This window comes from Zea mays, chromosome 1, assembly GCF_902167145.1.
Source record: "Zea mays cultivar B73 chromosome 1, Zm-B73-REFERENCE-NAM-5.0, whole genome shotgun sequence".
In the NCBI taxonomy this organism is placed as follows: Eukaryota; Viridiplantae; Streptophyta; class Magnoliopsida; order Poales; family Poaceae; genus Zea; species Zea mays.
Window position 1 is genome coordinate 98,395,693 of NC_050096.1, and position 72,089 is coordinate 98,467,781.

General features: G+C 47.7%; 1 protein-coding gene across 2 annotated transcripts; it reads left to right on the top strand.

Annotated features, from left to right (window-relative positions):
* Positions 1–32,938: 32,938 nt before the first annotated feature.
* Positions 32,939–37,405, top strand: LOC103637686 (probable methyltransferase PMT2). Of its 2 annotated transcripts, none has more exons than XM_008660316.4 (7): positions 32,939–33,334; positions 34,392–35,037; positions 35,228–35,438; positions 35,551–35,842; positions 36,192–36,557; positions 36,651–36,728; positions 36,815–37,405. In XM_008660316.4, the coding sequence occupies exons 2-7, from the start codon at positions 34,396–34,398 to the stop codon at positions 37,038–37,040; spliced, it is 1,815 nt and encodes a 604-aa protein (XP_008658538.1). In that variant the 5' UTR covers positions 32,939–33,334; positions 34,392–34,395; the 3' UTR covers positions 37,041–37,405. The 2 variants fall into 2 exon arrangements, with proteins under 2 accessions (XP_008658538.1, XP_008658539.1); XM_008660317.4 differs by having other exon boundaries at positions 32,957–33,353.
* The last annotated feature ends 34,684 nt before the right edge of the window (positions 37,406–72,089 follow it).

Below are 72,089 nucleotides of genomic sequence, written 5' to 3' on the forward strand. Positions count from 1 at the left end.
TAGTTGAAGTCTTTTATTTAAAAGACACTCCGCGCAAAAGTCGCCTAAGGGTGCAGCCGGAATAGCACAACAAGTGCGTTAATTGAAGTCTTTTATTTAAAAGGTACTCCGCGCAAAAGTCGCCTAAGGGTGCAACCAGAATAGCACAACAAGTGCGTTATCGAAGTCTTTTATTTAAAAAATGCTCCACGCAAAAGTCGCCTAAGGGTGCAGCCGGAATAGCACACCAAGTGCGTTAATCAAATTCTCTCATTAAAAATACACTCCGCGCAAAGTCACCCACGGGCGCAGCCGGCTCAACACAGGCGTACGAATACGGCCAACAGGCCACATTACCATACAAATTACAGTTACATACACACGGCGAGGGCATCACATATTACATCGGCTCAACCTTCGGGATGATACCCATCTCCCTGTAATTGAACAACATTATCCTCAATTCCTCACCCTCAAAAAGATTCCGAAGATCCCCCTCGCCTATGCTCGCCCCAATCGGCAAAGACAACAATTCTCGTTTACCAACCCGGTCTACTCGGAGACGGCCACACTCCATTCCCATACGACGGTGCCTAACACTTCGCGAAAATTCACCCACACTATATTTTCCCACCACCCTTCGCCGCCTATACCCAGTACTCGCACTAGGAAGATCCCCGACACCCTCCACACACGGCGAAGTCTCCGCCGCAGCCACATCCAACGCAACAAAATAATCCAAGTCTTCATCCGATGACTCCTCCGTCCAAGGAAATGAACTCCCAGATTCACCATCAGACTCAAAACACTCAGACACAGAGCCAAACAAACTATCATCGGCAGGCACTACGATTGAGGCCGCCACAAAATCAGTATTATCAGCAGCAGTTGCTTGCGCAGGCCCAAACGTCGGAACCTGCGCAGCAACCGAGGTTCAGTATCACAGCAACAAAAGTTTACACTTAAATCCCTAACCCCTATTCTGCCACCTGTGAAGGCCCGATCGCCGCCGCTGGGTCTTTGGCAGCTGGTCCGCCCACCGCCTTCGAGGCGTCCTCACCCGTCAGCGTAGGGGCTGGCGCAGGGTCTTCGCCAGCTCCAGTTGGCGCGGGGGTCGCCGAGGGGCCCTCGCCTGCATCGGATGGCAGCGCCAGCTCCACCCCCGATGCCTCGGGCAGCGTGCTGTCGGGCAGCATGCTGTCCAGATCACCAAGGTCCTCAACCTCTTCGTCATGCACCATCTGCAGCAATAGCACATTCATTCAGCAAACCACACATACCCAAACATACCCACACATATAACCACACAAATGAGCCTTTACCTGATCTATCGCCCAGTCAGACCTCTCTCGGACCGTCTCCCAGCCGTGAGGGCCCCACATCCTGTCGAAGAGCGCCCCCGCCGACCGCTTCAGCACCGCGTCCTCGACCTAGAAGATTTCGTGCTCGAAGCCTTCATCCGACTGGTCAAAGATCTCGAAGTGCCCGCACCCCTCGCGGGACAAAGCATTCACGGCCCCCTCGCAGGTGACGAGGGAGGCAAAGGACATGAGGCCTGTCACGATTATCGGGAGCACCCCCCCAGCTCCTCCTATAGCCACTCAAGGAAGCAGATGCTCACCTCTTGGCCGGGCGCTTCGAAGGCGGCGGTCCGCGCACCCAGCTCCCGGTACGCGTCCACGAACTGCGCATGCGACCGCTCGACCTCCGCACGCGTCGAGGCCTCGGTTTTGTCCACGCGGTTGCGCAGGCTGCTGAGCCTCGCCTCCAGCTCCTCGGCGCGTTGGCGGGAGAGACTGGCCTCCACCGGCGCAAGTTTGGCCTCAGCTTGTGCAGCCTGCGCATCAGCACAGGCTTTGTTCGCGTCCCTCCTCTCCTCCACCAACTGACGCTGGAGATCCCCCTTCTTGGCCTCCGCAGCAGCCAACCTCTCTGTCAGCCTGCGGCTTTTGTTTTCCGCAGCCGACTTCTCCCGAACAGCATCCGTATGCTGTGCCCGGAGACGCTCGATTTCGGCAGCAAACTTCGAAGTCAGGGCACCCGACACAACATGGTCGGCGAAGGCGGCCGCCTGCCACAAAAAACCCATGAGATTCGTAACCACATAAAAACAATGAACTAACAAAGTCCAACACGACTTACATGCTTTAGCTGCTGCGACGCATGCCTCAGCTGCTGGGACACAGAGCCCGCCACATGTTTAGCGGCAGTGGCCGATGAAATCTCGCCGCTCGCGCAGAAGTTGGACCACGGGTCCTGCGAAGCACCCTTCGTCCCAACCGCCGCTGTTGGCGAAGTGGCCGCCACCGGAGTCGGGACAACAGCCAACTTCCCCGCATCCGACCCTGCACCATGATCTTGTTTAAGACCTAGTCCCCGTAAAAAAACATACCAACGAGATAATCCCCATGTAGATGTCCGTGTCAAAGTCGGCAACACGCGCCGCCGCCACGTCAGTGCGCGCCGGTGATGGCGGCCTTCGCTCCTTCGCGGGCTCGGCCGAGGGCGGCTTGCCCGCGCCAGAAGCAGCAGCCCTTGCACCCGCCGAAGACTTGCTAGGCCTGGGGGCGGCCGGCTTCGTAGCCAGCGGTGGTTTGCTACTACCAGGGCGGCAGACTTCGTGCCTCCCCGCGCCTTTTTCGCCTCGCGGAAAGGGTCCCCGACCCTAGTGACCGCCCGGCGCTTCCGCGCCGCATCTTGACGATCCTTCTCCATCACTGCCGATACAACAACAGCAATATTCCGTCCATAAGGAAAAATCTTCAACTCACGAGCCATACGAGATGTAAATATGTCTTCGTCGGCCGCGCGGGGGATCGGAACGTTCCTTGGCCATCGACCCCCGGTAACCTTCAGCATTCGCGCCGAAGACTCCTGGAGCTCGGGCGAAGACATCCTTCCCTCGAGGGCCATGCAAGTCCCCATCAACTCCACAGCATAACGATCAGAGACCCCCAACCCCCCACTGCAGTACCTATTTTTCTCTTCTTAGTGGCTGGGGCAGCCTCCCGCGAAGGGCCTTCCTCAGCCACGACCACTGGTTTTTTTCCGCGGCGGTCAGTAGTCGTAGCAGCGTCATCTCCATGATAACCACCGTATGGCAAACAGTTTAATTCGAAGACCCGATTCAAGCGAACATTGGACCCTCGGATATCCCAACTCCGCAGACTCTCTGTCCTCGGCGCATACCGCCACACAATCCTCACCGCCCCGTCCTCCACTTCACGAACGAACGCGGTCGGGTCTCGGCCGCGCAGATCCAAAGAGAAGGCCGGACTTCGCACCAGCTGCTGGCCCAAAGTAGGCATCTGGCGAGGGCATACTTCGCCCAGCACCCAGCCATGCGCCAGGGGCCACACTCCATAACCAATGAACTCTTCAACCAAATCACGTCCACTGCTCATGAGGGCAGCGCACCGGAGGGCCCCTTCGTTCTCATCATCCTCCGCCACCTCAAATTGCGGGAATGCCACATAACAATGGGAGCACATCACGGCCGTGGGGAGCCCTGGGAGGTCTTCGACTACCCTCCCCGAAACATAAAACCAATAATCCCACCAGTTGCCCCACTTATTGTGAGCACAGGGAACTAACTCCACGACTTCCACCGAAGTCTTTCCGGTCCTCGGCGTGAACGTGCACGATCCAAACTGTGCAATCTTTTTTCCAATCTTTCTTTTTTGCCAATGCAGATAGTAATTCTTGGCGAAGACCTCTACGGAAGGCTGACCGCCGTACGAAGTCACCGCCTAGACATACTTCGCCAGGGCCACCACGGCGTTAGGTGTCAATTGGTGGACCTGGACCTCAAATCTCTCCAGGACTTCCGCCACAAAACGATGTGCAGGCAGATGAAGGTCGGCGGTGAAGAACGCCTCAAACACGACTAATAACTCGCCCTCGGGCTCGGGAACCTCTTCCGCCCTCGGGACACGCCCAACGACGTTCCCAAAATACCCCAACTGCTGCATATCCTGCAAGCGAACCGAGGAAATCCTCGAAACGCCGAACTCCATTGTATGGCCCGGCTGTAACTCCGCTGCCGCCAAATCGCTCAAAGTATCTTCGGATGACGAATCGGCCGGCGACGTGTTTGCTGCAGACGAGGAAGAAGACGACATCGCTACGTACCGGCGGCGGCGGCGTGCGGTTTGCTTGATGCGGGCCAGATCTCCGATGAGGCAGGCGAGCGGGCGAGCGGTTTCAAAAAATTAGGGTTTTCTGGCGCAAGCAAGGGTGAGAGTTAGCTCGTGCCGCGCCGCCCCCTTTTTATACACACGACGCGACGCTTCGGGAAACCCGCAGTCCAACAGTGCCACATCCCATCAACGGTCACCTCAAAAACCCCTGCGGGACCACTTTGAGCGAGAGCAGCGTCTCCACCATCTAGCGACGTCTTCGGCACTAGATGACTCAGTCAAACTGGTCCATCGGAGGGCAAATGTTGGGGCGAAGGCGAAGACGCAACCCTTCGCGCGAAGCCTTCGTCGTGTCGCCACATCAACGAACGCGTGACGACTGGCGCGGTTGCCCTTCGTCCTCTCCATCGCAAGACGAAGGCCAGACCCCCGATGAAGTCTGCCGGTCCCGCGCCCCTCATCTCGCCCGGAGACCCACGTGGAATTCGGCCACGGGCCCCGCGTGGACAGGCAGGTTACGGGCCTCATCTGTAATAGATTTTCTGTAATGACGGTCTGTAACCCTCTTTTATGAGAATATTCTGGGGATAATCTGGGTACCCGAGGACATAACCGTCCTTGTCTTGGGACGTTCGACGCTCGGGTACCTATAAATACCCCCGTACAATGCCCTTGAGAGGCGAGATTAACAGAGTTATTGCCTTTCTCATTAAACTTTGCGTACACTCTCACCACTCTCCCGTTGGATCTACTTGCCCAGGAGAGCAAGTTCCGACAGCGTGCGCCAGCCTGGGCACCGAACACAGTCCGGTGCACCGCAGGCTGGTACAAGTCTGGCTGGACTTAGCTAAACTTCTCCAAATTCAATCTCATTTGATTTTATAAGGTTCTTAGCTCTTAGAGGAATATGTCAGTATAAAAAAACAATTTAATAAGGCTAGAGTCATACATTGATTCTGGATTTGCATCTCTTTGATATTTAGCACATATCAACCAAAACATTATATGTTGAGCATCTAATCATAAAAACAATTATAAAAATAATCCAAGAGCACATTTCCCTGCAGCAGTGACGAGGACTGCACGGCTTGACTACGAGCTGCTGCTCATGCTCAATGGTGGTCTCGTGCGACACGATGGACACTCGGTACTACAACTCCGCATCCAATGTGCACCGGCGTCGCCTGCAAAAGTCGCAGCCTTCTTGCGTCCTCACCCTGCATCGCGACCTGTCACATGATCAGGCTTTAGGCAGTAGAGCAGCAATACAGATCACAACGACATGCTATTGATCTGCTTCTTTTTTGTTGTGAAAGAGGTACTACCAAATACTAATTTTTTATTCCAAAACAAGTTTCATCATAACTATGGTTGTGTCCACATGTTAGGATTAATCTGACCGGTTTTTACATGTTCGATGATATACTGTCATGCATAAATATAAGATGGGAACAATACTGCATCCAATAAAGTTTTTTTTTTGGATTTTTAGGAGGATGAGCAGAACTAGGCGTATGATTCATGTGGAAGATGACGAGCTAGATGTGGATCTTGATGAATTTATGCTTATTATGATGGGGGATATCCTAAGAGGAAGTGTGTACAACGTAAAAGGTATTGCAGATAAATTTATGGACACGAGGTTTTTAATCGGAGTAGAGAAGAAGGAACTAGAAAATTATATCGTGATTACTGCTCAACACATGACGTGTATAAAAGATCTCAGGAAACTGATTGGAGATTACATCAATATGATTTATAAAACATAGTGAAAGCAGAGTCAGAGATAGTGGTGTCAAAAATATTTCTTACATCATGGAAGAGTCCGTGTGAATTGTTCGAGGAAACTCATATTGAATCTGAATGGGTACTATTTTCTTATTAATGTCCATTTGTATAATATAAGATTAGAAATTCCTATAATTTTTGTCTTGTAGGTTTTCAAGTCGAGTCTGGCCTCCTCTAACTTGTCAGTTATCATTACTAAAGGACGGTTGAAATGTGCTCGATCAATCCTACCCCACAAATAAATGTGTTTGATCACCAGTGCTGGAAAAGATGATATGATCTACTGACATTTTTGTCTTTCCCTTGACTGCGGTGTTCCGTTTGGTTAGGCAAATGATACAACAAAAAATAAAACAGTTTTCAAAGTTTTTCAGAAATCATGGCAAAAAGATGCATTTCTATTTTTCTATTACCCTAACAAATAGATCTGGTCATGACTATTAACATCCTATGAAAAGCTGGACTTCCTAGAAAACAGAGAATTGTGTTTACACAAGTCATTTACTCATATGATACAACCCTTGCAATGATATTTTGCGGAAAGGAGTAAACCAGAGTAGTTGCTTCTTCTGTTTGTATCTAGAGACTGGCCATGGTATCCGAAGGTACCATCTATAAAGATAGATCTGTTTTGCACTATTAATCTGTTTCTCCTATTACTTTATCTTGTGGTTCCTTTGCAATTCCCTTATTTTGTCTTAATGCCTATTCTCCATATTTTTGTTTTGTGTTATTCTTCCAGTTTTACGGTAGTTATTTTCAAGTCCATATTATTTAGTCGTTTCATGTTAGTAGACATGCAATTTCCTGAAGCTTTGTATGAGTTCGTTTTTAAGGTTTCACAATGAATGGATGATTGTCTATGGAGAACCTTTACAAGATGTTTCCACACATAAAGATTCAAGCGTGGATTGTACAAAGGCTTTAACCCTGAAATTTTTACTGACACTGATGAGCTTGATCATATATCTTTGAAAGAGCGCTATGGGATCTTCTAGCAAACCAAAGTCTAGGGCTTGATACAACATCAGATGGGAAATCTATAATGCGTGTGGACACTAGCATATCATCTTCCAAAAGGTAGCGTGGAAGTATATCGATACTTATTATTATAGAGGGCTATGTATTCTTTTGTTATATGCATAACACTATTCACTTTATTTTTCTTGTAGAAATCACGAGGGAAAAATAAATAAAGAAGATATATGCAACAATTCTTTGTGTTGCGACATCACATTAGGACTGGTTCTCCAATTAACAAGTTTGAGGGGCACAAAGCTTTAGCTCTTTGTGTTCAGGCATGTAGAGATCATTTTTTGCTGTTATTTTCTCTTTGTGTGGATGTGGTTGCTTCATATGTTGCTTTTGGATACTTTTTTGCTGTAATTCTGTCTTTTGGATTTTAGTGGTCACATGAGAGAGCATTTGTTTTGGCCATTTTTTGCAGGAGATGGTTTCTTAAGCGTGTGGGATTGTGAGAAGGTAATCATTCATATACACCAAATTATTGTGTCTTTATGGTTTAGTGTGTCTTTTTCTTAAACATGTTGGATTTCTTTTTTGACTCCACACATTTATTTTTGTCTACACATAATGAACTAATCGAGATCATTACCTTCGCCAGATGCAGTGCATTGTCATTTGCTACTTGCATTGTATTGTCAGGAATACTACAAGGGGACACCATGACAGAACATGCTCTCGTCTCTAAACAACGCGAAGCCAATAGTGGGATGTTGTCTGTGTCAGCGGACAACGGAGCGACATGTCATCGAGTTCAGTGGGAGAGAGGATGTGGAGTGACTGCTTGCCGAGAAAATGAAGGGTTGAAGGGCAAAATCCAGAACATTTTCAAGGTTGGATTTTGGGTGACTTATTTATCAATGATGTGATGTCATCGAGGTTTGTGTCAGCACCCAGTCCCTAGGATCGACAGGAGAACCAACACACTCGGAAGCAATGGGCCACCATTCTAGGTACGTCGGCCCAGATTGGTATTAGTGAGTAGACCTGAAGAGGCCTGTAATGTGGCACAGTGAGGGAGTCTAAGAGGAGATATTTGCCGCTCGTGTAATAGTGGTCGTCACTTTTGGCCAAAGAACTAAGAAACCTAGCTTCCTCCTCCCCAAATTCTCTGTTAGCGCTAAGCAGGTCGCTAACAGTTTGTTTTTTGGTTAGGGTTGAGTGCGACGTTTCCTTGAATTGGTCGTGGTTCTATAGGGGAGAGCTGATCAGATGGGCGACTACATCAAGAAGCTCAATGCAACACAATCAATGTTTTTCCAATTAAGTTTTTAATCATATTCCAGATCTCGAGTTTAGTTTTGTTTTTATTTAATCAATTTGTGCGTCACTTTAATCAATTTATTTAATCAACACAATCTTGTGCGTCACTTTTGATCAATTTGTGAGATATAAAGGTCGATAATAATATGTGTATTGTTATTTTTATTTAATCGTTATGTACTAATATTTTATCGAATATTTGTGTGTCGTCGCAACGCACAAGAATTGTACTAGTGTATTATATCTCTAACCCCTTTTTGTAGATAAAAGTGCAATTGGACTTAGTTTAAGCCAAATCAGGAACTGCATTGAATATCTATGAAAAAGGTAAGTTTTTCACACTTAGTTAATTGGATTAAGTACTAATCATGTGTGTCTAAGTTGTAGAAAAGCTACTAAGAAGAGCCAAAAAGATTGGAGAACTTAGGCTCAAAAGAGCCTAAGTTGCGCTGGTCTAGGCCTCACCGTAACGGTCTAGTGGCACACCAGATCAGGTCCGTGAGGGGCCTAGACTTGGCCGTTGGGCGGCCTGGTGCACCGGACCGTCTGTATGGCCCAACTTACGGTCTCGAAAATTTATTATAAATTCACTGGACCATGAACGGTGTCGGTCTGGTGGTGCACCAGACTAGGTCTAGTTGAAAGTCGCCTAGAGGGGGTGAATAGGCAAAACCTGAAATTTATAAGCTTTAAACACACACTAAGGCTAGGGTTAGGGTTAGAATTTAATTCAAGCCCGAAAGATTGTTTCTCTTGCTAAGAGTTGCTCAAAAGGTGCGGATGACATATGGGAGCAAACTCAAATCAATACTAGCAAGGAAACGTTAGAGAGAGGAAAGAGGGCAAACAAATCAAGCGAGAATCAAAGCGAGTGGACAGAGTGATTTGTTTTACCTAGGTTCGGTTCCAAAGAACCTAATCCCTATTGAGAAGGCCACAAAGGCCGGGTTTATTTCAACCCTTTCCCTCTCTCTCAAATGGTCCCTTAGACCGAGTGAGCCTTCTCTTAATCACACGGGTCACTAAGACCTCGCAAGGACCACCACACACTTGGTGTCTCTTGCTTAGCTTTACAAAGCACTCAAGAATTGGAATGAGAAAGGAAGAAGGCAATCCAAGCAACAAGAGCACAAATGAACACAAAAACTCTCTCTCACAAGTCACTAAGTGGTGGAGTTGATTTTGGGACTTGGAGAAGATTTTGATCTATTGAATGTGTCTTGTAGTGGAGTCTTTTGCTCTTGTATGGAATTTTGAATTCAGAACACTTGGATCGCTTTGAATGAGGTGGTTCGGGGGTATTTATAGCCTCCCAACCACTTGCTAGCCATTGGCAAAGTCTGCTGACGATGGGCACACCGGACAGTCACTGTTCACTGTCCGGTGCGCGCCACATCAGCGCATCCATTAGGGTTTGGAGCTGTTGACCGTTGGAGCGCTTTGTCCTTTCGCTGCACCGGACAGTCTGGTGCCACACCGGACAGTCCGGTGACCTCTGACTTCTACGCGACACTGTTCACCACTGTTCATCTGAGCAGTCGACCGTTGGCGCGCAGGGAGCCGTTGCTCCACTGGCTCACCGGACAGTCCTGTGGCACACCAGACAGTCCGGTGAATTATAGTGGAGCGCGCCTGTTGGGGACTTGTTTTCAAATGCTATGAGTTAAGAACAAGGCAACACAAAAAGAAGTTAATAGTTAATGCCCTTCGTTCTTTGAAGCATTATTTCCCTTAGGATATAACGATCTTCGGACAAAGGTCATGAAGGACGTACCTTCATCATCACAGTATATGTTAATGGAAGAAGAGGCATATGAAACATGAGGCATAACATGAATAATCGTATGACATTAAGAGTATATCTTCATTATATCATAATAGATGAATAAGAGCAATATTGAATTACATTTATACCTTCGGCTTGGCAGAAGGTAAAAGTCCAAGCGTGACACATGAGCGAATACAAGTCAGCGTCAACAGTACATGGGTACCGTTCACCTATTTATAGGCATGGGACGCAGCCCGGTCAAAATTACATTTATGTCCTCTACAACTAGTTACAATCATGACATAAATTACCATGGGCTGATTGGTCTTTTCCTCTTTAAGTCGGTGCAGCCCTTCATCTCAAGGCATGTTGCTATGCCGAAGCTCCCTAGATGACGATGGGCGCCAATGTTGGGGACTTGTTCTCAAATGCTATGAGTTAAGAACAAGGCAACACGAAAAGAAGTTAATAGTTAATGCCCTTCATCCTTCGAAGCTTTATTTCCCTTAGGATATAACGGTCTTTGGGCGAAGGTCATGAAGGACGTACCTTCATCATCACAGTATATGTTAATGGAAGAAGAGGCATATGAAACATGAGGCATAACATGAATAATCGTATGACATTAAGAGTATATCTTCATTATATCATAATGGATGAATAAGAGCAATATTGAATTACATTTATACCTTCGGCTTGACAGAAGGTAAAAGTCCAAGCGTGATGCACGAGCGAATACAAGTCAGCGTCAACAGTACAGGGGTACTGTTCACCTATTTATAGGCATGGGACGCAGCCCGGTCAAAATTACATTTATGTCCTCTACAACTAGTTACAATCATGACACAAATTACCATGGGCTGATTGGTCTTTTCCTCTTTAAGTCGGTGCAGCCCTTCGTCTCAAGGCATGTCGCTATGCCGAAGCTCCCTGGATGGTAGCTTCGGCATGTACCTTCGCGCTATATTTGCTTCTGTGCTGATCTTCCGAAGGTGTTTCTTCTTAAAAGGTCTTCGGCGACAAGCAGACCCCCAACAGCGCCTAGAAGAAACCCGAGAGTGGCTGGTTCGAGTCTGTACGGGCCTGGGGCACCGGACACTGTCCGGTGCGCCAATTATCAGCACACTCAAAGTCCTTTGCTCCAAATTTGATCGTGTCCCTAACTGAATTTCTTTCTTGATTTGTGTTGAACCTTATGCACCTGAGATAAATGATATCTAGACAAACTAGTTAGTATACATGGTTTGTGTTGGACGTCAACCACCAAAATCGATTATATGAAATGATTAGGTCTATTTCCCTTTCAATCTCCCCCTTTTTGGTGATTGATGCCAACACTAACCAAAGCAAATATGAAGTATAGAAATGTAATTAGTTTGCAATTGATATAGATGTGCATAAGTTACTTAGAGTTATAACAATGAAATACTTTATATATATGAATGGATTGCTTTTCTCTTATTTAATATTTTGGACCACATTTGCACCACTTATTTGTTTTTTTGTAAATCTTTTGGAAAAATCCTTTCAAAATTCTTTTGCAAATAGTCAAAGGTATAGGAATACAATTGCAAGAAGCATTTTTAAGATTTGAAATTCCTCCCCCTATTTCAAATGCTTTTCCTTTGACTAAATAAAAAGCTCCCCTTGAATGAATTCTCCCCTTAGCTTTCAAGAGGGTTTTTGAAATGATTTCCCTTTTTGAAATGGATACCAAAAACCAATTGAAAATTTTCCATACTAATGAGATATCAATTGAAAATTGACTCTAAGACACCAATTGAAAATTCATTTTGAGGCTAACTCAAATACCAATTGAAATAAACATTTGTGAATAATTTTTGAAATGGTGGAGCGGTCCTTTTGCTTTGGGCTTAATACTTTCTCCCCCTTTGGCATTAATCGCCAAAAACGGAGAACTTGAGAGCCCTTTTGCATTTTCTCCCCCTTTGCGACCTAATATTTTCTCCCAAATGGTAAACAAGTATGAGTGAAGGGTCATACCAAATGAGAGTTACATGAGTAACGACAAAGGGTAAATGATACCGTTAGAGTTGGAGTGGAAGCCTTGTCTTTGCCGAATACTCCATTTCCCTTTCAATCTAAGACTAATTATAGAAAAACACTTGAAAGCACATTAGTCTTAGCCTTGGCACAAGAAGAATAAAAAATATGCGTTTGTACCAAATAAAAGGGACATGATCAAAGGTATATAGATGAGTTATGTGTGCAATGTTTCAATCAAAGTTCCAAGAATCAAGTATATTTAGCTCATTCCTAAGTTTGCTAAAAAAATTTTCATCTAGTGGCTTGGTAAAGATGTCGACAAATTGGTTGTGGGTACTCACATAAGCAATTTCGATATCCCCCTTTTGTTGGTGATATCTCAAAAAGTAGTACCGGATGTCTATGTGCTTAGTGTGGCTGTGTTCAACGGGATTATCCGCCATGCGGATTGCACTCTCATTATCACATAGGAGAGGGACTTTGCTCAATTTGTAGCCATAGTCCCTAAGGATTTGCCTCATCCAAAGTAATTGTGCACAACAATGACCTGCGGCAATGTACTCGGCTTCGGTGGTGGAAAGAGCTACGGAGTTTTGTTTCTTTGAAGCCCAAGACACCAGGGATCTCCCAAAAAACTGACAAGTCCATGATGTGCTCTTTCTATCAATTTTATATCTGTCATAATCGGCATCGGAATACCCAATTAAATCAAAGGTAGATCCCTTGGGAGACCAAAGCCCAATCTTAGGAGTGTAGAGTAAATATCTCATGATTCTTTTCACGGTCCTAAGGTGGACTTCCTTAGGATTTGCCTGGAACCTTGCACACATGCATATAGAAAGCATAATGTCCGGTCGAGATGCACATAAGTAAAGTAAAGATCCTATCATCGACCGGTATACCTTTTGATCTACGGATTTACCTCCCATATCGAGGTCGAGATGCCCATTTGTTCCCATGGGTGTCTTGATGGGTTTGCCATTCTTCATGCTAAACTTTTTGAGGATGTCTTGAATGTACTTGGTTTGGCTGATGAATGTGCCCTCTTGGAGTTGCTTGATTTAAAATCCAAGGAAATACTTCAACTCCCCCATCATAGACATCTCGAATTTCTGTATCATAATCCTACTAAATTCTTCACAAGATGACTTGTTAGTAGACCCAAAAATAATGTCATCAACATAAATTTGGCATATAAACAAGTCTTTTGCAATAGGTGAAGAGAGTAGGATCGGCCTTTCCGACTTTGAAGCCATTAGTGATAATGAAGTCTCTTAGGCATTCATACCATGCTCTTGGGGCTTGCTTGAGCCCATAAAGCGCCATTGAGAGCTTGTAAACGTGGTTAGGGTACTCACTATCTTCAAAGCCGGGAGGTTGCTCAACATAGACCTCTTCCTTGATAGGGCCATTGAGGAAGGGACTTTTCACGTCCATTTGATAAAGCTTAAAACCATGGTAAGTAGCATAGGCAAGTAATATACGAATTAACTCAAGCCTAGCTACGGGTGCATAAGTTTCATCGAAATCCAAACCTTCGACTTGTGAGTATCCCTTTGCTACAAGTCAGGCTTTGTTCCTTGTCACCACACCATACTCATCTTTCTTGTTGCAGAATACCCACTTTCTACCTACAACATTTTGGTTAGGACGTGGAACTAAATGCCATACCTTATTCCTCGTGAAGTTGTTGAGCTCCTCTTGCATTACAACCACCCAATCCGGATCCCTTAGTGCATCCTCTATCCTGTATGGCTCAATAGAGGACACAAAAGAGTAATGTTCAAAAAAATGTGCAACTCGAGATCTAGTGGTTACCCCCTTGTGAATGTCACCAAGTATGGAGTTGACGGGGTGATCTCTTTGAATTGCTTGGTGGACTCTTGGGTGTGGCGGTCTTTGATCCTGAATTTCTTGTTCATCTTCCTTGTCTTTATTGTCATCTCCCCCTTGATCAATGTCCTCTTGAGGTGGCTCAATGTCTTGATCTTCATCCTCTTATTCTTGAGCCTCGTCCTCATCTTGAGTTGGTGGAGATGCTTGCATGGAAGATGATTGTTGATCTTGTGCTTGTGTGGGCTCCTCGGATTCTTTTGGACAAACATCACCAATGGACATGTTCCTTAGCGTGATGCATGGAGCCTCTTCATCATCTAGTTCATCAAGATCAACTTGCTCCACTTGGGAGCCATTAGTCTCATCAAACACAATGTCACAAGAAACTTGAACTAGTCCAGTGGATTTGTTGAAGACCCTATATGCCCTTATGTTTGAGTCATACCTAGTAAAAAATCTTCTAGTGCTTTAGGAGCAAATTTAGAGCTTCTACCTCCCTTAGTATGAATAAAACATTTGCTCCCAAATACTCTAAAATAAGAAACATTGGGCTTTTTACCAGTAAGGAGTTCATATGATGTCTTCTTGAGGATTCAGTGAAGATATAACCAGTTGATGGAGTAGCAAGCGGTGTTAATCGCCTCGACCCAAAACCGGTCCGATGTCTTGTATTCATCAAGCATGGTTCTTGCCATGTCTAGTAGAGTTCTATTCTTCCTCTCCACTACACCATTTTGCTGAGGTGTGTAGGGAGAAGAGAACTCATGCTTGATGCCCTCTTCCTCAAGAAATCCTTCAATTTGTGAATTATTGAACTCTGTCCCATTGTCGCTTCTAATCTTTTTGATTCTCAATCCGAACTCATTTTGAGCTCATCTTAAGAATCTCTTTAAGGTCTCTTGGGTTTGAGATTTTTCCCGCAAAAAGAATACCCAAGTGAAGCGAGAATAATCATCCACAATAACTAGACAGTACTGACTCCCGCTGATGCTTATGTAAGCTATCGGTCTGAATAGATCCATGTGGAGTAGCTCTAGCGGCCTGTCAGTCGTCATGATGTTCTTGTGTGGATGATGGACTCCAACTTGCTTCCCTGCTTGACATGCGCTACAAATCCTGTCTTTCTCAAAATGAACATTTGTTAGTCCTAAAATGTGTTCTCCCTTTAGAAGCTTGTAAAGATTCTTCATCCCAACATGGACAAGTCGGCGATGCCAAAGCCAACCCATATTAGTCTTAGAAATTAAGCAAGTGTCTAGTTCATCTTGGTTATCATTAAAATCAACTAAATATAGCTGACCATCTAGCACTCCCTTAAATGCAATTGAATCATCACTTTTTCTAAAGACAGTAACACCTATATAAGTAAAAAGGCAGTTGTACCCCATTTTGCATAATTGAGAAACAAAAAGCAAATTGTAATCTAAAGAATCTACAAGAAAAACATTGGAAATAGAATGGTCAGGAGATATAGCTATTTTACCCAAACTTTTGACCAAACCTTGATTTCCATCCCCGAATGTAATAGCTCTTTGGGAATCTTCATTTTTCTCATATGAGAACATTCTTTTCTCCCCTGTCATGTGGTTTGTGCACCCGCTATCGATTATCCAACTTGAACCACTGGATGCATAAACCTACAAAAGAAATTTAGGCCCTGTTCTTAGGTACCCAAATGGTCTTGGATCCTTTGACATTAGAAACAAGCACCTTGGGTACCCAAACACAAGTCTTGGAACTCTTGTGTTTGCCCCCAACATATTTGGCAACTACTTTGCCTGATTTGCTAGTTAGCACATAAGAGGCATCAAAAGTCTTAAATGAAATGTCATTCTCATTTGATGCATTAGGAATTTTCTTCTTAGACATTTTAACATGAGTGGAATGCCTAGAACTAGAAGCCTCATTTTTATACATAAATACATGATGAGAAGCAGTGTGAGGTTTTCTAGCATGAATTTTCCTAATTTTATGCTTAGGATAGTTTGCAGGATATAAAATATAGCCCTCTCTATCCTAAACCATAGAAGCCTTGCCCTTTACAAAGTTAGACAATTTCTTAGGGGCATTAAGCTTGACATTGCTTTGGCTCTCTTGTTGGAACCTATTGCCATCCTTAATGCTAGGGCGTCTCCCATTATAGAGCATGCTTCTAGCAAATTTAAACTTTTCATTTTCTAGCTCATGCTCAATAATTTTAGCATTTAAAGTAGCTATGTGATCATTTTGTTGTTTAATCATGGCAAGGTGATCATCAATAGCTTTAATATTAACATCTCTACATCTAGTGCAAATTGAAACATGCTCAACGATAGATGTAGATGGTTTGCAAATGTTCAATTCATCAATCTTAGAATTTAACATGGCATTTTCATCGCTAAGATAGAAAATTGAATCATTGCATATGCTAAGCTCCTTAGACAAATTTTCACGTTTTTCTACTTCTAGAGCATAGGCATTTTTCAACTTAACAATTTTTTTATTTTCTTTAACGAGCAAGTCCTCTTGGCATTCCAAGAGATCATCCTTCTCGTTAATGGTTTCAATTAGCTCATTCAATTTTTTCTTTTGGTTCATGGTAAGGTTGGCAAAGAGAGAAATTAAATCATCTTCATTATCACTAGAGCCACCCTCATCATCGGATGTAGTATATTTGGGGGTGGCTCTAGAGTGTACCTTCTTCTTTTTGTCGTCCTTAGCCATGAAACACTTGTGGCCGATGTTGGGGAAGAGGAGGCCTTTGTCGATGGCGATGTTGGTGGTGTCCTCGTCGGAGGAGGAGTCAGTGGAGCTCTCGTCGGAGTCCCATTCCTGCCCCATGTGTGCCTCACCGCCTTTCTTCTTGTAGTACTTTTTCTTCTCCATCTTCTTCTTCCCTTTCTTGTCTTCGTCCCTACCAATTTCACTAGAATATGGACATTTATCTATAAAGTGACCGGACTTACCACATCGGTTGCACACCCTTTTGGAGCGGGGCTTGTAGTCCTTCCCCCTACTTTGCTTGAGGATTTGGCGAAAGCTCTTGATGACGAGCGCCATTTCCTCGTTGTCGAGCTTGGAGGCGTCGATTGGAAGCCTACTTGGTGTATACTCCTCTTTCTTTTCTTCCATTGCTTTGAAGGCAACAGGTTGCACCTCGGGTGTAGAGGTGGCGCCTTGCTCCAAGTTGACAATGTGTTTGGAGTCTTTGATCATAAGTTCAAAGCTCACAAACTTGCCAATTACTTCCTCGGGAGACATCTGTTTATATCTAGGGTCTACACGGATTAGTTGCACTTGAGTGGGATTACAAAAAACAAGTGATCTAAGAATAACCTTGACCATCTCATGGTCATCCCACTTGGTTCTCCTGAGGTTGCGCACTTGATTCACCATTGTCTTGAGCCGATTGTACATGGCTTGTGGCTCTTCCCCTTTGCTGAGGACGAATCGATCGAGCTCTCCCTCGATCGTTTTGCACTTGGTGATCTTGGTCACCTCGTCCCCTTCGTGCACGGTTTTGAGGACGTCCCAAATTTCTTTGGCGTTCTTCAATCCTTGCACCTTATTATACTCCTCTCGGCACAAGGAGGCGAGGAGTATAGAAGTTGCTTGGGAGTTGAAGTGCCTAATTTGGGCGGCCTCGTCCGAGTCATAGTCCTTGTCCCCCACTTGAGGTGCCTGCGCTCCAAACTCAACAATATCCCAAATACTTTCGTGGAGTGAGGTTAGATGGTGCCTCATTTTATCACTCCACATGCAATAATCTTCACCATCAAAATATGGTGGTTTGCCTAGGGGTACGGAAAGTAATGGAGCGCGCTTTGAAATACGGGGATAGCGTAGGGGCATCTTACTATACTTCTTGCGCTCATGACGCTTAGAAGTAGTGGACGATTCGTTGCCGGAGGTGGAGGGTGTTGAAGAATCGGTCTCGTAGTAGACCACCTTCTTCATCTTCTTTTTCTTCTTGTCACCCCTCCTATGTGACTTGGTGGAGGAAGAGGATTCCTCCTTATATTTGTTGTCGGACTCTCTTGAGAGAGTCTTCCCCGAGCCCGCGGGCTTGTCGCCGGTCACGATCTCCCTCTTGGCGTGATCTCCAGACATCACTTCGAGTTGGTTAGACTCTTAATGAAGTACTGGCTTTGATACCAATTGAAAGTCACCTAGAGGGGGGTGAATAGGAGAAACCTGAAAGTTATAAGCTTTAAACACACACTAAGGCTGGGGTTAGCGTTAGAATTAAATTCAAGTCCGAAAGATTGTTTCTCTTGCTAAGAGTTGCTCAAAGGGTGCGGATGACGTATGGGAGCAAACTCAAATCAATACTAGCAAGGAAACGTTAGAGAGAGGAAAGAGGGCAAACAAATCAAGCGAGAATCAATGCGAGTGGACACAATGATTTGTTTTACCGAGGTTCGGTTCCAAAGAACCTAATCCCCGTTGAGGAGGCCACAAAGGCCGGGTCTATTTCAACCCTTTCTGAAAGGGAAATAGGGTCAAACCTTTTTCCTATATGATTTTGGTGGTTGAATTGCCTAACACAAACAATTGGACTAACTAGTTTGCTCTAGACTATATGTTCTACAGGTGCCAAAGGTTCAACACAAACCAATAAAAAGATCCAAGTTAGGGTTCAAAAAGAAAGGAGCAAAAGAAACCGAAGACTACCCTGGTCTAGCGCACCGGACTGTCCGGTACACCAGGGTGGATCAACTCCAACTTGCCACCTTCGGGTTTCTGGAAAAGCCACTCCGCTATAATTCACCGGACTGTCTGGTGTGCCAGTGGAGCAACGGCTCCAGCGCAACGGTCGACTCCAACGGAAACCTGAAAAGCGCTACAGTGCGCGGACAGCTCGCGTAGAGTCAGAGCAGGAGCCAGATGGTGCATCGGACAGTGAACAGTGACTGTCCGGTGCACCACTGGACTGTCCGGTGGCCCAGGCTGTCAGAGCTCCAACGGTCGAACCCTAACGGTTGGGTGACGTGGCAGGCGCACTGGACAGTGTCTGGTGGCGCACCGGACTGTCCGGTGCGCCCATCGACAGCAGCCTTCCCCAACAGTTGTTTTGGTGGTTGGGGCTATAAATACCCCAACCACCACCACTTCAAGGCATCCAAGTTTTCAGCCATTGCATTCAATACAAGAGCTCTAGACTTCACTCCAAGACACAAACAAGAGATCAAATCCTCTCCCAAGTCCAAGATCACTCCAAACAATTAGTGACTAGTGAGAGAGAGATATTTGTGTTCATTTGAGTTCTTGTCGCTTGGATCGCTTTTCTTCTTCCCCATTCTTGTTCTCAACACCTTTGTAATTAAAGCAAGAGACACCAAGTTGTGGTGGTCCTTGTGGGGTCTAAGTGACCCATTTGATTGAGGATAAAAGCTCACTCGGTCTAGGTGACCATTTGAGAGAGGGAAAGGGTTGAAAGAGAACCGGTCTTTGTGACCACCTCAACGGGGAGTAGGTTTGCAAGAACCGAACCTCGGTAAAACAAATCACCGTGTCATCTGCTCTATTTCTTTGGTTGATTTGTTTTCGCCCTCTCTTTTGGACTCAATTATATTTCTAACGCTAACCCGGCTTGTAGTTGTGCTTAAAGTTTATAAATTTCAGATTTGCCTATTCACCCCCCTCTAGGAGACTTTCAATTGGTATCAGAGCCCGATACTTCATTAGAGTTTAACCACTCGAAGTGATGTCGAGAGCATCCGCCAAGAGGGAGATGGAGACCGACACAAGCCACGGGAGAGCTCCATCAAAGGAGTCTGGCGCCAAAGGAAGGGAGGAATCACCTCCCCACGTCAAGTCGCATCAGAGTGGCGACAAGAAGAAGATGATGAAGAAAGTGGTCTACTACGAGACCGACTCTTCGTCGCCATCCACCTCCGGCTCCGACACGCCGTCCGTCACTTCTAAGCACCAAGAGCGCAAGAAATTTTGTAAGATCCCCTTACGCTACCCTTGCATTTCTAAACGTACTCCATTACTTTACGTCCCATTAGGCAAACCACCGGTTTTTTATGGTGAAGATTATTGTATGTGGAGTGATAAAATGAGGCATCACCTAACCTCACTCCATGCTAGTATTTGGGACGTTGTTGAGTTTGGAGCATAGGTACCTTCCGTAAGGGATGAAGGATATGATTCGGACGAAGTTGCCCAAATCCGGCACTTCAACTCCCAAGCCACTTCTATACTCCTCGCCTCTCTAAGTCGAGAGGAGTATAATAAGGTGCAAGGGTTGAAAAGTGCCAAAGAGATTTGGGATATACTCAAGACCGCGCACGAAGGGGATGAGGTGACAAAGATCACCAAGCGGGAGACGATCGAGGGGAAGCTCGGTCGGTTCGTCCTAAACCAAGGAGAGGAGGCACAAGCCATGTACAACTGGCTCAAGACCTTGGTGAATCAAGTGCGCAACCTCGGGAGCACAAAATGGGATGACCATGAAATGGTCAAGGTTATTCTAAGATCACTTGTTTTTCTTAATCCTACACAAGTTCAATTAATTCGTGGTGATCCTAGATACAAGCTAATGTCTCCCGAGGAGGTTATAGGAAAGTTTGTGATCTTTGAATTGATGATCAAAGGCTCCAAACAAATCATCAAGTGAGGCGCCACCTCCACACCCGAGGTGCAACCCATCGCATTCAAAGCGATGGAAGAAAAGAAAGAAGAGTCTACATCAAGTAGGCTCCCCATCGACGCCTCCAAGCTCAACAACGAGGAAATGGCGCTCATCATCAAGAGCTTCCACCAAATCCTCAAGCAAAGGAGGGGGAAGGATTATAAGCCCTGCTCTAAAAAAGTTTGCTACAAGTGTGGTAAGCCCGGTCACTTTATTGCAAAATGTCCTATGTCAAGTGATAGTGACAGGGGCGACGACAAGAAGGGAAGGAGGAAAGAAAAGAAGTACTATAAGAAGAAGGGCGGCGATGCCCACGTGTGTCGGGAATGAGACTCCGATGAGAGCTCCACCGACTCCTCCTCCGACGAGGACGTCGCCAACATCGCCATCAACAAAGGTCTCCTCTTCCCCAATGTCGGCCACAAGTTCTTCATGGCAAAGGACGACAAAAAGAAGGTAAAATCTAGAGCCTCCACTAAATATGCAACATCTAGTGATGAGGATAACTCTAGTGATGATGAAGATAGTTTGCTTGCTCTTTTTGCCATCCTAAACATGCAACAAAAGGAAAAATTAAATGAATTGATAGGTGCTATTCATGAGAAGGATGAAATCTTGGATAGCCAAGAGGACTTCCTTATTAAGGAAAATAAAAAACATGTTAAGGTGAAAAAATGCTTATGCTCAGGAAATAGAGAAATGTGAAAAACTAACTAGTGAGCTTAGCATTTGGCATGACACTATCTCTAACCTTAGAATTGAAAATGCCAAATTAATTGCTAAGGTTGAGAAATTAAATGCTTGTGATGATTCTCTTGTCAACCTTAAAAATGATAATGCTAGCTTGATTGCTAATATTGACAAGTTGAATGAATCACTTTCTAGCCTTAAGATTGAGAATGATAAATTAATGTCTAAGGCTAAAGATTTAAATGTTTGCAATGTTTCTATTTCCAATTTTAGAAATGAGAATGCCATATTACATGCTAAGATTGATGAATTAAATGTTTGCAAACCCTCTACATCCACCGTTGATCATGTTTCTATTTGCATGAGATGTAGAGATATTAATGTTGATGCTATTCATGATCACCTAGCTTTAATTAAACAACAAAATGATCACATAGCACAACTAACTAGCAAAGTTAATGAGCATGAGATAGAAAATGAAAAATTTAAATTTGCTAGAAGCATGCTCTATAGTGGGAGACGCCCTGGCATTAAGGATGTCATTGGCTTTCAACAGGGAGGCAATGTTAAACTTAATGCCCCTAAGAAATTGTCTAACTTTGTTAAGGGCAAAGCTCCCATGGTTCAGGATAACAAGGGCTATATTGTATATCCGGCTGGTTATCCCGAACATAAGATTAGGAGAATTCATTCTAGGAAGTCTCACTCTGGCTCTCATCATGCTTTTATGTATAAGAGTGAAGCATCTAGTTCTAGGCAATCCACTCATGTTAAATTTCCTAAAAGGAAAACTCCTACTGCATCAAATGAGCCTATTGTTTCATTCAAGACTTTTGATGCTTCCTATGTTTTAACTAACAAATCAGGCAAAGTAGTTGCCAAATATGTTAGGGGCAAACACAAGGGCTCCAAGACTTGTGTTTGGGTACCCAATGTGCTTGTTTCTAATGTCAAAGGACCCAAGACCATTTGGATACCTAAGAACAAGGCCTAAACTTGTTTTATAGGTTTATGCATCCGGGGGCTCAAGTTGGATTATTGATAGCGGGTGCACAAACCATATGACATGGGAGAAAAGGATGTTCTCCTTGTATGAGAAAAACCAAGATCCCCAAAGAGCTATCACATTCGGGGATGGAAATCAAGGTTTGGTCAAAAGACTTGGTAAAATTGCTATATCACCTGACCATTTTATTTCCAATGTTTTTCTTGTAGATTCTTTAGATTACAATTTGCTTTCTGTTTCTCAATTATGCAATATGGGCTACAACTGTCTATTTACTGATGTAGGTGTTACTGTCTTTAGAAGAAGTGATGATTCAATAGCATTTAAGGGAGTGCTAGAGGGTCAGCTATACTTAGTTGATTTCAATAGAGCTAAACTCGACACTTGCTTAATTGCTAAGACTAATATGGGTTGGCTCTGGCATCGCTGACTAGCCCATGTTGAGATAAAGAATCTTCACAAGCTTCTAAAGGGAGAACACATTTTAGGACTAACAAATGTTCATTTTGAGAAAGACAGGGTTTGTAGCGCATGCCAAGCAGGAAAGCAAGTTGGTGCTCATCATCCACACAAGAACATCATAACGACCGACAGGCTGCTTGAGCTACTCCACATGGATTTATTCGGTCCGATAGCTTACATAAGCATCGGCGGGAGTAAGTATTGTCTTGTAATTGTGGATGACTATTCTCGCTTCACTTGGGTGTTCTTTTTGCAGGAAAAATCACAAACCCAAGAAACCTTAAAGGGATTCTTGAGACGAGCTCAAAATGAGTTCGGCTTAAGGATCAAAAATATTAGAAGCGATAATGGGACGGAGTTCAAGAACTCTCAAATTGAAGGCTTTCTTGAGGAGGAGGGCATCAAGCATGAGTTCTCTTCTCCCTACACGCCACAAAAAATGGTGTAGTGGAGAGGAAGAATAGAACTCTACTTGACATGGCGAGGACCATGCTTGATGAGTACAAGACTTCGGATCGGTTTTGGGCTGAGGCGATTAACACCGCCTGCTACTCCATCAACCGGCTCTACCTTCACTGAATCCTCAAGAAGACATCATATGAACTCCTCACCGGTAAAAAGCCAAATGTTTCATACTTTAGAGTCTTTGGTAGCAAATGTTTTATTCTTGTTAAAAGAGGTAGAAAATCTAAATTTGCTCCTAAGGCTGTAGAAGGCTTTTTACTTGGTTATGACTCAAACACAAGGGCAAATAGAGTCTTCAACAAATCCACTGTACTAGTTGAAGTTTCTTGTGACATTGTGTTTGATGAGACTAATGGCTCTCAAGTAGAGCAAGTTGATCTTGATGAGCTAGATGATGAAGAGGCTCCGTGCGTCGCGCTAAGGAACATGTCCATTAGGGATGTGTGTCCTAAGGAATCCGAAGAGCCTCCACAAGCACAAGATCAACCATCATCTTCCATACAAGCATCTCCACCAACCCAAGATGAGGATAAAGCTCAAGGTGATGAAAATGATGATCAAGAGAATGAGCCACCTCAAGAGGAGGACAATGATCAAGGGGGAGATGACAATGATCAAGACAAGGAAGATGATCAAGAAGAACAGGGTCAAAGACCACCACACCCAAGAGTCCACCAAGCGATACAACGAGATCACCTCGTGAACTCCATTCTCGGTGACATTCATAAGGGGGTAACCACTCGATCTTGTGTCGCTCATTTTTGTGAACATTACTCTTTTGTATCTTCTATTGAGCCATACAGGGTGGAAGACGCATTAAGAGATTCGGATTGGGTGTTGGCAATGCAAGAGGAACTCAACAACTTCACGAGGAATGAGGTATGGCATCTTGTTCCACGTCCTAACCAAAATGTTGTAGGAACCAAGTGGGTATTCCGCAACAAGCAAGATGAGCATGGTGTCGTGACAAGGATTGGATTTCGGTGAAACCTATGCACTCGTAGATAGGCTTGAGTCAATTTGCATATTACTTGCCTATGCTACTTACCATGGCTTTAAGCTTTATCAAATGGACGTGAAGAGTGCCTTCCTCAATGGACCAATCAAAGAAGAGGTCTATGTTGAGCAACCTCTCGGCTTTGAAGATAGTGAGTACCCTAATCATGTCTATAAACTCTCTAAGGCGCTTTATGGGCTCAAGCAAGCCCCAAGAGCATGGTATGAATGCCTAAGAGATTTCCTTATCACTAATGGCTTCAAAGTCGATAAAACCGATCCTACACTCTTTACTAAAACTATTGCAAATGATTTGTTTGTATGCCAAATTTACGTTGATGTTATCATATTTGGGTCTACTAACAAATCTACTTGTGAAGAGTTTAGTAGGATAATGATTCAAAAATTCGAGATGTCAATGATGGGGGAGTTAAAGTATTTCTTAGGATTTCAAGTGAAGCAACTCCAAGAGGGCACCTTCATCAACCAAACTAAGTACATTCAAGACATACTCACCAAGTTTGAAATGAAGGATGCCAAGCCCATCAAGACACCCATGGGAACCAATGGGCATCTCGACCTCGACACGGGAGGTAAATCCGTAGATCAAAAGGTATACCGGTCGATGATAGGATCGTTACTCTACTTATGTGCATCTCGACCGGATATTTTGCATTCCGTATGCATGTGTGCAAGATTCCAAGCTGATCCTAAGGAAGTTCACCTTAGGGCCGTGAAAAGAATCTTGAGATATTTAGTTCATACACCTAAGTTTGGTCTTTGGTACCCCAAGGGATCCACTTTCGATTTAATAGGTTACTCAGATGCTGATTGAGCAGGGTGTAAAATTGATAGAAACAACACATCAGGGACTTGTCAGTTCTTGGGAAGATCCCTGGTGTCTTGGGCTTCAAAGAAACAAAATTCAGTAGCTCTTTCTACCGTCGAAGCCGAGTACATTGCCGCATGCCATTGTTGCGCGCAATTGCTTTGGATGAGGCAAACCCCTAGGGACTATGGCTACAAATTAACCAAAGTCCCTCTCCTATGTGATAATGAGAGTGCAATCTGCATGGCGGATAATCCCGTTGAACACAGCCGCACTAAGCACATAGCCATTCGGTATCACTTTTTGAGGGATCACCAACAAAGGGGGATATCGAGATTTCTTATGTTAGCACCAAAGAACAATTAGCCGATATCTTCACCAAACCACTAGATGAGAAAACTTTTTTACCAAACTTAGGAATGAGCTAAACATTCTTGACTCTCGGAATTTCGATTGATATTTTGCACACATCGCTCACTTATATATCTTTGATTATATCTTTTTATGTCTATGACTAATGTGTTTTCAAGTGTATTCTTATACTTAGTCACATAATTGAAAGGGAAATGGAGTATTTGGCAAAGACGACGCTTCCACTCAACTCCATCGTATTATCTACTCTTTGTCGGTATTCCGCCATCTCTCCACATTAGTATCATCTTTCACTCATATATTGTTTGCCAAAGGGGAGAGAATTTAAGAAGGGCTCACAAAGTCTCCGTTTTTGGCGATTCATGCCAAAGGGGGAGAGAGTATTAGCCCAAAGCAAAAGGACCGCACCACCTAATTTTTAATTGTGTTTTGAAAATTTTTATGGGTATATTTCAAATTGGTATTCCTCTAATGAGACAATTTTTATTGGTATATTTCAGATTGGTATTCCTCTAATGAGAAGTATCTCAATTGGTATATCCCAAAACCCTCTTGAAAGCTAAGAGGAGAATTTCATTTAGGGGAAGTTTTGTTTGAGTCGAAGGAAAAGCATTTGAAACAGGGGGAGAAAATTTCAAATCTTGAAAATGCTTCTTTCAATCTTATTCATATACCTTTGACTATTTGCAAAAGGATTTTGAAAAGAATTTTCCAAAGAATTTGCAAAAACAAAACTAGTGGTGCAAGCGTGGTCCAAAATGTTAAATGAGAAAAAAACAATCCATGCATATCAATTAAAATAATTATATTGGTTTAATTCCAAGCAACCTTTGCACTTACCTTATGCAAACTAGTTCAATTCTGCACTTATATATTTGCTTTGGTTTGTGTTGGCATCAATCACCAAAAAGGGGGAGATTGAAAGGGAAATAGGGTCTAACCTTTTTCCTATATGATTTTGGTGGTTGAATTGCCCAACACAAACAATTAGACTAACTAGTTTGCTATAGACTATATGTTCTACAGGTGCCAAAGGTTCAACACAAACCAATAAAAAGATCCAAGTTAGGGTTCAAAAAGAAAGGAGTAAAAGAAACCGAAGGTTGCCTTGGTCTGGCACACCGGACTATCCGGTGTGCCACCGGACAGTGTCCGGTACACCAGGGTGGATCAACTCTGTCACACCCGGGCTTTAAGGGACAAAGTCGGGTGCATCTCATACATGCGCCAAAGAAGACAACATATATAATAACAGAGTGTATAGACATAAATGTCACAATAATCAGAGTATTTATTACATAGCGGAAGTCTTACAAAATAAAAGATAAATATAACAGGATCTAAAATCTATCCTTGGCGCCAGAAAGCTGACTAGGAGACGCCACCTAGATCAAGTCGAAAGCCTCAGTGTTAGGCGGCTCCTCTTCGACCACCTGTTCTTCTCCTATGGGGGGGTGAGACAGCAAGAGTGAGCTCACACATGTTCATCGCTCAACAAGTTGTGGGGAATAATGTGACATGAACTCATGTGAAGTGTAAGGCTGATCAATAAGATAAAGGTTGAAGCTGAGCATTGCTTTTATATGTTGGTCAAATTTTTATTAGCAATTACTAAGTGTAAGTAAATACCAAACCTTTAGAAATAATAAGTAAAAATAATAATAAAATAATCCCAAATGCAATGAAATGACAAATTAAGTTTAAGTTTCATAAATTAATCATGTGAGTGTCCGAGCCGCTCATGACCGTGAGCACGGCTAGTATACCAGTTTTACACTCTGCAGAGGTTACGCATCTTTACCCACAAGTCGTGTTACCCATTTGCCACGGAGTTGATCAGACTCCATACACCTCTACCTAGAAAGCGAGGTAGGGTACCAGTATGATGCCTTTACAAAGTTCTACTAGCTTCAGAAAACCCGCTACAGTTTATAGGAAGCTCCAGTGCAGGAATCCCTCGCCTGACCGCCATCGCAGCAAAATCAATCCAAGGACCTCCCTACACTGACCACTCTCCTACTGCCCTTGCCCCTTTCGGGTAAGGTAGTCATCCACTAGCTTTCCTAGTTAATCAGGAAAGGCGTCCCATTAAACCCTTGTGGTAGCACTGTTTTCCCGGGTGGTTCTCCATTTTCCCACTAACATAATGATCTTATCATGACAGTTAATAATAAACAGATAATAAAGAGTATAATAATGAGTGAGGAATATCTCTATACCCAAAGCCACATAAAGCAATAACATGTACTACCCAAAAATTTAGTAGTAAAACCAGTGGTGAAACAAGGTATAAAGATAGTCAAAATCTACGGTAGCCTATTGGGTCCCAGCAAAATTAACCTATGCAGATCATTATGATTAATAAGAACATGACTGGGTAAAAGAAGTGATCAATGGCACAACTTGCCTTCAATGAGCTCCTGCTCAGCAGTCTCTACCAGCTGAACCTCGGAATCCTCTGTAGCTTGCTCGTCTACTCGCATCAACACAATACATACATGGTATAGCAAAAATTAACATCACACCAAACATGTAAATAAAATACACAGTAATAATCTAGACATTAATATAAGATCATAAGAACTGGAATTATTAATTTTGGAGTTATAGATTTTAAGATATGATTTTCTGAAGGTTTTATGTATGTAATACAAGACTAAGTGATAGATAAATTTTAATTTGCCTTTCATGCCAAAACAGTGGCACAAATGGATAGACAATAATATTACAAAAATTTAGGAACTGGAATGGATTAAAAAAGATTCAAAATGAGTTTTCTATGAATTAAATGAGATCTAGGACTTATTTTAATACCAAAAACTCGTTTATATATTTCTTTTATTCAGTTTACTGTTCCCTGGGCTGCGCGCAATATTTCAGAGAACTCCAAGGGCTTATGCGCAAGGATTCCTAAGACCCATAGCACTGTTCCTATGGACCGCGGGTTCTATTGTTCAGAACCCCGAGGGTTCTTATGTAAAAAGCACTGCGAAGCGGTATCAGTTGATCTGCACCGTCCGATCGAATACGGAGCGCCCAGATTAAACCCACTACCCTGCGAACCGGTACTCACTCGTGGCTCTCGGATCCAAGACCTACGGTCACGATCTGACGAGGTACGTTTTAAATCAAGACAGTCTGATCCAGAAACAAGCGCCAGGATCTAACCTATCCAAGCGTTATTCCTCATCTAATCTACGCCGCTCAATCAGGATCCGATGGCTGCGAGCCCTCTTCCCCAACCAAGACCCGCGCATGGCGGTGCCATCCTTCACGCACGGCGGAGCCCACGCTGGTGCACACCAATTTCGCGCCCCAACGCTCCCCGCACCAATTGCCCTAGCGCAAAATAAGGTGGAGGTCTGCGCAAATACAGAGGGCAAGTACTCACCGACGAATAGGGCACGGAGTTTCCAGGTGACGACAAGCTGCTGGTTCTGGACGGAGCTCCGCTTCGGCGAGAAATCCGAGCACCACCGGTGATCCTGCGCCCGCCCGCTTGTACAGATACGATCCGAGGACGACTGCGGAAACCACTGGACTCAGGTCGAAGCTCAGGTGATAGAGCACGGCTGCTCACGGTGAAGGTGTCTTCCGCACGGTGATGACCGCCGGTGCACAAATTCGCGCGATGTGGACAAGGATGTATGCGATTAAGGGGGAAAATTAACCAGGCGCAGGTCTTATAACCGCGGCGCAGCTGTTGTCCCGCCTGCCGTCACCGGACTCCGCGGATTCGACGGCCACTGGTTTGACTGCGGCGGATGCGGGGATCCGGTGAAGAAGATGAGCACTTGACAGAGCGGGCCCCGCGTGGGAGCGACGGATGGCGCGCGCTCGGTCGTGGTACGTCTGACCCGTGGGACCCGCAGGTAAGCGACCAGCGCGAGGAGGGATTTGTTAGGTGGGCTGCGTGGGTGGCTTCTTCAGGTGGGCCAAAATAAGGGACTGACACCCAGGTAAGGGTTTAGTTTATTTTTTTTCTTTTCTTCCTCTTCCCTTTTCAAATTTGATTCCACTTTTACAAGGTTTATTTTATATATTTTCTCAATAGTACCTCTCTTCTCCCTCTCCACTTTTGTTTAGAGATTTGTTTTCCAATTAGAGGTTAAATTCTATGGATCCATTAATACATTGTTAATGAAACATTTATTTTATTATTTACAAATGCGCAATCAAATAAAACTCGACATGATGCATGATTTGTCTAGGTGGCTTTGGTTATTTAATCACTTTTTGGGACGATGTTTATTCACATGTGATGACAAATAGAGATACATACATATTCAAAGGAAACAATCCCTCCTTTTATTCTCCCTTACAATTTGGACATTACAAACTCCAACTTGCCACCTTCGGGTTTCTGGAAAAGTCACTCCGCTATAATTCACCGGACTGTCCGGTGTGCCAGCGGAGCAACGACTCCAGCGCAACAGTAGACTCCAACGGAAACCTGAAAAGCGCTACAGTGCGCGGACATTTCACGTAGAATCAGAGCAGGCGCCAGAAGGCGCACCGGTCAGTGAACAGTGACTGTCCGGTGCACCACCGGCCTGTTCGGTGGCCCAGGCTGTCAGAGCTCCAACGGTCGAACACTAACGGTTGGGTGACGTGGCTAGCGCACCGGACAGTGTCTGGTGGTGCATCGGACTGTCCGGTGCGCCCATCGACAGCAGTCTTCCCCAACGGTTGTTTTGGTGGTTGGGGCTATAAATACCCAACCACCACCACTTCAAGGCATCCAAGATTTCAGCCATTGCATTCAATACAAGAGCTCTAGACTTCACTCCAAGACACAAACAAGAGATCAAATCCTCTCCCAAGTCCAAGATCACTCCAAACAATTAGTGACTAGTGAGAGAGAGATATTTGTGTTCATTTGAGTTCTTGTCGCTTGGATCGCTTTCTTTCTTCACCATTCTTGTTCTCAACACCTTTGTAATCAAAGCAAGAGTCACCAAGTTGTGGTGGTCCTTGTGGAGTCTAAGTGATCCATTTGATTGAGGAGAAAAGCTCACTCGGTCTAGGTGACCGTTTGAGAGAGGGAAAGGGTTGAAAGAGAACCGGTCTTTGTGACCACCTCAACGGGGAGTAGGTTTGCAAGAATCGAACCTCGGTAAAACAAATCACCGTGTCATCCGCTCTATTTCTTTGGTTGATTTGTTTTCGCCCTCTCTTTCGGACTCAATTATATTTCTAACGCTAACCCGGCTTGTAGTTGTGCTTAAAGTTTATAAATTTCAGATTTGCCTATTCACCCCCCTCTAGGCGACTTTCACTTTCCCTCTCTCTCAAACGGTCACTTAGACCAAGTGAGCCTTCTCTTAATCACACGGGTCACTAAGACCCCGCAAAGACCACCACACACTTGGTATCTCTTGCTTAGCTTTACAAAGCACTCAAGAATTGGAATGAGAAAGGAAGAAGGCAATCCAAGCAACAAGAGCACAAATGAACACAAAAACTCTCTCTCACAAGTCACTATGTGGTGGAGTTGATTTTGGGATTTGGAGAGGATTTTGATCTATTGAATGTGTCTTGGAGTGGAGTCTTTTGCTCTTGTATGGAATGTTGAATTCAGAACACTTGGATCACTTTGAATAAGGTGGTTGGGGGTATTTATAGCCCCCAACCACTTCCTAGCCGTTGGCAAAGTCTGTTGGCGATGGGCACACCGGACAGTCCGATGGCGCACCGAACAATCACTGTTCACTGTTCGGTGCGCGCCACGTCAGCGCGTTCGTTAGGGTTTGGAGCTGTTGACCGTTTGAGCGCTTTGTCTTTTTGCTGCACCGGACAGTCCGGTGCCACACCGGGCAGTCCGGTGACCTCTGACTTCTGCGCTCTGACTTCTGTATGGCACTGTTCACCACTGTTCATCTGAGCAGTCGACCGTTGGCGCGCAGGGAGCCGTTGCTCCGCTGGCTCACCGGACAGTCCGATGAATTATAGTGGAGCGCGTCGAGAAGAAACTAAAGAGTGGCTGGTCCGAGTCTGTACGGGCCTGGTGCACCGGACACTGTCCGGTGCGCCAATTTTCAGCACACTCAAAGTCCTTTGCTCCAAATTTGATTGTGTCCCTAACTGAATTTCTTTCTTGGTTTGTGTTGAACCTTAAGCACCTGAGATAAATGATATCTAGACAAACTAGTTAGTCCACATGGTTTGTGTTGGACGTCAGCCACCAAAATCGATTATAGAAAATGATTAGGTCCATTTTCCTTTTACTAGTGCCTCCCAGATCAAGAAACCACCAATCAGGATCCCGGACTCGAGGGACGTGGACCCAGTCTCGTGGCGCGCCAGATTGCTCCGGTGCCCCGGGCAGAGCTGGTTTTTGCCATGTTTTTTCATGGAGCTACGGCTATCGGGCCTTTTGGGGCTATGAAAGGACCCCTATGGTGACCTCCTTCAGAAAACTCCAATCACTCCAAGAGCATACACAACTCCGACATTTTGCGATGACGTAGTTTAATGATTCTAGTGAGATCCAAGTGCTGTTTTGAGCTGTTTTCTTGTGACACTTATGTTTGCGCTCTCGTGTGTATTAGTTATGCATGCATGGTTAAATAGTTAGTTGTTAGTGCATATTTGTGCTATAATTGTTACATGACCGAGAAAGTAGGTTGATATTAGCTCATATATTGGCAATGGAGTTAGTTTGTTGCTGTTGTTATATTACTTAGAAAGCTTCATGAGGTATATAGGTATTTCAAATGCAGTTCTTAGTTGTATTGTTAAATGTTTGTAGGTTTTTATAATTATTTACATTGTTGTAGGTAAAATGCCAGACATAGTGTGGGAGGATGGAGAGAAGATTGGTCAAGATTTGAAATGCAAGTATTGTCATGAAGGGAAAAATGGTGGCAGTGCTACTTGTTTCATGGAGCATTTAGCACATCAAAAGAAGGATGCCATGAATTATCCATTCGTTCCTCTTGAAATAAAGAAATTCTTTACTCGTGAGCTAGACAAGACAAAGGAAAAGAAGAGGCAGAGGATTCAGCAGAGGCAATGTGCAAATGAAGAAGTAAGAACTCATTATGCCGAAGAACAAGATGATGATTATGATGCTGAACTTCAGTCTGCACTACATCAGTCTCGACTCTCGAGAGGAGCATGAGTTCAGTCAAAAAGCTGGTGCATAGTATGATAGGGATGGTGGATCTAGGTCGAGTTAGCGGGCACCGCAAGGATCTGGCCCACTGCCTAAGATGTTTAGAAGGACTCGGTCACAAGTTCTAGAGCAGGTTAAAGATTACAGTCTTGGTGTAAGCTGTGGACCACGTTAACAAAGGATAGACACTGGTCCATGGACGAGTAAGGATACAAGGTCAAGAGAGATTCTTGGTAGGGCTTGGACTAATGCTTGTCATGCCATTGATATTCGTAGTAGATAGGTGGATAACTCTTACTTTATGGCAGCAATTATTGAGAGTAAAAAACAAGGTCAGAAAACATGGAGTTTGACACACTCGTTCTTAATAATTTATCCTAACTATCTCTAGCAGGTTACTCATCTCTATACCTATATTTAAACTCTATTATGTAAATAGTGCAGTCTACATAATAGAATAATAAAAACAGTGTTTTAGATAAACTATAGATAGATTGATAGATTGATGAACATGGTCTAAAAACAAAATGAGACAGCCTGACATGCCTTGTGGCCTTCCTTGTCTTGTCTCGACGCCCCGCTCTGGCGCTCTCCATTCCGTGACGCTGCTGCTGCAGCAGCGCGCGATTAAAAAATAATAAGGTCAAAGCCGCTGCGCCGGCAGGCGGCAGCGACCAACCCCACCAATTTCCGAACCCAACTCAACCCCGAGGCCCGCGCCCTCTCCGCCCGGCGCAGCGGCTGCGAGCTTGAAGCCGTCACCGCCCCCGCCGCCGAGGCGAACTCGAAGCTGCCTCCGCCACGGCGAGCTCGAGCCATTCCTGCGTTGCTGAACCGCCCCCGCCGTCTTCCTTGAAGAGAGAGAGAGAGAGACACACACACAGAGGGAGGGAGGGAGGGAGATTTGCTTCCTCCTCCTGCGCCGCTCCATTTTGAAATCGATCCCGTTCGTTTCGGTTGCCTTCGGCCTCGGCGGTGGGTCCTAGACTCCTAGGTAGCTCGGTTGTTGTTTCTACGATTCACCTCGTTTTTATTACGTTGTTGATTTGGTCCACCGCAGTGGAGTCGTGGAATCAGGACGCCAGGCGCGTTGCGTGAGGTTGGGGATTGTAATGGTTGCCTAGCATAGTTGCTCAGTCCTCAGCTGTAGTTCAGGAGCAACTGTTCCTGCTCCCTTGTTGCCGTTCCACCTGGGATCGTGTTGGGATCGATCACAAACCGAACAATTGTCGGCAATCTGTGCTTATTTACCTCCAATTCTAATTTCATGGACTTAGATTTGCTCAAAGCTTCACACTAATAAACAAATCAGGCAGGGATCTGAAATGGTTAGGCATAGTCACATGATTGAGGTTGATGCACATATCTGAGTGTTAATAAACTTGTTCTCAGGACTGGCACGCTGGCTGGGTAGTTTATCATTTATCTTCACAGAAGGAAGTTTCTCTATTGGAACTTTAGCATACACGGGGGTCAGAATCTCAAATTTCCACCTGATAATATTCCTTCAATACTCAATAGTATATTAGTATGCTAATCTAGTTCACTACTTTATTAATCTAATTTCATCCATTCTGTTGGAACAAGTTTAAAGTCAAAGGGATCATCCCTCACTTGTAAATCAAATCCAGTACTTAGTTCATGTTTCCTTTCAGTATCTCTTAGCTGTGTTTTAGAATTCTAGTTCATTAGTGCTGATGTCCTGTTGAGAAGATAATCGTATGCCATATTTGAAGTGAATAACTAATCACTTTCCTGTGGTAAATTCAGATTCATGAGAAACTCGCATCTCACACTAATATTCTAATTCAGCAATTTGTTATGAGCTCCAGTCTGTTGGAACAATATCAAAGCCAAAGGAATTATCCTTCACCTAAAATTCAGATCTTAGTTAGTCTATACTCTATTTGATTAATCTGTTGTTTATGTTTTCAACATCCAGCTTATTATGTGATACCTTGTTCATAAGATCACCGTGTACTGCAATGATCCAATTCATTTGAAGTGATGCTTAACGATTTTCTATGTTCAGGTTCATGAGGGGTTCAAGAATGAATCCAGGTGACCGTAGAACGCGGAGCACGATGACGATAGTAATTGTGATGGGTTTATCATGCTTCTTTTACATACTAGGTGCTTGGCAGAAAAGTGGGACAGGAAGGGGTGATAGCATAGCTCTGAGAGTTAACCAAGAAACTGACTGTACAATCTTGCCAAATTTGCACTTTGAGACCCATCATACCATAAGTGGCGCTAATCCATTGATCATGTCCAATAAAATGATTGAGCCATGCCACATCCGATACAGTGACTATACTCCTTGTCAAGACCAGAACCGAGCAATGGCCTTTCCTAGACAAAACATGACATACAGAGAAAGGCATTGTCCTGTAGAGAATGAGAAACTGCATTGTCTCATCCCAGCACCAAAAGGATATGTCACCCCTTTCTCTTGGCCCAAGAGCCGTGACTATGTTCCATATGCAAATGCTCCGTATAAGAGTCTGACAGTTGAGAAAGCTGTTCAGAACTGGATCCAATATCAGGGAGATGTGTTCAAATTTCCAGGAGGAGGAACAATGTTTCCCAATGGAGCGAATGCTTACCTTGATGAACTTGCATCCATCATCCCACTCGCTGATGGCACTATCAGAACTGCACTTGATACTGGATGTGGGGTATGCTCTCTCACCAGATCTTGTTATATTTTACTCCCTTTAAGATGTGTCTTATATACTTCATAGTTTATAGTTCCAAGGCATTTAGATATTGATCTTTTTAGTAAGACTTATCTTCATTTTCTTGTAAACTAGCCTTAATTACTTTGATCCATCCATAGCTGGGAGTAACAGTTCTGACCACATACAGGTTGCAAGCTTCGGAGCTTATCTAATGGACAGAAATGTATTAACCATGTCATTTGCACCCAGAGATTCACATGAAGCTCAGGTTCAATTTGCGTTGGAGCGAGGTGTCCCTGCAGTAATTGGAGTACTTGGAACTATAAAGGTCCCATACCCCTCTAGATCTTTTGATATGGCTCATTGCTCACGCTGTTTAATCCCATGGGAGTCAAATGGTGAGCAGTAAAACTATCCATATTCATAAGAGTTAAATATCTGAGTCAACCTTTACCATTACAGATGTAAATATGCAATGACTAATGAGTTATATTATTTTTCTTCATGCAGGCGGTATGTACATGATGGAAGTAGACCGGGTTTTGAGGCCTGGGGGTTATTGGATACTTTCTGGACCTCCCATCAATTGGAAGAAATACTACCAGTCATGGAAAAGGTCTAAACAAGATGCAGAGGAAGATCAACATAGAATTGAAAATATTGCAGAAATGCTTTGCTGGGATAAAATCTTTGAGAAGGATGATATTGCTATTTGGCAGAAACAAGGGAATTCATATTCATGTCATCAAAAGGATGGTCATGCTAGCAAGATGTGCAAAGTTCAAGATTCAGATGATGTCTGGTATATCTTCTGTTTATACGAAGTTATGAAGTCAAGCTTTATTTTCTTTCCTATTTCCAAGTGAACTTGACTAAACCATAATAATTCACAGCTACAAAAATCCTCATAAGAGAATTCATATAAAACAATTTATGTTTTTTACACACTGGAAAAATATAGGATGAATAATTGATTGCCTTATGTAGGATAGGGTAAGTTGAGATAGTGATTGCAGAAATTACTACTTGTTCACAGTGGAAGAACCTGCGCTTCTTTTCTGTCATCATTTGAAGCTTGGGCAATCTGTTCTGTTTTTATCCTCTAATTACATCAGTTTTAATTTGTGTTTCATTTTTGGTTTATAATTTAGGTATAAGAAATTGGAATCTTGTATAACACCTCCTATAGAGGCAGCACAGCTAAAGAAGTTTCCAGAGAGACTATCTGCCATTCCTCCCAGAATTCTGGAGGGTCAGGTCCCAGACATAACAGAAGAAGTCTATGAGGAGGATAATAAGTTGTGGAAGAAGCATGTTAATACTTATAAGAGGGTGAACAAGCTGATAGGTTCTTCAAGGTACAGGAATATTATGGACATGAATGCAGGCCTTGGAAGTTTTGCTGCAACTCTTCATTCTTCCAGTTCCTGGGTAATGAACGTTGTGCCCTCTATATCAGAAAGGAACACTCTTGGTATCATATATGAGCGAGGTCTGATTGGTATATACCATGATTGGTGAGCCTTATGCTTCTGCCATTCACTGTCGAATGAGATGCTGATGTTTGGGAACTGATCTCATGTTTTTTTGCAACGTTGCACTGTTGGCAGGTGCGAAGCCTTCTCAACATACCCTAGGACATACGACCTGATACATGGCAATGACATCTTCAGTTTATATCAGAACAAGTAAGTGTTCTCTGTTCATTCTTCTGTGTTGGTTATGCAAAGGCAAATCGTATCTTCTGTTAATATGTTTGTGTCAAAATCGGTAGGTGTGATGCAGAAGACATTCTTCTGGAGATGGATAGGATTTTACGGCCAGAGGGTGCAGTCATACTGCGGGACAATGCCGATGTACTGAACAAGGTTAGAAGTATGGTGGCAGGAATGCGGTGGAAGTCCAAGTTACTAGATCATGAGGATGGCCCGCACGTTCCCGAGAAGATTCTGATTTCAGTGAAAGAATATTGGGTTGGCAGCGAGGAACAGAACAGCTGATAGGTACAGAACCATGTTGATGCTGGATGCCAGCCTCTTTCCCTGATGCGATCCCCTGATGCTGTTTTGTCGGTTAATAGATTTTGTTCATACTGCATACGTACAGTACTAAAGACCCTTAGATGATCGGGACATACCTGGATTTTTGCTGTGCATATATAGTAATCAGAGCGTTAAGTGAACTGTTGGCGATTTGCCAAGGCATATTGTAGTGTAGGCAAAAGTTCGTTTGAAAAACATGTAGGTACGAGACAACTTAGTCGCTACTTTGCCCAGAGATTAATTATACAGATGCACGCAAGAAGTTTTTTGTGATTTCGTATATGAACATTATCTGTTGATAATGCATGAGATTATTTCTTTGAGTGTTTGTCTGATTGACCTGACAAGAGGTCACAAGGATTGAATTCTGCTTCAGCTGCCCTGCTCCGCTCGCTGTTCAATGGATAAGATAGGGAGACAGGGCTGGACAAAATATCGTGTATCGTGGGTTTGTTCGGCTCGTTTTAATGTTGTCACGAGCCGAGGTATTTGTTAACGAGCTAGCTCGTTAGCTTGAACGAGTAACCATTTGTTAAAAAAACAAAGGCCACACTTGTGTTGATGAAGTGATAAACTCTTAGTTTGGTGTTGGATTAATGTGGTATGTGAAATTATGAGTATTATTACTCTATTTTAGTGTTAAATTGATCTAGAACTCACTAGTAGTTGATTATATTGTTTGAATAATATGTACATTATTATTTTTTTGTTGTGGCTCGTGAGCTAAACGAGTCAGCCGTAAACGAGCTGAGCCGTGCTAGTTCTTTGGCTCGATTCCTTAATGAGCCAAGGCGGGCTGACTTGTTACCTTAACGAGTCAGCTCGAGCTTGGTTGAGTCGAGCTGGCTTGATATCCAGCTCTAGCATAAGATATAGTGAGTTGGTAGCAGAATAGCAGATTGATATTGAGGTAGCGGATCATTGATAGCGCGAACGCTAATACTATCTACAACAACTTTTCTATCCTCATATCCATATTCAAACTCCACTTTACGAATAATGCAATCAATAGTGCAGAATAGTGTAAAACAATGCTTTTAGATAAAATATGGGTAGACCTGTCTAAGTTTTAATACGAGCGTATGTTAATTAAAATAAATTTAAACATACTTATAATGAATAATAGGTATAAAATGTACTCAGTTTTGATTTGCATACTTAAAACTAAGAAAAATATGGTGCCCCATACAAATCAGATATTAGAGTTATAAATAAAATAAATTATGAGAACCATAAATAGTTCATAAGATCATTTTCCATTATTATTATTATAAAAAAGCAACATCATGAGTCTCATGGTCACTTAAATCACATGTGAAGTGCTCTAGGATCATTAATTTATTACACGTCATACCACGCTATTGCGACTGCTACAAAAAAATGTGGGCAGCTATAGTGGTTCGCTAAATAATGACCGTTAAGTTTTGACTTGGTAAATCCAGTCCGCTCTACATCGCAGTACATTGGTTAGTGCACGTCTTGAAAAAGCCTGGAGTCTTGAAAGCCTAAAATTTTGAGGGGCTTTAATTATGACCAGATGAGTGTCCATGTGTTGCAACGAAAACATATAATAACATACTCTTTCCGTCTCGAAATATAAGACATAGTAACTTTTTGTTTTTGTCCCATGATATAAGGTGTGTTCTCTCTATGCACACATATATCGATACAATGATATAGAGATAATTAAATATATTTCTTGGTCTTTGAATCAGAATTGGTTACGCCTTATATACTAGGACGTAAGGAGTAATAACTTATGTACAAATGTCTCAACGAGAATATATAATACCACGATAACTTGTGTACAAATGTGTGTTATACTATTATGAGAAAATGTTTTGTAATTTATTTATGATCTTAGTCATACATAAATTTTGTTATTTTAATATAACTATTTTACGATTACATAGTTAGAGTTAGATGTGTACATTGCACGGTATATAAAATAAATTATCTGGGATGGAACCGGGCGAAGAAGTCCCTATGAAAAGAAGAAAAAACACAATCGATTCCTCGCGGCGTCTAAATAATTATCTAGGCTAATTACACGTTCACACCTTAGCTTTCCAACCACTGTAGCACAATCAGTCTCTAGGATAAACGAGCAATGAGCCTAACGAACCGCAACACTGATACCTTCAAGACGGGCTGCAGCCTCAACTCCTTCAGCACCACTGCATTAGAAAATCAATCACCAGGAAGTTTTGGCTAGACTAATAATCATCATGCCCACTGTTGCTGAGCAGTGAGCTAGTGTCAGCGTTAAAAGCCCCATCGACATTAATTTTCAAAGTACCCTGATATGGCGGGGTCCAGCTCTTGCATAAGACATGGTATTAGCTCAGGACTTTGCGCCTGCTGTAATCAACCTACTGTTGTCGGACAAGTGACAGAGAGTCCATATATCGGGTTAGGAAAACAACTGAACCATGCAACGTATCTTGCCTTTAGCTTCTAAAACATTATTTCAAACTAACCGGTCACCCAGATGAGCATTAAGAAATTTAGAAAGAAGCAAGGTTAATGCCTCGTAAGAAAAAGTAAAAAGTAATAGCAGGTCATGATTCAGGCACATGGATTGCATATTTTCATGGATTGCATATTTTCATGTACTCCTATCTAAAGGATGACAGGTTTACAAAGCCCTGTACAGCAAAGTACAAAATATAAGGCATGCAAACATGGATAAGTATTTGACATATTATTTTTTTCCTTCTCGATTGCGCAGGAGAACTGTACGTCATTATATTAAGAAGAGAAACGAACACAGAAAACACAAGAAAACAAGGGCCTCCTCACTGTGGCCAAAAACAAAAATACATGAATGGATCCACAAACACATTTGCAGTATCTGTTAGAGGTACCAAACCAATTGGTCAAGTTAACAAGCATGTACTATCATACACGCATCTACAGCAGAATCTAACTTGATTAAAACAAAAATGTTGGAGTAAAAAATATGCATTATTGGATTGTTTACTGATACTAAATGCTAAACAGAGAATTACCATAATTGATTAGCACATGCTATAGCAGCCACACATTCACATCTCGTGAAAAAATATGGTTTAAAATTTTTGGCCAACCCCAAAAGGAACATAGAGTAAAATAAGAGAAACCCCCACACCAGATCTATAACCTTCTCATCATGCAAGATATCAGGAGGCTCCTAAGCTTGCTGGCTGTCATTTTAGATGGAAGAAAATTCTGCTTGTATAAACCTATGGGAAACGTTGCAGCAAGATAGTCTTCATAACAGCTACATACAAAACGCAAATTTCAGAAATCAATAAAAAAATGTATTAAGGAATTAATAAAATCAACAACAAACTAAACATTTTCACAAAAAAATGATTGATCACATATATTAGGTGTGCACGCGTTACAACGACATACAAAAATTTTCGACAAAATGTTAGTGCACAGCTAGGGCTCGGTGTGGCTCGTTACGTGACTGAGCACGACTCATGTACTCAACGAGCTGCAAAAGGAGGTTCGGCTCAGCTTAATACTGGCTCGCGAGCTGCACATTTGAAAAATAATATTGCATTATATAGTGAATTAATAGTCTATAAATGTGAAATAAATAATCATCACAACATTACAAGTAATCCAAATTATAATGGTCATATATCCATCATTAAAGACTAAAAAATGAGTTAGATATCTATAAAATTATTCAATATTCATTATTATTGTATAAGTTGATTAATTTTGTACGGCTCCGCTCATTGCCCCAACGAGCTCGAAAACCTGGCTCGGCTCGTTCGAGCCTCGTAAGCCGCTCCGAGCTTTAGTCGGCTCGCGAGCTTCGAGAGTTTTTTTTTTCAGCGCTATGCACAACAATTTAAAAAACGAACATCACATATATTATCGACCTTAATATCTCACAAACTTACGTCTCACTGATCGAGAAGCAAACTGAGGCAGTTGCTTTTGGTTCCTTCTTGTGGGAAGCTGAGAGAATCAAAATACCATTTTAGGCTAAACTCGCATGAATATTTTACAAGCATCGTGTTCTCTGAATGTAAGGATTTAACATAATAATTTTATAACCAAACAAACCACAGATCGAGGAGACCGAATATCTATGAAAAAAACATATATTAGAATTGAACTACGACTATTCACACGAACTTGTATTATGGATATTTACGAACTTGCCAGCCAAACTCGCACTAATTTCGACAATAGAGGAACCAAATCAGCATACATACATGTAATTAAACAAATTATGCCAACAAAAAACGACAACTAAATATGTTGAACGCGAGAATGAAATGGTCCGAGTTGGTGGACGGTATGTTCAGGGTTTTAGGCACTAGCCCGATGGCTACTATATTATGTAGGACAACTCTACGACGCCTCTATTTTGCATGTACTCCATTTTTTTAACATCGAATGGAGTGAAAATGACGGGAACCGAGCAACTTAACTTCAGAAGGACCAAGTACTAATGCCCAAAGAACTGAAAGGCAGTCAGAAATGTCTGTCACACACGTGTTTATACGTACTTGATTCCTATATTTCCAACAGTATTATTGTAAGTGATGTGCACATTAGCAAGAGACAGAAAAACAAAAGAAAAAATGAATTCTGATCGAAGAACGTGCACTCGTGCAGGACGTACGGAGCCGTTGCATCGAAGGAGGAGTAGGGCTCTGCCACTCGATCGAGCTAGAGCTGGACAAAATACTCGTAGCTCGTGAGCTCGCTCGACTCGTGGTCAGCTCGGCTAAGCTCATTTCAATTTTATCACGAGCTGAGCTAACATCTCAGCTCGGTTCGTTAACGAGCCAGCTCGATACGAGCTCGAGCCAGCTCATTAGCTCGAATGAGCTAGCATTTATCTGTAAAACAAAGCTTATACTTATATTGGATCAATTAATAAGTGATGAACTATGTTAGTTTAGGGTTTAAATGATGTGATATATAAAATTATGAGTATTGTTAGTCTTTTCTAGTATTAAATTAGTATAAAATTAACTAGCAATTGATTATATTATTGTATATATACATGTATACTACTTTTTGTTGTGGCTCACGAGCTAAACGAGCCAGCTCGAGCTCGCAAACGAGCCGAGCTGGTTCTCTGGCTCGGTTGCTTAACGAGTTGAGCCGAGCCAGCTCATTTCCTTAACGAGCCAGCTCGAGCTCGGTCGAGCCGAGCCGAGCTGGCTCGATATCCACCCCTAGCTCGAGCAAAACATGTGCACCGACGTGCGTGGAGCAGCTGAGGGTGAGACGGCGATGGAACCTTCAAACCCGGCGTGCAGCCGGAGCCGTACGCGCGGCCAGTGTCTCGCGAAAGCGACGCCTTTCGCCTGTGGTCTTGATGCTGTGGTGAGGCGCCTCCGCGTCGTCGCTAGAAGGCAGGGGCTCACTCAGGGCTGATTTGGTGACCAGGTATCACGGAGGATTGGAGGGGATTGAGAGAGAAATTAGTTCATTTCCCCTCAATCCCTCCAATCCCCCTGTGATCTACTTGTCACCGAATCAACTCTCATGGTGGCCGCCGACCGGACGGGTTAGCCACATACAAGGTCCTCATCTGACTAGAGGCGCCGATGGCGAGCCGACGACTGCATATATGAGTGATAATGAAAATAAGATATCAATATGGTGCTTTCTGTAATTATGTGTAAATCTGTATTCTGTGTGCCAGAATTTTGATATGCAGATTTTGAAGTACATTTTGAGGCATACAAAATTAGATATAAATAACACATTCCTAATGCAGGAAAAAACATCTAGATGGGTGCAAAAAGAGTATTATCAATACAAATGCAACAAATCAGTGAAGACACAGTAGCAAGGGCATATAAAAAACTATTGTCGGGGACCATAATTAGGGGTACCCCCAAGACTCCTAAACTCGACTGGTAACCACCATCAGCACAAAGCTGCAAAGGCCTGATGGGCGCAATTCAGGTCAAGGTTCCGTCCACTCAAGGGACGCGATCGCGCCTCACCCGAGCCCAGCCTCGGGCAGGAACAGTAGACCAAGGCAGATTCACGCCTCGCCCGAGGGCATCCTCAAGTAACGGGCGCACCTTCGACTCGCCCGAGGCCCAGCTCGGGGGCAGGCTTCGCAGTGAAGCAACCTTGGCCAGATCGCCGCGCCAACCGACCGCATCGCAGGAGCATTCAATGCAAGGATCGCCTGACACCTTATCCTGACACGCGCTCCTCAGTCGACAAGGCCGAAGTGACCGCAGTCACTTTGCCCCTCCACTGACTGACCTGACAGGAAAACAGTGCCGCCTGCACTGCTCCGACTGTTGTGCCACCCGCCAGGGTGAGGCTGACAGCCGCCAAGTCCAACCTCAGGTGCCATAGGAAGCTCCGCCTCGCCCGACCCCAGGGCTCGGACTCAACCTTGACCCCGGAAGAGGATCTCCTCCTCGCCCGACCCCAGGGCTCGGACTCCACCTCGACCTCGGAAGACGGTCTCCGCCTCGCCCGACCGCAGGGCTCGGACTCCACCTCGACCTCGGAAGACGGTCTCCGCCTCGCTCGACCCCAGGGCTCGGACTCAACCTCGACTTCGGAAGATGGTCTCCGCCTCGCCCGACCCCAGGGCTCGGACTCAACCTCGACCTCGGAGGAGTCACCGCCTCGCCCGACCTCGGGCTCGGACCGACCATGCCACAGGGGGGTACATCATTACCCTACTCCTAGCTAGCTCAGGCTACGGGGAACAAGACCGGCGTCCCATCTGGCTCGCCCCGGTAAACAAGTAATGATGGCACCCCGCGTGCTCCATGACGACAGCGGTTCTCAGCACCCTACGGAAGCAAGGAGACGTCAGCAAGGATCCGACAGCCCCGACAGCTATGCTTCTACAGGGTTTAAGCGTTCCTCCGACGGCCACGACATCACATGAACAGGGCACCAACACCTCTCCGACAGCCACGTCGGCATGTACATAGGGCTCTGGCTCCTCTCTGCTAGACACGTTAGCACATTGCTACACCCCCCATTGTACACCTGGGCCCTCTCCTTACATCTATAAAAGGATGGTTCAGGGCCCTCGTACGAGAAGGTGGCCGCGCGGGAGAACGGGCTGACGGACAGTCTCTCTCTCTCTCTCTCCCTCGCGAACGCTTGTAACCCCCTACTGCAAGCGCATCCGCCCTGGGCGCAGGACAACACGAGCCACGGTTCCCCTTATTGTTCCCCCTTGTGTTCCGTCTCACGCCGACCCATCTGGGCTGGGACACGCAGCGACAATTTACTCGTCGGTCCAGGGACCCCCCGGGATCGAAACGCCGACAGTTGGCACGCCAGGTAGGGGACTTGCTGCGTGTTGACGAACAGCTTCCCGTCAAGCTCCAGATGGGTAGTCTCCATCAACCTCTCCAACCCAGGATGCTGCTCCGTTTCGGGAGTCTCGAGTTCATGTCCCTCGACGGCAGCTACGACATGGTACTCCTTCCTTTGCCGCGCGACAACGACAATGGCGGCCGTCAGCCCGCCCGCCGCCGACGGAATCGACGACGTCTTCCCCGCGTGGTGGAAGAGCACCATCCGGGTCTGTCCCGTCACCTTTCCCGCCGCAGGAGGAGGAGGCGGGGCAACCATGGCCAAGCAGGAGGTGGCACCTCGTTGGCTGTCGAGCGAGTCAATGACGCCGGCGCCCCAGCGGGGGACACGTCGGGCGTCGACCTCGCGTTTGAGACGAAGACGGGCGTCGTTCCCCCGCAACACGCCAACCCCAAGCGGACGGATGACGCCAGCACGCTCGCGAAGGACTTGCTGGGCGTTAGCCTCGTACCTGAGATCACGGTGCAGTCCGTCCCCGACGCGACTCCGTCACCATCCGTCGATCAAGAGGTACCTTCCGTTTTCCACCCTGTGCCTTTTAGATTCAGCTTCGATCCGCCAAGCGACCCCGCTTCGGTGGACGCTTTCATAAAGGCATATCCAAACCTTCTGGGGTATCATATGTGGTCAACCTGGGACTGACTGACGGCCGTCTCGACCTACGGGCCCCCGGGTTCTGAGGAAGATGACGAGCCCGACTATGGTTGGGATTTCTCCGGGCTCGATAACCACAGTGCCATGCGGGACTTCATGACCGCATGTGACTACTGCCTCTCCGATTGCTCCGATGGTAGCCACAGCCTTATCGACGAGGACCATGGCCCAAGTCGCGAATGTTTCCACGTCGATCTAGGGGGTCTCGACGAAGACAACCACCTTGGTATGCCGGAGGACGGTGATCCCCCTAGGCCTGCGCCTCGCATTGACATCCTTCGGGAGCTAGCTGTGGTCCCAGTCCCTGCGGGGGGTCAGGACGCACAACTCGAGCAAATCCGCGAGATGCAGGCTAGGCTCGTCGAGGAAGCAGGACAACTTGTGCAGCTCCGGCAGAACATCGAGCAGGAGTGGGCAGGCCGAGCACCGATCGGAGAAGCGCGTCATCTGCCCCAAGACGTCCAGCACCGCATCACTGACGATGCCAGGGCAAGGCTGCCCCCGGCTTCTAGTGGGGTCGGCCAGAACCTGGCTGCAGCAGCAATACTACTCCGAGCGATGCCGGAACCATCCACCACCGAGGGGCGGCGTATCCAGGGAGAGCTTAAGAATCTCCTGGAGGATGCCGCGGTCCGACGGGCCGAAAGCTCTGCCTCCCGGAGGCAGGGGTACCCCTCGGAGCATCGCGCCGCGACTTCCCGATTCATGCGGGAAGCCTCGATCCACACCGGGCGCACACGGGACACAGCGCCTGCGGCCCCGGGTCGCCTCGGCAACGAGCACCACCGCCGCGACCGTCGAGCCCACCTCGACGAGAAGGTGCGCCGAGGCTACCACCCCAGGCGTGGGGACACTACGACAGCGGGGAGGATCGGAGCCCTTCGCCTGAACCACCCGGCCCGCAAGCTTTCAGCCGGGCCATACGACGGGCGCCGTTCCCGACCCGGTTCCGAACCCCGACTACCATCACCAAGTACTCGGGGGAAACAAGGCCGAAACTGTGGCTCGCGGACTACTGGCTAGCCTATCAGCTGGGTGGAACGGACGATGACAACCTCATCATCCGCAACCTCCCCCTGTTCCTCTCTGACGCCGCCCGGGCCTGGCTGGAGCATCTGCCTCCTGCGCAGATCTCCAACTGGGACGACCTGGTCAAAGCCTTCACCGGAAACTTCCAAGGCACATACGTGCGTCCTGGGATCTCCGAAGCTGCCACCAGCAGCCAGGTGAGTCCCTGTGGTACTACATCCGGCGATTTTCGAAGCAGCGCACCGAGCTGCCCAACATCACCGACTCAGATGTCATCAGCGCGTTCCTCGCTGGCACCACTTGTCGCGACCTGGTGAGAAAGCTGGGTCGCAAGACCCCCACTAGGGCGAGCGAGCTGATGGACATCACCACCAAGTTTGCCTCTAGCCAGGAGGCGGTCGAGACCATCTTCCGGAAGGACAAGTAGCCTCAGGGTCGCCAGCAGGAAGACGTCCCCGAGGCGTCCGCTCAGCGCGGCGCGAAGAAGAAGGGCAAGAAGAAGTCGCAAGCGAAACGTGACGCCACCGACGCAGATCTTGTCGCCGCCGCCGAGCACAGGAACCCTCGGAAGCCTCCCAGAGGGGCCAACCTGTTCGACAAGATGCTCAAGGAGTCGTGCCCCTATCATCAGGGTCCCGTCAAGCACACCCTTGAGGAGTGCGTCATGCTTTGGCGCTACTTCCACAAGGCCGGTCCCCCGGCGGAAGGTGGCAAAGCCCACGACAACGACAAGAAGGAGGGCCACAAGGCAGAAGAGTTCCCCGAGGTCCATGACTGCTTCATGATCTACGGTGGGCAGGTGGCGAACGCCTCGGCTCGGCACCGCAAGCAGGAGCGCTGGGAGGTCTGCTCGGTGAAGGTGGCGGCGCCAGTCTACCTAGACTGGTCTGACAAGCCCATCACCTTTGACCAAGGCGACCACACCGACCGCGTGCCGAGCCCGGGGAAGTACCCGCTCATTGTCGATCCTGTCATCGGCAACGTTAGGCTTACCAAGGTCCTCATGGACGGAGGCAGCAGCCTCAACATCATCTACGCCGAGACCCTTGGGCTCTTGCAGATCGATCTGTCCACGATCCGGGCCGGTGCGGCGCCCTTTCACGGGATCATCCCCGGGAAGCGCGTCCAGCCCCTTGGACAACTCGATCTGCCCGTCTGCTTCGGGACTCCCTCCAACTTCCGAAAGGAAACCCTCACGTTCGAGGGGGTCGGGTTCCGAGGAACCTACCACGCAGTGCTGGGGAGACCATGCTACGCCAAGTTCATGGCCATCCCCAACTACACCTACCTCAAGCTCAAGATGCCGGGCCCCAACGGGGTCATCACCATCGGCTCCACGTACCGACACGCGTACGAATGCGATGTGGAGTGCGTGGAGTACGCTGAGGCCCTCGCCGAATCCGAGGCCCTCATCGCCGACCTGGAGAGCCTCTCCAAGGAGGTGCCAGATGCGAAGCGCCATGCCGGCAACTTCGAGCCAGCAGAGGCAGTTAAGTCTGTCCCTCTCGACCCCAGCAACGACGCCTCCAAGCAAGTCCGGATCAGCTCCGAGCTCGACCCCAAATAGGAAGCAGTGCTCGTCGACTTTTTCCGCACGAACATCGAGGTTTTTGCGTGGAGTCCCTCGGACATGCCTGGCATACCGAGGGATGTCGCCGAGCACTCGCTGGATATCCGAGCTAGAGCCCGACCTGTGAAGCAGCCTCTGCGCCGATTCGACGAAGAAAAGCGCAGAGCCATAGGCGAGGAGATCCACAAGCTGATGGCTGCAGGGTTCATCAAAGAGGTATTCCATCCCGAATGGCTAGCCAACCCTGTGCTTGTGAAAAAGAAAGGTGGGAAATGGCGGATGTGTGTAGACTACACCGGTCTAAACAAAGCATGTCCGAAAGTTCCCTACCCTATGCCTCGCATCGATCAAATCGTGGATTCCACTGCTGGGTGCGAAACCCTATCATTCCTTGATGCCTACTCAGGGTACCACCAAATCAGGATTAAAGAGTCTGACCAGCTCGCGACTTCTTTCATCACACCCTTTGGCATGTACTGCTATATTACTATGCCATTCGGTTTAAGGAATGCAGGCGCGACATACCAAAGGTGCATGAACCACGTGTTCGGACGGCACATTGGCCGAACGGTCGAGGCTTACGTCGATGACATCATAGTCAAGACGAGGAAAGCCTCCGACCTCCTCACTGACCTTGAAACGACATTCAAGTGTCTCAAGGCGAAAGGCGTGAAACTCAATCCCGAGAAGTGTGTCTTCGGAGTCCCCCGAGGCATGCTCCTGGGGTTCATCGTCTCCGAGCGGGGTATCGAGGCCAACCCGGAGAAAATCGCGGCCATCACCAACATGGGGCCTATCAAGGACTTGAAAGGAGTACAGAGGGTCATGGGATGCCTTGCGGCTCTGAGCCGCTTCATCTCGCGCCTCGGTGAAAGAGGCCTACCCTTGTACCGCCTCTTAAGGAAGACCGAGCGCTTCACTTGGACCCCCGAGGCCGAGGAAGCCCTCGAGAACTTAAAGGCGCTCCTAACATACGCACCCATCCTGGTGCCCCCCGTTGCCGGAGAAGCTCTCTTGATCTACGTAGCCGCAACCACTCAGGTGGTCAGCGCCGCGATCGTAGTCGAGAGGCGAGAAGAAGGGCATGCATTGCTCGTCCAGAGGCCGGTCTACTTCATCAGTGAGGTACTGTCCGAGATCAAAATCCGCTACCCGCAAATTCATAAGCTACTATACGCGGTAATTCTGACGCGGTGAAAGTTGTGACACTACTTCGAGTCTCATCTAATGACTGTGGTGTCATCCTTCCCCCTGGGGGAGATCATCCAGTGCCGAGAGGCCTCGGGTAGGATTGCAAAGTGGGCGGTGGAGATCATGGGCGAGACAATCTCGTTCGCCCCTCGTAAAGCCATCAAGTCCCAAGTCTTGGCGGACTTCGTGGCTGAATGGGTCGACACCCAGCTTCCAGCAGCTCCGATCCAACCGGAACTCTGGACCATGTTTTTCAACGGGTCGCTGATGAAAATAGAAGCGGGCGTGGGCCTACTCTTCATCTCACCCCTCGGGAAGCACCTCCGCTACGTGCTGCGCCTCCATTTGCCGGCGTCCAACAACGTGGCTGAGTATGAGGCTCTGGTTAACGGGTTGCGCATCGCCATCGAGCTAGGGGTTCGGTGCCTCGACGCTCGTGGCAACTCGCAGCTTGTCATCGACCAAGTCATGAAGAACTCACATTGTCGCGACCCAAAGATGGAAGCCTACTGCGATGAGGTTCGGCGCCTGGAAGACAAGTTCTACGGGCTCGAGCTCAACCACTTCGCTCGACGATACAACGAGACCGCGGACGAGCTGGCTAAAATAGCCTCGGGGCGGACAACGGTTCCCCCGGACGTCTTCTCCCGAGACCTACATCAACCATCCGTCAAGACCAACGACACGCCCGAGCCCGAGAAGGCCTCGGCCCTGCCCGAGGCGCCCTCGGCTCAGCCCGAAGCACCTTCGGCTCAGCCTGAGGCACCCTCGACCGCCGAGGGTGAGGCACTATGCGTCGAGGAAGAGCGGAATGGGGTCCCGCCTAATCGAAACTGGCAGACCCCGTACCTGCAATATCTCCACCAAGGAGAGCTACCCCTCGACAGAGCCGAAGCTCGGTGACTGGCGCGGCGCGCTAAGTCGTTCGTCTTGCTGGGTGACGGAGAGGAGCTCTACCACCGCAGCCCCTCAGGCATCCTCCAGCGATGCATATCCATCACCGAAGGTCAGGAGCTATTGCAAGAAATACACTTGGGGGCTTGCGGTCATCACGCAGCACCTCGAGCCCTCGTTGGAAACGCCTTCTGACAAGATTTCTACTGGCCAACCGCGGTGGCCGACACCACAAGGATTGTACGCACCTGCCAAGGGTGTCAATTCTACGCAAGGCAGACGCACGTGCCCGCTCAGGCCCTGCAAACAATACCCATCATTTGGTCATTTGCTGTGTGGGGTCTGGACCTCGTCGGTCCCTTGCAGAAGGCACCCAGGGGCTTCACGCACCTGCTGGTCGCTATCGACAAGTTCTCCAAGTGGATCGAGGTCCGACCCCTAAGCAGCATCAGGTCCGAACAGGCGGCGACATTCTTCACCAACATCATCCATCGCTTTGGAGTCCCAAACTCCATCATCACCGACAACAGCACCCAGTTCACTGGCAGGAAGTTCCTAGACTTCTGCGAGGACCACCACATCCGGGTGGACTGGGCCGCCGTAGCTCACCCCATGACGAATGGGCAGGTAGAGCGTGCCAACGGCATGATTCTGCAGGGACTTAAGCCGAGGATCTACAATGACCTCAACAAGTTCGGCAGGCGATGGATGAAGGAACTCCCCTCGGTGGTCTGGAGTCTAAGGACGACGCCAAGCCGAGCCACGGGCTTCACGCTGTTTTTTCTAGTCTATGGGGCTGAGGCTATCTTGCCCACAGACTTAGAATACGGTTCCCCGAGGACGAGGTCGTACGATGACCGAAGCAACCGGACAAGCCGAGAAGACTCACTGGACCAGCTGGAAGAGGCTCGGGACATGGCCTTACTACACTCGGTGCGGTATCAGCAGTCCCTGCGACGCTACCACGCCCGAGGGGTTCGATCCCGAGACCTCCAAGTGGGCAACTTGGTGCTTCGGCTACGACAAGACGCCCGAGGGCGCCACAAGCTCACACCTCCCTGGGAAGGGCCATTCATCATCGCCAAGATTTTGAAGCCCGGAACATACAAGTTGGCCAACAGTCAAGGCGAGGTCTACAGCAACGCTTGGAACATCCGACAACTACGTTGCTTTTACCCTTAAGATGTTTTCAAGTCGTTCATATGCCTCGTTCATACGCAAATAGAGTCTAACCGTCAAGGAAGGGTCAGCCTTGCCTCAGCAAAGCCCGACCCTCCCTCGGGGGCTAGAAGGGGGGAACCCCCTCTGCGTCAAAATTTTCCTCGGAAAAAGTCTTCCACCAAAACAACTTTCGTGTTTCCCGGCTATATCAGTAACAGAACCCCGAGAAACGAATAAGAGTGCATGTAAGCGACAAGGTCGACCGAGCTGAGGGACTCCTACGCCTCCGGGATATGGATACCTCATTCGTCACCTACCGCGAAAAATAACTCTTACTTGGGTAAGCGATCCTGCTACTGACGAACAAACCTGGATACGCAAAACAGGAGGAAAAGAGACACAACTTTATATCACGACGACAAAGTGTTCAGGCCTCAGCGGCCGCGAAAGACACATACATATCCAAAATAAACTGCTCCGGCAGAATCGGGCATCGCCCTGGGGAGGAGCTGCACCCTCGGCTTCGTTTCCACCCTCGGCGAGATCCGCCCCGGCCTCGGACGGCGGTGCAAGAGGAAGGACTTCCACCTCGAAGGAGGACGCCAGCACCGCGCTTGGGCCCGCTGCGGCCGCGTCAAGCCTCTGAACTTCGGCCAGGGCGGCTTCATCTTCGTCGGGAAGGCAGTACCCCTCGCTGACCCGCTCCAAATCCACATCGTAGTGGGAAGCAAGCACATCGAAGGCCCGCCTAACGCCGTGATGCAGCGCCTCGCGGAGTCTGCCGCGCGCGTGGTCACCCAAGGCCTGCAGGCGACTCTGGGGGGAGCTTCCCGAGGGGATGTCGTCAAGACCAAAGACCTGGTAGAAGGTCGAGATAGCCTCAGACATGGCCACGCGGTCGGCCTCCTTCTGCTCAGCCGCCTGGGCAAGTGCCTTGGCGGACTCGTTGAGGGCAGACTCGAACTCTGCAAACAGCCAAAACAGAATTCTTCAAACACGAGTTGAAGAGTGAAACTGAATCAAAATCTCAAAACAGCCAAGACATACCTTCAGCCCGGGCACGCTGCTCCGAGGCTGCGGCTTGGGCGGACTGAGCAGACCCGACGGCCACGGCCAGGTCCGCCACAAGGGCTCCGGCCCGAGCAGACGCCTCGACTAGCTGACCTCCAAGGGCCTCAGCCCGGCTTTCAGCCTCTGCGGCCCGGCTCCGAGATTGGTCCCGCTCACCGATGACCTGGCCAAGCTCTAACTGCTGCCGCTGCGCCTCTGCGCGTGCCACCGCTGCCTCTGCCCCCAGCTCGTCACAGAGCAACCGAAGGTCCGCCGCCTCGGCGCTCCGTTGGGAGAGGCTCTCGGTAGCCTCAGCAAGCGCGGTCCTCAGGAACCGCAGCGAACCCCAGACGTCGGCCTCGCGGCGGATGAACGACGACTTGGCGGTGCTCAGATCCGTCAGATCCTTAGGAAGGGAAGTAGGGCGTCACAAAGAATGCCTTGATCACGTGAAAGGTACGCCCGAAATCCTTACATGGAGGATCCTGGGAACGTCCCTGGATAGGACCTCCATGGTCGATCGAAGCGACCCCATTGTTGCCGCGGCACACTCACGAAGCTCGTCCCGAGACTGCTCCTCCCGCTCATCGTCAAGAACGAAGAGGGGTTTCGAAGCACCATGGGTCCAGAACCGGAGCGCCTGCCCACGTCGCTCGTTGGGACCGCGCCGCGCGAGGACGAGGTCGCCGCTCCCTAGGACGGGCCGCGGTTCTGCGCCCCCTCCTCCAAGCCATCGGCACCCCCTGCAGTCGGTGTATCGGGTACCTCCTCGGCTAAGGGGACAGGTTTCCGATCGCCGGCCTTGAGTAGCGACACCTCGGCCATCTCAGCATCGGCGGCGACGGGTGGCTCCACGGCCAGAACGGCAACAGCCTCGGCAGAAGCCGGTGCCAGCGCCAGCAAAACGTCAGGTAAGCTCGAGGGCGCGGCCGCGCCAGCAGTCTCCCCCGGCACGACGGCCGCCTCAACGGAGGGGTCAGCCTCGGGAGCTCGCCCCATGGCAACTCGTACCGCTTGAGCCCCCTGCTTGGGGGCATCTTGTGAGGAGGCCAGCCGACCGGTGTGGCCCGGTCCCGCACTGGCTGCAGAAGCCGGCGCCATCTTGAGGACCTTCCGAGGAGCCAGACCGGTCGAGCCGTGCCTTCGTTTGCTGGGAGGAAAAGGAAAGGCAGGATCAGGACATACGAAGAAGGAGCCGGGAAAAAGGTATCCTCAGATACTTACCCACTCTGGACCATGGCCAATCGTGCCTGCTGGGAGGCCCCTCGGCCCCCGCAGGCACCGCCAAGGTCTGCCCCGCTGCCGGCTTCGGCACCATCCCCACCTCGGGCGCCCGGGGCGCCGAAGGGACGGTCTGCCCAGGCACAGTCATGACGACCTAAGGACCAACCTCCTGTGCGGCCAGCACGGGCAACCGCTCTTGGGGGACAGGCGGGTCGGCCTGACTCCCCGGGGTCACCTCAACTACCTCGGCCAAGGCAAGTACCCCCTCGGCCTGCCCCTGTTCTTCAGACCGGGACCCTAATGTCCCGACCCCGGATACCGACGGCGCCAGTCCACTCGGGGGCTGGCTCGACGACCCCTGGCCTAGCCGCAGATCTGGGCTAAGGCCAAGGCGGGCCGCCATGTCGTCGTCTTCGTCATCATCGTCGTCGTCGTCGTCAGGCGTCTCTGGCGATGGCTCCCTCGGGAGCCCGTCCCTCTCCTGCTTCCGACGACGCCTCTCCAAGGCATCCCAAGCCCGCACCCGCTCGCGGGCCCGAGCCTTTTTCGCATCCTTCTTCTCCTTCTTCTTCTCCACAGCGACCCTCCACGCGGCTCGGTCCACCGCGTCCTCCGGGACCGGTGGCAGAGAAGGCTTGTGAAACCCCAACTCCTGGAGACGGACGAAAATCTCGGCTGTGAGAACCAAGGGCAATGTGACCCAAGAAGGAAGAAGGAGCGGACACTCACCAGGGATATGCACCCGCGCTCGGGACGCATCGAGGGCTGGGTAAGGGCACCGGCGTCCAGCCTCCCTACCATGCCGGCTACCCGCCTGTGGTGGTCATCGGTGGGGAGGGGGACCCAGGACATCTGCGAACCCTCCAAGTCGACCCCCGGCGTCATCTCCGAAAGCAACAACCGCCGCTCCGTCAAGGGGAGCACCCTCCGGTGATGGATGGCGGCAACCAGCCCCGCGGCGGTGAGCCCTCCGTCTCGCAGCTCCTGCAAGGCCTCCAGAAGGGGCTGGAGATTCTTCTGTCTCTCGCGCGGGGCCCAATAGCGCCAGTTGCTGCCGGCGGTGGTCACCACTCGTTGAGAAAACGACGGGAGCCTCCCATCGTCGTTCTGGAGGTAAAACCATCGGCACTGCCACCCCTTGTTCGAAGACACAAGGATGGCGGGGATGTACTGTTGCGCACGCGCCTGCCTCAACTGGAGGATGCAGCCACCGGCCCACACCGCCATGCAGACTCTCTTTTCCCCCGTCGTCGAGGCAAAAGGCTCCGCAGAGAAGAGATGGGTCCACAGATCCCAATGGGGGTCAATCCCCAAAAATCCTTCGCAAACCGCCGCGAAGATGGCTGCTTGCGTGATAGAGTTGGGGTTGAGATTGTGCAGCTCCACCCCGTAGAAATGCAGAATCGCCCGCATGAAACGGCTTGCTGGCACTCCGAACCCCCGCTCATGGAAAGAGACGAAACTCAGCACATACCCCGACGGTGGGGACGGGGCGGCTCCGCTCGGAGGAGCCATCCACTCCGGCTGCGGGTCACTGGAGAGGGGACAAAGCAAGCCATCGGCAACAAGGGTCTCCAGATCGTCCATTGTGACGGTGGAGAAAGGCCACGGGTCGCGCGACGGAACGACTCGTCCCATCGCATTAACTCCGCGGCAGGGCAGGCGACACCTTTGGCAGGCAAAGCGGGCGACGCTTCACCTCTGCCATAATGACCGCGTCAAAAAGGTGCGCCACGCCGTTCAATTTCGTATCCTTTTCCTCTTCCCCTTTCTCTCTCTTGCTACAGGGACTGGGAAAGGGGATACTCCGAAAGGGATCCGCGCCCACTACTGGTTAGAGGTTCGAAGGCTGGCCCCTCGGAAGGGTTCAACAGCCGCCTCAGGCCACTCGGGCTCCGCGCCCACTACTGGTCAGAGGTTCGAAGGCTGGCCCCTCGGAAGGGTTCAACAGCCGCCTCAGGCCACTCGGGCTCCGCGCCCACTACTGATCAGGGGTTCGAAGGCTGCCCCCCGAAGGGTTCGACAGCCGCCTCAGAACACGCAGAGCGAGGGATGACTTTGGGTACGTCCGATACATGGCCGAGGCTCGGGCTACGCTCCCAAGGTACCCTAGGACATTTCCGAGACCAGCAGGAGCGATTCTGTAACGGAATCCCATCAGAGGGAGGCATCGAGCCCTCGGACCCTATCAAACGGGACCGGGTCCGACAAATCACCTGTAGGTACTTTTGGAGCGCGCCTCTGGGCCACTAGCCGACCCTTATCGAACGAGGCACGGGCGTCCACTCAGATCACCCGTTAGCAACTCACTGGAGACACCATGTTTGGCGCCCTCCGAGGGCAACATGGCGCTTCCCCCCTCCTCCTTGCGGAAAGGCGACGAAGGGGCATATGAAAAAAGCCGAGTTAGTCCTTGACCGTCCTCTCGCCCTGTGCAGAGGCTCGGGGGCTGCTCTCGCAAACCCGGCTCCGGCCAAACCGTTGACAGCGTCAACATACCAGCCCGAGAACTCAGAACCTGACCATGCACCTGGACTACGATCAAATCGCATGAGGGAACAATCAGACCAGCCGAGGCATCACGAAAGGCACTAAGACCTCGGAGGAGTCAAACCACTCCTCCGAGGCCTCGGGGGCTACACCCGGCGGGTGCGCTCGCGTGCACCCACCGGAACGAAGTGTAACCGAGAAAGGCCGGTCCCCTTGCAAAAAAGTGCGACAAAGCCTCCAAGCGAGTACCAACACTCCCTTTGAGGCTCGGGGGCTATTGTCGGGGACCATAATTAGGGGTACCCCCAAGGCTCCTAAACTCGGCTTGTAACCACCATCAGCACAAAGCTGCAAAGGCCTGATGGGCGCAATTCAGGTCAAGGCTCCGTCCACTCAAGGGATGCGATCGCGCCTCACCCGAGCCCAGCCTCGGGCAGGAACAATAGACCAAGGCAGATTCACGCCTCGCCCGAGGGCATCCTCAAGTAACGGGTGCACCTTCGACTCGCCCGAGGCCCAGCTCGGGCAGGCTTCACAGTGAAGCAACCTTGGCCAGATCGCCGCGCCAACCGACCTCATCGTAGGAGCATTCAATGCAAGGATCGCCTAACACCTTATCCTGACACGCGCTCCTCAGTCGACAAGGCCGAAGTGACCGCAGTCACTTCGCCCCTCCACTAACTGACCTGACAGGAAAACAGTGCCGCCTGCACTGCTCCGACTGATGTGCCACCCGCCAGGGTGAGGCTGACAGCCGCCGAGTCCAACCTCAGGCGCCATAGGAAGCTCCGCCTCGCCCGACCCCAGGGCTCGGACTCAACCTCGACCCCGGAAGACGGTCTCCGCCTCGCCCGACCCCAGGGCTCGGACTCCACCTCGACCTCGGAAGACAGTCTCCGCCTCGCCCGACCCCAGGGCTCGGACTCCACCTCGACCTCGGAAGACGGTCTCCGCCTCGCCCGACCCTAGGGTTCGGACTCCACCTCGACCTCGGAAGACGGTCTTCGCCTCGCCCGACCACAGGGCTCGGACTCCACCTCGACCTCGGAAGACGGTCTCCGCCTCGCCCGACCCCATGGCTCGGACTCAACCTCAACTTCGGAAGACGGTCTCCGCCTCGCCCGACCCCAGGGCTCGGACTCAGCCTCGACCTCGGAGGAGTCATCGCCTCGCCCAACCTCGGGCTCGGACCGACCATGCCGCAGGGGGGTACATCATTACCCTACTCCTAGCTAGCTCAGGCTACGAGGAACAAGACCGGCGTCCCATCTGGCTCGCCCTGGTAAACAAGTAATGATGGCACCCCGTGTGCTCCATGATGACGGCGGTTCTCAGCCCCCTGCGGATGCAAGGAGACGTCAGCAAGGATCCGACAGCCCCGACAGCTGTGCTTCTACAGGGTTTAAGCGCTCCTTCGACGGCCATGACATCACATGAACAGGGCACCAACACCTCTCCGACAGCCACGTCGGCATGTACATAGGGCTCTGGCTCCTCTCTGCTAGACACGTTAGCACATTGCTACACCCCCCATTGTACACCTGGGCCCTCTCCTTACATCTATAAAAGGAAGGTCTAGGGCCCTCGTACGAGAAGGTGGCCGCGCGGGAGAACGGGCTGACGGACAGTCTCTCTCTCTCTCCATCGTGAACGCTTGTAACCCCCTACTACAAGCGCATCCGCCCTGGGCGCAGGACAACACGAGCCGCGGTTCCCCTTATTGTTCCCCCTTGTGTTCCGTCTCGCGCCGACCCATCTGGGCTAGGACACGCAGCGACAATTTACTCGTCGGTCCAGGGACCCCCCGGGGTCGAAACGCCGACAACTATAATAATAAAAAGCCAGTGTGTCTCATTTAGTTCAATGGTTTTAGGCTTCCAACAACCACAACAACACCCTCCTCTGCATTATCCGAACGAAAGAACAATCTGAATACCCCCTTCAGATGCTTGTGGATTCCAACAACATCAATGGACTGTGCAACATGCCCCTGCAAACTTAGAAGCACTCAAGCACAAATGCTAACACTACAAGACAAAGCACATACAACTGAGCATTTTACACATGTTAAGGTCATCTCTAGCAGACCGTGTAAAGTACTGTTTTGCACTGTAGATTATACTGTTTGCGAGTGAAGTTTGAAATAGAGAGTGAGATAGAGAGTCTGCTAGAGATAGTCTTAGTCTATTAGACCCTGAGTACTGGTCTACTACACAACCATAATCGTGACGAAACGGTAGTGCAACTGCATTGTTCAACATAATACACCACCTGAAGCAAGCCATGTCAAGATTTATGCAACATAATGAATAGAGAATGAGGCAGTAACTAATAGTGTTGCTTAGGGGTGAAAACGGAAATGGTAATTTTCGGATACCGGGAATCGTTTTCGAAGTTTTACCGAAATTTAGGTCTAAACGGAAACGAAAACGGTTACCGAAAATACGGAAACAAAATCGGTAGAAAAAACTCGGAAGCAGAAACGGAAACAGTTTGAGTCTCTTCCGACCCTTTCCGGAAATTACCGTTTTTATTCGGAATTTTACCGTTGGTAATAAATTCGGTATTTTTTGGAAAAAATATTAAATCTGAACTGATCTTTATAAATTTATAATAAATTCATCTTAGCTTAGAAAAATATGAAACTAATTTTATTATTTTCCTAAAATCAAGATCTATCTAATGGTATATAGTTTAGAATCGTTTGAAACTTTTATAAAACTTTCATAATTTGCACGAGAACTTAAGAAGGACCAAGATGTCACTAATTATATTAACTATGCCAGGTAGTAGGAGTACGAGTCTATTTACAAATAGAATGTAAGTGCTATATCATTATACACATCTTGATTCTACTTTATTTAAATACATAATAATAATTTTATTATTGTATGACTTCTTACTTTATATATTTACTGTGACCTCCTAACTTATATATTATTACTAATTTTATATGAATGTATGACTTGCGTGAATTTTTGAAGTCAATTGAGGGTACATGTTACAGTTTTTACCGATCGAATTTTAGATTCCGATCGTAACCGGTGTAATTTTCGTATCGAACTTTCGTTTTTTATGTTTCCGAATTATCGATGTCGTTTTCGTTTCCGGAGTTATCGTTTTCGATCTTGTTTCCGAGAAAAAATATGAAAACAAAAATGGTTTTAGTGTTTACCGATCGTTTCCGACCGTTTTCATCCCACTGTTGCTCATCAATTGTTTTGAATTTTCATATTCTTCGAAGCAAACCATGCACAAGACATTAAGATTAAAAAAAGTGCATCTTCTTCTTATCAGATGGTTATATATTTAAGCTAAATGATACAACTAATTATTCTTTTGTATTCCTAAATGACCGATCAAACTAATTTGTAAGTACAATATATAAGCCTACATATTAACTCAAGTAGAAAAATGTAGAGCATTGTTGGTCACTTGTTCTCAAATGCTATGAATTAAGAACAAGGCAACACAATTGTTAATGATTAAAGGCCTTCATCCTTCGAAGCATTATTTCCTTTCGGATATAATGATATTCAGATGAAGGTCATGAAGGGCATACCTTCATCATCTCAGCATACATTTATAAATGTAAATACAAATAAGAATGTGGAAGAACATTAAAGAATGTAAAATAGTGATCAGATCCTCATTATTTATTTTTATTTATATCCACATATAAGAACTAATATTAATGATATTCACAATACAATGGTACCTTCGGTTCGCTAGAAGGTGGGAATGCAAAGATGACGCAAGAGAGATATTACAATCCAGCGTGAACAGTACGGTGCTACTGTTCATCTATTTATTGGCACAGGACGCAGCCCGGACAAAATTACATTCATGTCCTTGATGTTTACTCTTAATCATAACGCGAGTTATCAAGGACTAAATAGTCTTTTTCCCCTTAGGTCGGTTTCGTCCTTGACCTTCGTCATCATACTAAGCCAAAGCTCCTTCAGCCATAGCTTCGACGTTCATCCATGTCACCTTCGGGTTGTATCTTCATATTGCACACGCTTTTACCATGAGAGAACCTTCACCCCAAAGTCGGAACCTCCTGTAACAATCTATGTCATACTGAAAACATATGGTTAGTCATGTTTTTGAGGACCTTCGTAAGAGGAAGGCCCCTGTTGGGGACTTGTTCTCAAATGCTAAGAGTTAAGAACAAGGCAACATAAAAGGTGTTAAAAAGTCCTTCGTCTTTCAAGACATTATATCCCTTCGGATATAATGAATTCCGGACGAAGGTTATGAAGGAAGAAACCTTCGTAAGTTCGATAGATGATAAGGAAGAATTCATATACGGAATACAAAGAATAATATAGATATTATCATCAACTTATTTTTATTTTCATTATTATACTCAGAATAACAAATTACAAAGGTACCTTCGGATTGACGGAAAGTAAAGGTACAGGTGTGATGCGAAGAGCAAATGCCAAGTCAGCGTGAACAGTACGGGAGTACTGTTCATCTATTTATAGGCAAGGGACGCAGCCCTCGTAGAATTACATTAATGCCCTTTACATTTATCAATAACTCTATAGTAATTCTTCGGGGTCTAATTTGCCTTTTCATCTTTAAGTCGGTTCCCCTTTTCTGCTGTCATGCCGAAGCTTTTCTGCGCATAGCTTCGTGATCATCTTACCCTTCGTCATAATCACCTTCCGTCTCACTCAAGCTTCGTCCTGACCGTACTCTTGTATATTCATAACCCGATTCTGAAGATACCTGTTCACATATTTCACTTGGAAAACATTGTCAAATCATGTTTTTGAGGACCTTCGGAAGCCGAAGGCCCCCAACAGTAGCCCCTCGCAATATTAATTTGCTGGAATGATAAATTCATATTGCGACATGGACGAAGGCTTTAAGCCGAAGGTCCGAAAAAACACCTTCCCTTTGATAGAATAGCAACAGTCATTGACAAGCGGGACCCTCCAGTTTTCAGCGCACTAGGTATATAAATAAGAGCTCACCACGAGTTTATTTGGCACGCTTTCTTGCCATCTGCTCTTGCTCACTCGACTTTTAGCCTGTGCGCAACAACACTTGCTTGGCTTTTTAAAATTTTAAGCTTCGGATTTGGGAGCACTTTCTCAGCGTTTGCGAAGATGTCTGAAGATAAGAAAGCTGTTGCTGAATCGAAGCTGAGCCTTTCTGAGGAGATGCATCTTAGGTTTCTTCAATCAATAGCAAAGACCAATACAGAAAAGATCACTAAGGAGATTTTGGAGGGTTTATCTGAAGACACTGGCGACAGTGACAGCTATGATGTAGAAAGTGGGGGTGAAGACTCCGAAGATCGACCGTGGCGACCAAGTCACACAGTCTTCGGAAAATCGAGCATTAAACAGAGTCATCTTGATAACATGAGGGGAAGATATTTTCGAGACATGTCTACTGTGAGGGCAGATGACTGGGAGAAGACTGTGCCTACTCCCGAAGAGAATGAAGTCGTAATCTTACGAAGCTTCTTAAAGGCTGGACTACGGTTTCCCTTGAGCAGTTTTGTCGTGGAAGTACTGAAGATATTTGAAATCTACCTTCATCAACTTACTCCCGAATCAATCATAAGAATGGGCATCTTCGTCTGGCCGTGAGGAGCCAAGGTTTAGAATCAAATGCAAAAAGTTTCTGCAACATACATGAGCTATTGTATGAGACAAAACCCTGGGGTAAAGAGCAGTATCACAACAATTTTGGCTGCTACAGCTTCGGCGCCCGGTCTGGGTCAAGCTGTCCCGTGCCAACCTTTCGAAAGAGGTGGCCCGACGACTGGATGACGGAATGGTTTTATGTGAAGAATGACTTGAAAACACGGGAAGATATTAAAGATATCATTATGTGCCCTATCTGGCAACGCTTCGGCCTTCAGAGGCCGAAGGTGGAAATGAATGAAGCAGCCGAAGAATGCCAGAGAGCCTTCGGCGTGGTTTGTTCTTTTATTGGGACAAGGGATTTGGTTCAAGAACACATCGCCTTCAGAATATGGCCACTTGCAAAAAAGTGGGAAATGCCGAAGGAGACCGTTAGAGAAACTGACGAAGGTGGATTAGTTAGGCTAAAATACACATTCCAATATGGAGATAAATTCGTCGAGCCAGATGACGACTGGCTAAAAAGTATTGAGGCCATAAGTGATGAATTGCCTGGATTATACTCGAAGGCCGAAGACACTGCACTATCAGCGGCCTTCGGAGGCCGAAAGAAGAGACTCAACCGAGTATTTGATGCAATTGGGTTTGTCTACCCCGACTATCGTTATCCAACGCGGGGTCAAAAAAGAAAGAATACATCTTCTGCGAAGGAAGCTGCTTCAGCCGCTCCTAGCGAGCTGGCGCCGAAGAGGAAAAGGGTAAAGGTTCTCACACACCGGCCACGTTATATTGAACCGGCCACAGTGCCTGAGTTCGACGGTGAGACCTTTTCGGCCACCGAAGCTAAAGAACCAACTCCCCTGCCAAATATTGAAGGGCTGGCCGAAGTGCCGGCGACGGAAAAAATAGAAGAACCGAGGGCTGAAGAAACAAAGACATCAGAAGTTCTAAGTCCTTCAGCAAAAATTGAGGCAGCAAAAAGCCAAAAGGGTCCAGCAGTGACCCCTAAAAGAAAAAGGATGGTTAATGTGCTGGATGTTTTGGAGACAATTAAGTCTTCAAGCACAACTCCGAAGAAAATTGTTGAATCTTCCAAAATGCATATTGAAGCATTTGATGCCGAAGCTTCAAAGCAACAATCTGAAACTGAAGCTGGGCCTTCAGAGCCCACCAAGGTGAAATCCTTGGAAGCCGAAGAAACAAAAATAGCAGAGCCAATTTTGGCTGAAGAAACTGGCACTGCCGCCCCCGAAGCATCCTCCGAAGCCTTCGATTATATTTTACGGCATGCTTCAGGGAAAAAGTTGACTGAAAAAGAAAAGCAAGAAGCCCAGTTTTACGCCCAAAAACTGAAATATCCAAAGGGGGCGTTAATTTTCAACGGCAGTGGAGAAGAAGACTTTTTGTATTGTCTCCCTGACAACAAGGAGATTTCTGTCTGTCGGGAGATGAGCAAGAGCTTCGGATTCCCAACACTAGAAAACGGGCTCTCGGTGTTATCAAAAGACGATCTAGCCGACAGCTTGGCATATAATAGCTTAAAGGTGTGGAAATAAGGTCTTTGTATTATTTTTTGAAATCAAAATTTTTCATTTGCTTAAATTTATTGACGCACACACATTTTTCTTTGCAGGGCCTTATACTTAGCAATGCCCTCAGGGCCCAAAAAGATGCCGAAGACGAAGGGTGTGTTATGGCCCTGAGCAACCTTCGTTCAATTGAACTAAGGAACGAAGGTCTCTGTAACGCCCTGAATTTGGGGGTAGGATTTTTTCTTCTTTTCCCTCACCAAATTCAGGCGTTACCCTTTCCTTTTTCCCTTTTCTCCTCGCTAAACCTTGATCTTTTCCAAAGTTATAGCGGGATTCGGCTTGGGATCCCATGTAAAGCAAAAACCCTAAAATACTTTATTTTGTTTGATGCACCATGCCGAGCCGTGCATCCTTTTTGATTGTTTGAAAATGTAAATGCATTCATCTAGGAAAAATAGATTTTAGGAAAAGGAAAATCCTTTCCTCTCTCCCCTTCCCCCTCCTTCCCCATTTCGGCCAAGCCCCCCCCTCTCGCGCCCGGCCCAGCCGGCCGGCCCATCTGCGCCACCCTCCCTTTCCCTCCCCCTCGCGCCGTGGGCCGCCCCGGCCGGCCCAGCCGGCCCCCCGCGCGCCCCATTTGGGCCCAAAGCGGCCCAGCCGCGCCCCCCTCCCCCTTCCCCAAATTTCCTCTCTCCTCCCCTGCGGGCCCCGCCCGTCATTCTCTCTCACTCTCCCCTACCCTAACCGCCGCCGCCGCCGCCCTCTCCCTGCGCCGCCGCCGCGCCGCCCTCCCCCGTGCGGTAAGCCCCCTCCCTCTCCTCTCCCCCTCCCTCCCTCTCCCCGGCTCGGTCGCCCCCGCCCCGGCTCGGCCGCCCCGTCCCCGACCTCGACCGCCCCCGTCCCCGGCCATGGCGCCCCGCGCCCGTCCCGTTCCGGCCGCGCCCGCCGCCGCCCCGGCCGCCCCCGCCTCGGCCCGGCTCGGCCGCACCCTCGCCTGCCCCGACCCCGGCCGCGCCGCCCGGCCCCCGCCCCGACCTCGGCCACGCCCGCCTCGGCTCCGGCCATGGCGCCGCCGCCCTGGCCCCGTCCCGGCCGCGCCCGGCCGTGCCGCCCCGGCCCCGCGCCGCCCCGGCCGTGCTCCGTGCTCGCCCGCCCGCCCCGGCGTGCCCTTCTCGCGTCGTGACGGCCCCGGCGCGGCCTCGAGCTCGGCCCAGCGTGCCTATGGCGCGCGGCGTTGAGCTCGGCCAGCGTGCGGTCCCGACGTGCGCACGACTAGTTCACGGCGCATGCGTGCGGCCTCGCGCGCGTGCTCGCGTAGTGCGCAGTGCCTTAGCACGCCTCGTCGTGCCCTCGTCTACCCCCAGACGTCCCTGTCTACCCCTCTCCTTATATTTTATGCGTGCTAATCACATTGTTCATGTTAATAAAATAGGAAACGCAATTTAGAAATTGGTTACGTTAGTTAATTTATATAGCTAATCGTCTATCTCATTTAATGTTAATCTACTAAAAGTGGTCATGTTCCCATTAGTGCATGTAGCTAATCCTTATTATTGAAGCTAAGTAGAACTAGAGCACGTAATGTCTAGTTATTCGTCTACCCGTAGTGCGCCTCGAGCGTAAGCTCTAACCCCTGCGAGACCTTTCCCCGTTTCTTTCTAACCATGGTAAATGCAATATCGCATGTCATATGCTATGCACGTTTAATCTACTTGTTCTCTTGTATGGTGTACTGTTTGTTTCCTAATTTGAATGGATGGATGTATGTATGTTTGCACTCGCATAGAGAACGATCCGGTTGAAGAGCCCGAAGAACTCGCAGGATTTACTAGCTTTGTTATCCATGTCCTTGTTTACCTATTTGGGTTGGGTTATTATTGTTTAGCTTTATGCTATTGCTCAACTCTAATCAATGAACATGATGAGATTATCTATGATACACTGTTTTCCCTTCTCTTATTATGATGTTATACTTGTGGCCTTTAAGGGGGGCTCGAGCGGTTTCTCGAGTGCCTCTCCGTAAGGACCTGTTCTATGGATGACCGCCCGGGAAAACAGTGCAACCATGAGGGTGGAATGGGATGCCCTTAGCTAAATAATTAGAGGATCCGGGGTGTAGTTCGCTTAGCCGTCGTGCCGTCAATGGGGCTCGGTGTATGCGGCTAGCTCTGCCAAGTTTGGGTTCGCCCCTTGGGGAGGAGTGCGGTGCATTTAGGAAACCTAACGGGCGGCTACAGCCCCGGGGAATCTTTGTAAAGGCTACGTAGTGATGCCCTGCTGGGTCACCTTGGTAGTGATCAATGGAGAGTCATGATCTCCAGGCAGAAAGGGAATCATGGCTTGTGGGTAAAGTGCACAACCTCTTCAGAGTGTTTGAAAACTGATATATCAGTCGTGCTCGCGGTTATGAGCGGCCAAGGGAGCTCCAGTGATTAGTGGTACTTGATCAGAGACATTTTGGTTTACAGGTGGCAATGAGATTGATGGTTCTGGTTATGACTATGGTGCTGGTAAGTGGTATTATTTCCGTTTGGAAAGGGTACATCGGGCTAATAACTTGGGTTAATGCTAAAACCTGACTTTCTATTAGTAAATAATAATCTGACCAACTAAAAGCAACTGCTTGACTTGGCCCCACATAAAGCTAGTCCACTACAGCCAAACATGATACTTGCTGAGTATGTTGATGTGTACTCACCCTTGCTCTACACACCAACCCCCCCCCATCCCCAGGTTGTCAGCATTGCAACCACTGCTCAGAAAAGATGAAGCCGTGGAAGGAGACTTCCAGGAGTTCCAAGACTACGACGAGTTCTAGGCGTGGGTTAGCGGCAACCCCCAGTCGACTGCCTGTGAAGGCCGCGTTTATCTACGTTTCTTTTCCGCACTTTGATTTATTGTAAAGACTATATGGATGTCTCATACATCATGATGTAATCGACTATTATTTCCCTTTTTAATACTATTTGAGCACTGTGTGATGATGTCCATGTTATGTAACTACTGTGTACGTGAATTGCTGATCCTGGCATGTACATGGTTCGCATTCGGTTTGCCTTCTAAAACCGGGTGTGACATAGGTGGTATAAAAGCCGTGCTGACTATAGGACCGCTAACCTAGATTAGAATGGTCGTTCTAAGGACTATAGACCTCTGTCCCTGCATTGACTTTGATATTCCTTCAAAAGTTGGTCATACCGACCAAACCTATGTTCTACTATATATTATACCTTGCTGAAAATTATGTTTTATTCTAATCCTTCATTTATTTATGATTCATTACTTGCTGGTCATATTAATTCTGTTCTCACTCTTTTGCTTGCGGTGTCTTTTGTAGATGGCTCATCTTAGACACACTGCACGAAAGTCCGTCATCCCCTTCTTACCCTCCCGCCTTGCTGAGCGTCCGCTTCGCCATCCCGTGGCCAGACAGTCCAGCCACTTGGAGAGGCTGCACCACCGCCTGCATGAGGAGCAGGAACGTCGACGACAGGAGCAGCAGGGCTCTTCTTTCTCGCTCCAGCAGGAGATAGAGTCCGTGAGGAGCTGCTCCCCGGTGCTTCCCCTGGAGGCGCCCCCTACACCACCACTGGGCGCCCCAGCCTCTGGAGTAGCTGCTGGAGGAGACCCAGACGACGGAGGTGGCAACGACACCTCGAGCCACGACACCGACTTCTCTGCTGACCAGGAGCCGGAAGGATGGGTTGCTCGACCCATCACTCGCGACGCTGCTCGCGGGTGTCACTTCCATGATGCGCTCGACACCCTGCTACGTCGGGCACTCAACCGGCGTACTTGGTCTATCGAGTATCGCTGTGTGGTCTACCAGCATAGTCGCGGGGTCTACCCGGACCGCTGGGAGGCGACCTGCTTGGTGCGCCGTCCGGAGAACAGTCTCTAGGGTGTGGAGGCCTGCTCAGAGCACTATTCTATCTCTGAGCGGGACTCAGCTGAGGCGGCCATGCAAGATGCTGCACAGCGTGCGCTTTCGCACTACTGCTCAGTGCTCGGTGGGGTAGCTGACGGTCTCAACCTGAAGTATTACCCCTGCCGTCCATCTGGCAGCACAGGAGGCGTGATTGTTTCACCTGTTGGTGAGGACAATCCTAGGTTGAGCAGCATAGTCAACCTAGCCGCCGTGCTAAACACGGAGCTGGACCATGCACTAGACGAGCTGAGTAGGGCTCGTGCTGAGATCGCCCTGCTGCGGGCTGAGCGCGCGGAACGTCGTCACCTGGATGATGGTTCCCCCGCTCCCGTCGGGACTCAGCACCCGTACCGCTCACCTCGGCATGGACGCCAGTCTTATGGCAATCCCGACTGCAAGACCAAGATAAATTTAGAACCATAGATCGTTAGAGTTGGATCTTGTAATTAATACAAAATATATACGTAGAAGCTACAGTCTTAGCGTTAGTCTCGCTCTTAGTTAGTCTTAGTTAGACAGGGTAGTTTGCTATATCCTGTGCATTTATGTTTGTCATGATGAACTATGTTTGATTTGGATCTTTGTAATGACTGTCACCAGAGTGTGGGTACCCCCCTACATTTTGGTTTACCTGTTATGTTAATGGAGTTAGTTATCTAGTTGGGAAACCTTTTATTCCACTTTCCTCTTTATCTGAGAAGGTGTGTGGTCTGTGTTGGATATCAGTGAAGATGCTCATCTGTTCAGTGTTGTTGAAGAATCCTATACTTTTTTCTTATGCTGCAAGATTTGCAAGATCAGTTCTGATGTGTGGTTGCATTCTGCAGATGTCAGAGAACAGGCGCAGAGGAGGAAGGCGTGCTCAGCAGGAGCAAGCCGCTCAGCAGGAAGAGGTACCCCAGCAACAGCAACTGCCGCCCCCGCCCCCGATGTCCATCGAGCAGATGTTTCTGATGCAGACTCAGGCAGTTCAAGCCATCGGTCAGACTCTGGCCGCCATTCAGCAGCAGCAGCAGGCACCACCTCAGCCTCAGATGCCTCAGATGCCCAGGGACAAGCGTGCTGAATTCATGAGAGGTCATCCACCAACGTTCGCTCATTCTTCTGACCCCATGGATGCTGAAGACTGGCTGCGCACTGTGCAGCGGGAGTTGCACACCACTCAGTGCGATGACAGGGAGAAAGTCTTGTATGGTTCTCGTCTGTTGAGAGGAGCAGCTCAGTCATGGTGGGAGTCTTATCTCGCCACCCATGCTAACCCCGACACCATCACCTGGGAAGAGTTCAAAGGTAGCTTTCGTCAGTACCATGTTCCTGCAGGTCTGATGACAGTGAAGAAGGAGGAGTTCCTGGCCCTCAAGCAAGGGTCATCGTCTGTCAGTGAGTACCGGGACATGTTTCTGCAGTTGTCTCGCTATGCTCCTGAAGATGTCAACACCGACGCCAAGCGATAGTACCGTTTCCTGAGAGGCTTGGTTGATCCTCTGCAGTACCAACTGATGAATCATACCTTCCCGACATTCCAGCACTTGATTGACAGGGCAATCATGACAGAGAGGAAGCGCAAAGAGATGGAGGATCGTAAGCGCAAGATCAGTGGACCCCAGCCTGGAAGAAGCAACCGTCCTCGTTTCTCAGGCAATCAACCTCAGCAGTTCAGGCAGAACCAGCATCCACCTCAGCAGCATTAGCAGTTCCAAAGGCAGTATCCTCAGCACCAGTATCAGAATCGTCAAAACAACCAGTTAGGAGGAGGCCAGTTTCAGAGGCAGAATCAGCAGGCACCTCGTCTTCCTGCCTCAGCAACCCAGCAGAACAGTCAGGCAGCACTAGCTCAGGTTGGAAACAGGGCATGTTTCCACTGTGGAGAGCAAGGCCACTGGGTGATGCAATGTCCGAAGAAGGCAGCCCAGCAGCAGTCAGGCCCCAATGCTCCAGCAAAGCAGAATGTGTCTTAGCCTGGAGCAGGCAACCGCTCTCAGCCGTGCTACAATCATGGAAGACTGAACCACTTGGAGGCTGAAGCAGTTCAGGAGACCCCCGGCATGATAGTAGGTATGTTCCCAGTCGACTCCCATATTGCAGAAGTGTTATTTGATACTGGAGCAACGCATTCTTTCATTACTGCATCATGGGTAGAAGCACATAATCTTCCAATTACTACCATGTCAACCCCCATTCAAATTGACTCAGTCGGTGGTAGAATTCGAGCCGATAGCATTTGTTTGAATATAAGTGTGGAAATAAGGGGGATAGCGTTTCCCGCCCACCTCATAGTAATGGGTACCCAGGGAATAGATGTCATCCTAGGGATGAATTGGCTAGATAAGTATCAGGCAGTTATCAGTTGTGATAAAAGGACAATCAAGTTGGTGTCCCCACTAGGAGAGGAAGTGGTGACCGAGTTAGTCCCGCCTGAGCCAAAGAAAGGAAGTTGTTATCAGATGGCTGTCGATAGCAATGAAGCAGACCCAATTGAGAGGATCAAGATTGTGTCTGAGTTTCCAGATGTGTTTCCAAAGGACTTACCGGGTATGCCACCAGAGCGAAAAGTTGAATTTGCCATAGAGCTTCTTCCTGGAACCGCCCCCATCTTTAAGAGAGCTTACAGAATATCCGGACCAGAGTTGGTTGAACTTAAGAAGCAGATTGATGAGCTGTCAGAGAAAGGTTACATCCGGCCAAGCACCTCGCCTTGGGCCGCCCCTGTCCTATTTGTGGAGAAGAAAGATGGCACCAAGAGGATGTGTATCGACTATCGAGCTCTGAATGAAGTCACGATCAAGAACAAGTACCCTTTGCCCAGAATAGAAGATCTGTTCGACCAGTTGAGAGGAGCCAGTGTGTTCTCCAAGATTGATCTGAGGTCAGGTTATCATCAGCTCAGGATCCGACCCTCGGACATTCCGAAGACGGCATTCATTACCAAGTATGGTTTGTATGAGTTCACTGTGATGTCTTTTGGTTTGACCAATGTGCCAGCCTTTTTCATGAACTTGATGAACAGTGTATTCATGGACTATCTCGATAAGTTTGTGGTGGTATTCATCGATGACATCCTGGTTTATTCTCAAAGCGAAGAAGAGCATGCAAGTCATTTGAGGATGGTATTGCGGAGATTGCGAGAGCACCAATTGTATGCAAAGTTGAGCAAGTGCGAGTTCTGGATCAATGAAGTCCTGTTCTTGGGTCACATAATCAACAAAGAAGGATTGGCTGTGGATCCGAAGAAAGTGGCAGACATTCTAAACTGGAAAGCGCCAACAGATGCTTGAGGAATCAAGAGTTTCATTGGAATGGCCGGATATTATCGGCGATTCATTGAAGGGTTTTCGAAGATTGCGAAACCAATGACAGTGTTGCTAGGCAACAAGGTTGAGTTCAAGTGGACCCAGAAATGTCAAGAGGTTTTTGAAGCGCTGAAAGAGAAGTTGACTACAGCGCCTGTCTTAGTCTTGCCTGATGTGCACAAGCCCTTCTCAGTGTATTGCGATGCTTGTTACACTGGTTTGGGATGTGTGTTGATGCAAGAGGGAAGAGTTGTGGCTTACTCGTCCCGACAGCTGAAGGTTCATGAGAAGAATTACCCATTCCATGATCTAGAGTTGGCAGCAGTGGTTCACGCACTTAAGACATGGAGGCACTACCTGTATGGATAGAAATGCGATGTTTACACAGACCACAAGAGTCTGAAGTACATATTCACTCAGTCAGAGTTGAATATGAGACAACGAAGATGGTTAGAGTTGATCAAAGACTATGAGTTGGAGATTCACTACCATCCAGGCAAAGCGAACGTAGTGGCAGATGCTTTCAGCAGGAAGAGTCAAGTCAACCTGATGGTCACTCACCCGATGCCTTATGAGTTGGCCAAAGAGTTTGATAAGTTGAGTCTCGGATTTCTGAACAACACGCGAGGAGTCACAGTTGAGTTGGAACCTACCCTGGAGCGGGAAATCAAAGAAGCACAGAAGAATGATGAGAAGATCAGTGAGATCCGGCAACTGATTCTAGACGGCAGAGGCAAAGATTTTCGGGAAGATGCAGAAGGTGTGATATGGTTCAAAGACCGCTTGTGTGTCCCCAATGTCCAATCTATTCGGGAATTGATTCTCAAGGAAGCTCATGAGACAGCCTATTCGATTCACCCTGGCAGTGAGAAGATGTATCAAGATCTGAAGAAGAAATTCTGGTGGTACAGAATGAAGAGGGAAATCGCAGAGCATGTGGCTATGTGTGATAGTTGTCGAAGGATTAAGGCAGAGCACCAGAGACCAGCCGGATTGTTGCAACCGTTGCAAATCCCTCAGTGGAAATGGGATGAAATCGGTATGGATTTCATAGTCGGATTGCCTCGCACTCGAGCCGGCTACGATTCTATTTGGGTAGTGGTGGACCGCTTGACCAAGTCAGCCCACTTCATACCTGTCAAGACCAACTACAGCAGTGCAGTATTGGTAGAGTTGTACATGTCTCGGATCGTTTGTCTTCATGGTGTGCCAAAGAAGATAGTGTCAGACAGAGGAACGCAGTTCACCTCTCATTTCTGGCAGCAGTTGCATGAAGCCTTGGGCACACATCTGAATTTCAGTTCAGCTTATCATCCGCAGACAGATGGTCAGACCGAAAGAACCAACCAAATCCTTGAAGATATGTTGAGAGCCTGTGCGTTGCAAGATCAGTCCGGATGGGATAAGAGATTGCCTTATGCAGAGTTCTCCTATAACAACAGTTACCAGGCCAGTTTGAAGATGTCACCATTTCAAGCGCTTTATGGAAGGAGTTGTAGGACTCTGTTGCAATAGGATCAGCCTGGAGAAAAGCAGGTGTTTGGGCCAGACATTTTGCTTGAAGCTGAAGAGAACATCAAGATGGTCCGAGAAAATCTGAAGATAGCGCAATCAAGGCAGCGGAGTTATGCAGACACAAGAAGAAGAGAGCTGAGTTTCGAAGTCGGAGACTTTGTCTATCTGAAAGTGTCACCGATCAGAGGAGTCAGAAGGTTCGGAGTCAAAGGCAAGCTAGCACCCCGCTACATCGGTCCGTATCAAATTCTCGCAAGGCGTGGAGAAGTGGCCTATCAGCTCAGTCTACCAGAAAATTTATCTGCTGTGCATGATGTCTTTCATGTGTCTCAGTTGAAGAAGTGCTTGCTTGTGCCGGAAGAGCAGTTGCCAGTGGAAGTCCTTGAAGTCCAAGAGGACTTGACCTACACAGAGAAACCAGCGCAAATCCTTGAGGTTGCACACAGAGTCACTCGAAGGAAGACCATCAGAATGTGCAAGGTCAGATGGAATCACCACTCTGAGGAAGAAGCAACCTGGGAGCGTGAAGATGATCTGATGG

Excerpts from the sequence above, each read along its gene's own strand:
- LOC103637686 (XM_008660316.4), top strand. The coding sequence starts at position 34,396 with ATGAGGGGTTCAAGAATGAATCCAGGTGACCGTAGAACGCGGAGCACG. Across the intron at positions 35,843-36,191 it reads CAAGATTCAGATGATGTCTG|GTATAAGAAATTGGAATCTT; the intron begins GTATATCTTCTG and ends TTTATAATTTAG. Across the intron at positions 36,558-36,650 it reads ATTGGTATATACCATGATTG|GTGCGAAGCCTTCTCAACAT; the intron begins GTGAGCCTTATG and ends CACTGTTGGCAG.